General features: G+C 37.4%; 2 protein-coding genes and 2 long non-coding RNA genes across 4 annotated transcripts; 3 read left to right on the forward strand and 1 right to left on the reverse strand.

Moving 5' to 3' along the window:
* The first annotated feature begins 19,005 nt into the window (after positions 1-19,005).
* On the forward strand, positions 19,006-22,438 carry LOC103433080 (uncharacterized). The gene is made up of 8 exons (XM_008371301.4): positions 19,006-19,430; positions 19,550-19,696; positions 19,790-19,887; positions 20,722-20,794; positions 20,893-20,953; positions 21,036-21,121; positions 21,210-21,299; positions 22,067-22,438. The coding sequence occupies exons 1-8, from the start codon at positions 19,323-19,325 to the stop codon at positions 22,127-22,129; spliced, it is 726 nt and encodes a 241-aa protein (XP_008369523.1). The 5' UTR covers positions 19,006-19,322; the 3' UTR covers positions 22,130-22,438.
* A 1,718-nt stretch (positions 22,439-24,156) lies between these two features.
* Positions 24,157-25,279, forward strand: LOC103433081 (21 kDa protein). The gene has a single exon (XM_008371302.4). It carries the CDS (start codon positions 24,228-24,230, stop codon positions 25,068-25,070), a length of 843 nt encoding a protein of 280 aa, XP_008369524.2. The 5' UTR covers positions 24,157-24,227; the 3' UTR covers positions 25,071-25,279.
* A 3,502-nt stretch (positions 25,280-28,781) lies between these two features.
* Positions 28,782-30,459, reverse strand: LOC139195265 (uncharacterized). Its single transcript, XR_011579972.1, has 2 exons — positions 30,212-30,459; positions 28,782-29,904 (listed from the first exon to the last, which is right to left on the reverse strand). It is a non-coding gene; the product is annotated as an uncharacterized lncRNA (long non-coding RNA).
* On the forward strand, positions 29,284-32,856 carry LOC139195264 (uncharacterized). The gene is made up of 2 exons (XR_011579970.1): positions 29,284-29,752; positions 32,542-32,856. It is a non-coding gene; the product is annotated as an uncharacterized lncRNA (long non-coding RNA).
* The last annotated feature ends 39,233 nt before the right edge of the window (positions 32,857-72,089 follow it).

Consider the following 72,089-nt stretch of genomic DNA (forward strand, 5'->3'; position numbering starts at 1 on the left):
TATAAATTCAATATTTGACGTTGCAGGCTGTAGCGGCCGCACACAATTTCTTCCCCAACTTCTTGTTTTCAGGTGATTCCATGAAATTTGTGGGATGCAAAATTAGGTCAACGAGGTTATGATGAGACAGAAACAATTGGTGCCAGTTGGTCCTCTAGCTTCTCGATCGTCAGCTAGTCAGTTGTCAAGTTGATTTTGTCAACAAGGAAAGCTCCGAAAAAAAAAAAAAAAAAAAAAAAAAAAATAAGATAGTCGTGTGATGGATCAAGAAGGGAAGTGATCTCGATCACCTAAACTTTTTAAAGGGGAATGTTAGAAATGTAAGGCTGGCACTTTAGGAGTACAATTCTCTCCTTTTTTCTTTTTAATTTTTTTTCTTCCTCTATTATTCTCTCTTATTTGAACGATCACGATTAAACCACGTTAACATCTTATATTAATTTTTTATAGAAAGAAAAAAACAAAATAAAGAATGTGAGAGGAGAGGATGAAAAATGATAGAAAGAGGAAGGAAGAGAATCTTAGTCCGGCACTTTAAGCATCTAAAGTGGAGATGTAGAATTCTTTGAAAGGAGCATTTTACATTTTTTTTCTTGGTCAAAATGCTCATGGAATTTAAATATGATAATGCGGAGATCAATTTTTTTAAACCAAATTTGCAAATTAAATGATGTGGTTATTGATGATTGGATTATTACTAAACCGTTGATTAACATGCTTATTTTATATTGGTGACACATCATTTGATTTAAAATTTTGATCTCTCCAGCATGAATGATGATCCTCTCCGCATCCTCTTTATGAGGATGCCAGAGATCTGTGAATTATGTCCGTTTATCGTACATCGTGCCGTTAGAAATCATTTTAAATTTTGTATTTAAAATTGAACACAAACAATACTTGGTGAAAATTGACTGCATAATGTGCAATGAACAAACATGATTCACAAATCTTCAGGATCTTTACAAAGAGGATCCAGATTCCCCCAACATTGTATATTTGCAACTTTTTAACATTTCCAAGAAGTGGGCTCTGCTAGTCAAAGAGAGAAAAATAAATGAGATCTCAAATTTACAATTCTCTCATTAGAGTAGGACTCGTATTTACATCTCCTGAAGATGTAAAATGATGTGTAAATGTGATTTTACATCTTTAATTTATATATCTAAAGATGCCATTTAGACATCTTCATTAAAGATGCTCTTACACATTAGACAGATCATTTAATCTTTTTTTTTGTTTTTTGGGGGGGGGGGGGGTGCGGGAGGAAACAAACAAAGAAAATAGAAAATGATCATTCTTGTACAAGCAACATATTATTATTTTGCGTGTGTATAGATGAGGACACTTATTTTTTGACACTCATTTTATAGGGTCATTCTGTAACATTATTCAATGATCTAAACGATTTATATTTTAGGTTTTTTCTCAAAGATTATGTCTCAAAAAACATATGACCGTTTGATTAAATAATGTCATTTAGTATTTCTTTGTAAACTGTATTTGTTTATATTCTTTACTACAAATAAATGACTTTTATGAATGATGAATGTTTATTTTTCGGCAAAGATGATTTATGAATGATGAATTGTAATATAGACGATTCAAATTGTTGATACAAAGTTACAGAGTTATTCCTATAAAATAGATGTCAAAATGTGTATTAAAAACTGGACGTCCTCCGATTCTAACCCATGTTTATATAACATCCCCCTCTATGCCCTACGGTAATGATTCCTCTGGCATTACGAACTTTACCACAACAATGTTGTCTATATATCAAATTATTTCATGGATTGGGCTCCTTCCCCTATGCTCTCTATTCGTGGAGACCTAACCCATAGGTGTAAGTAACCTCCCACTCAATAATCTAGAATCGACAATTGAAACATCTGAGGCTGCATTAATAAGGGATACACATCAGAAGGGTTTGCTTTATTTACAAACTTCACCTTCAATGAGTGTAGATTTGATATATATTGTATATGTAAATCCTAAATATAAAAATATGTAGAATTCGTCCATAAAATCTATCATAAATTCTCGGTGACCTTTCATTTCTTTCTTCTAGAAAATGTTTTGGATTAGGTATTAGACTTTAGAACTTGTTTTGGGCTAAGGTAAAATCGACTAAAGTTTGATCTTGGTTTTGTGTTGCCCTAAACTACAGGTTTTTAGAAAATATTACTCACAAATAACCCCCTCGAGACTCTCTATCATAATTAAAATATATAAAGTGCTTGAAGAAAAAAAAAAGTACTATTTACACATTCATTTTTACTTCCACACAACCTTAATTTGTTGTCATTGATCTTTTTCAATTCATTCAATTTTACAGTTGAAAATTACGAAAGGTGTGTGAGAAGTAAATATATGTGTTTGATAGCACTATCTTAAAATAAAAACTCATTGGCCGAATGGTTATTGAACCATGTGCCATAAGTTGACAAGTCAGGAAAGTTTTTTATTATTTTTTCTTTTTTTCTCTATGATTCTTAAAGTGCTTCTCCCTTTACATTGAGAGTTATCTACCATCTTACACTAATTAATAATATTGTTACTTGGTCTCGTAAGTAAGGATGAACTTCCTTCTTTATCTTGTTATTAATTTATGGGCAGTTTGTCAATCATTTCATTTTCAGGTTTTGTTTTCACTTTTTAGAAAATTAATAATTGAAATTTTGTTCGGTAACTTTTTTTAGTTTTCAGTTGTTAAAAAAAATAAAAAATAAAAAATGAAAACTTCTTCTTTGAGTTTTCAAAATTTAGACCAATCACAGTTTAATAGATGTGCAGAAACAGTTCGAGCTTACATTGGGGGTTCAGTTCGTGTTCGGCTCATCGAAGCTTAGCTCGTGAAAAAATCAAGCCAAGCCTAGTTCAAATCAATTGAAAAACAAATCAAACTTGAACATTAGTATGTTCGGCTCGTAAAGCTTGTGAGCAGCTTGAAAATTTTTATGAGACACTTCGAAGTAGGCTTGACCTCGGCTCGGTCATTAAAGGTTAACAATAATAATTAAAAAAAATACATGTCCTCAATTATTGATTAAAAAAAAATACATGTCCTCAAGCTTGACAAAATAATATTAAAATTGTTGTACGCCTAATTTAACTGAACAATATAAAGGCCAGAGAGAGAAGGGTGCGACGACAATGAGAGAAAAGAGAGATATGTAATTGTGAGGTCTGTGTTATGTCACTTCAGTGTGCCTTTATTTATAGTAGTATGGAAGGTAAATTCCTTACTTCAATAGAATTACAACTTTAGTAGGACAATATATAATCTAAGAGATATGGTAGAATCCCACAGGGATATCTCAAGATATGATAAGATTTACACGATCACATTCCTAATCTAATAGAACTGCAACACTCCACCGAAGTGTGTAAATACTCAAATAAAATATCTCATCAGGTCTTTGATGGATGAAGTAGATCAGTTGATGAAGTTGTTGGCACAATAGGCGAATATGAGTCTCAAATTAACGAAAGTATGCATTGGTAGTAAAACTCATAAAACCTCACTATGGTAAAACCTAAAGTAGGTGAAAACCCACATATTAAGGAGAAACGTGAGAAGTATGCATAATGTAAAAAACAAAAGTCATACGGGACGAAAGTAGTAAACCTCAAAAGGGTATGATTAGCCCAAGATGGGTGCCTTATCAAAACCTCGTTAGGTAGTAAAAACTCAGTGGGAAAAATGCTCTTAACAGTAAGGAAAAAGAGTACATTAAGATCAAGTGAGTATACTTCTAGATCCTCCCCTCTGAGTTTGACAAAACTTCCAAAATAATAGAACTACAAGCTATTCAGGTTAGAAAGTTTACACATACCGATTCCTTGGACGAGTTTCAAAAAAGTAGACTTGGGCAATAACTTTGTGAAGAGATCGGCCAAGTTTTCCCTGTGAACATATTTGCTTGACTTCAATGTTTTGATGTTGTTGTTGCTGATGAGAACAAAGGAACTTTGGCGCAATGTGCTTGGTGTTGTCTCCCTTGATGTATCCCTTCTTCAGTTGATCGATACAAGCAACGTTGTCTTCAAAGATCATTATAGGAACATCAACGACGGTAGAAAGATCGCTAGTACTTTGAATATGTTCCATGACTGCTTTTAGCCAAAAGCATTCACGCGTAGTTTCATGCAAGGCTAGAATCTCAGCATGGTTAGAAGACGTCGTAACTTGGTAGACCTCCAAGAAATTGCGGTGTCTTCAATGGTAAAGACGTAGCCCGTTTGAGAACGTGCCTTGTGGGGGTCAGATAAATAACTTACGTTAGCATAACCAACAAGGCGAGAATCAACCTGAAGATCGAAGGGGGTGATGACACCCCTCCTTGCACCTTTGTAGTTTCGTCCCTGGGAACGACAATGATTGTTTATGAGAAAAATGATGAGGAATTTGTGAGAAAATTTGATTGGGCGATGGTAGGTGTTTGCTCCCTAAATCCTCCACGGGCATCGCGGGCAAACCGGGGATTTACTTCACATACGAGATTGGTGGGTGCGGGCGTGCCACTACTAGATATCGCTAGTAGACGGGATTTGAATGATTGAGGTTGCGCCTTTTGACTTCAAATCAAGAGATTGTGCCATTTGAGTGGGAGTTGCTCAAATCAAGGTTCTTTCTTTGCCTTAAAAATAAGGACTTTACTTATATAAAAAGATAGAACAATATGTAAATGACAAGGTTGTTTGGAAATGTAAATGACAGAGGAAAGTGACTAATATTGCAGATTGTTTGTAATTTAAATTACTGAAGATGAGTTGTACATGAAAACTACAAAGGGGATCGATACTGCAAGTGAGCAGCAGAGCTAATAAACTAGATAAAAAAAGGCTTTTGGTGAAGGTTGATCCTGAAAAGGATGAAAATTTGGTGCTGACTACAGCTTCGTATGCAAATCTGGCTTGAGCAGAGTTTGTGTATTTGTTTGTTTGATTGAGTGTTCATAATCCTTGTGCATCTGCCCCTTTAAATAGAGATCTGAAAAAAGCCACATGCTGAGAACCTTGTACTTGCCCGAAAGAAACTTGGGCAGCTTGCATTGCTTTTGCCAACTTGCATGTAGAAATAATATTTAAAAGGGAAATTTGCATCTCCACCACATGGTTTTAGCACATGTCTCCCCAACTTGTAATAAACTAACAATTAAAAGAAGCAAGTTGGCTTCTTTCATATTATCCTTATCCGAAAGCTCTCCCATCCACTTGCAATACATGCATGTATCTTGATTAAACAAAGGCTTGACAAACCTCCACCGCCCAAACAAATGGGAAAAACAATATTATAGTGTCAAACCCATCCACTTGCAGCCAAATATTTTTCCAAGTTAGCTTTCTTGCATATTAATCCTTCAAATACCATATTTTACCCCAATGACCTAAATAAGTAAAAATGTGCACATTTTGGGTGCAAACAGTAGCCCCCCAAGTTTTACAAATTTGAGCAAAGTTTGTGAAACTTACGACTCCAATGCTGCCAGGATTGATGTCGAAGGAAGAGGCACGTCTACCTCTTCGGTCCTTCTGTCGTTGATAAACTTTGGCAAGAGGAGCAGGGCAATTGGTAGTGCAACTAGCATTGGAAAGAATGTTTCTATCTGGCTTGTATTCCTTCTTGCGGATACCAAAAAACATAGGAGCAACCTCACTGGTTACAGAGATAGGAAACTGGAAAAATGCCCGAAGTCGAGCAAACTAGAAAACACAGAAAAAGATAGAGAAGAGAGAAACTTGGGCAACTATCCTTTTTATTCTTCTTTTTCTTTTTTGCCTCTTTTCATATATATATATAGCCCATTCGGGCAGATTGCTTTTATTTGCTTCTTTCATATATAATATATATATATATATATATAAACCCAAAGCCCTTTCGGGCAACCCAAAACAGAAAGAGACATGAAGAAAGAGAAAGGAAGGAAAAGAAAGAAGAAAGAAAAAGGAAAAGGAAAGATAGAAGACATCCACTTTGGGTGACTTTTCTTCCCTCTATATATAATATAATATAAAGACATATAATATATATATATAAACCTTTCGGGCAAAATGGAAGAGAGAGAGAGAGAAGGAGAAATAGAGAAAGAAAAAGAGAAAGAGGGTGTCCTTTCGGGCAAGAAAGGGACAGAAGAGATAAGAGAGAAAGAAAAAATAACGAGGAAGAGAAAGGAGGATATAAAAAAAAAAAAAAAGAAAGCAAACAAGTCAGCACTGGAAATGGCTGTAGGGCTAGAGAATTTCTGCAATGAGGTTTGAGCATCAACATCAGCAGATCTGCTTTGGTCACCCAGGAATTTGTGCAGAAGGGATAGATTCTGCATTTGTGAATTTCTTTCTTGCTTCACCAGACTTCTGATTTTGAACTCGTGAGGTATTTTGAAATAGTTCTCTTGGGGAAGTTACTGTCCATCCCAAAATTCAAAAATCGAGATGCAAAGGATGATCAAGCTGTTGGAGTACTGTTAGTTAAGGACAATGCTGGTACTAGGACGACTGGATTTTCAAGTTTCTGATCGTACAAGCTTTCATTTGTCTGTGCAGTAAGTTTGCGAACACTAAGCCCCCCAGTCTTCACAATTTTCTTAGGCACAATTGTTTCCCCGAAGCTCATCATTCTCAGCTGCTTAAGAGTTCACAAGTCTCAATTTGTAGCTCTAGCAAAGCTTGATATGAACCCCAAGACTGCAATGAACGGCCGAATCAATCGATGTAGAGAAAGATCCCATATGTAACTGATGCCCAAGTCTGGCCCTTTGCATTATAATCGAAACACATCTTGTTTTCTGACTTTGCCTCTGAGCCCAGGTCGGGCATTTGGGTGAGCTGCAAAAGTAAATTTCTACACACCTCCTCCAACTAGTGGTGAGTTAAAGATGAAGGCGAAAGTGTAATGGCTGGCTTTGAAGCTGTAGCTGCTATGTTGGATGCATGTTGGGAGGTAACGACAAGCGACTGTGAGCTGCTGGTTGGATGCTACAAGTTGTAGCCAATGAAGCCAATGGGATAGCAGAAACAGAAGGATTGCCTTCTAACATTTGCAATTTGTTTTGTCTTGTGAGAGTAGAATTCAAAACTTGTAATTCTGATGCAGATCCTTCCCAACCAGCCAAGACATAAAGGAACTTGAGATCAAATGCGCAAGCAGCCATAACATTTTTTTTTAAAGTAAGCCACTCCTGTTGCGGGAAGGTCCTTGCTCACTTTGAGATGATTTTCCTTTCTGGGAATTGGTCATCCTCTCTTGCATCCTTTTCCATATTCTGACCAAGATTACTTCATGATAATTGGGAAAATTAAAAGTAATCTCATGACTGCATGCTGTGGTAACCCATGGTTAAGTTTTGAGGGATCGAGATGGCTTGTGTCTCCTTCCACCATTTTAGACACCTCAAGCAGTACAAAGTGAGGAGAATGGGCAGCAAAGTCAGATGCTTTTGTTGCGGTTGCTGCTATAGTTGTTGGCATATCAACAATCTTCTGCTTTTCAGGGTTTGTTTCGGTCAGGGATAGATCTGCTGAAGTTTCCTCTGATGATGCGGCAACAACAAGAACATGAGAAGAGTTTATTGCAAACGCACTACCTGCAGAGAAACTGAGTCCTGATCCACGAATGAAGCTCAGACAAATGGCATTTGGAGGGGGATGACCATCAATTATCAAGGGACCATAACAAAGAGGGTGTGCAGGAAACAGAGCAACCAGCGCAGTATGTAACAAGAACACTTCATGTTTGCCAGATCGAATGTAGGGCCCCACATTTGATTGACAATATCTAAATCAATTGTCGTGGAGAAGATATCATGTCCCTCGGGCAAAATTGTAGTTCCGTCAGGCCACAACAACATAATTTTCTGTCATCTTCCTCCAGCTTTCAAATTTCACATTTAGATGCAGCTCCATTTTTCTATTTTCTCACCCATGAAAACTAGTCTCCAGTGATTAATAATAGCCACATCAAAAGCTCTTACTGTAGCCTCTAATGGTAGTTGTCGAAGTAGCCCGACCCTTGGTTGTAGGAGCTGGTGAGAGTTAGGGAGACATGTAGAGTCTGTTGGTGGTGAGCAGGGAAGACGTCATTCCCGTCAGGTATGGTTATGGTTCCATCGGGCACCACTAGTCGGGCAAGATAGTCCCATGCTTTCTTGCAAACAGATGACACGCTTTTCAGCAGGAAAGCCATAGTTTCGGCTTTTTATGAAACTCCTCATTCCATGAATTTGGGTACATTGGATGGTTTTCTAATTTCAACTTTTTGGGTTTGGGCTAAATACATCCATTGGATAAGAGAAAAGTGGAAAGAAGGGTAAAAATGGCTACTCACAAACTGCCCAACTCTTTATATTTTCTGTATATCACATACCCCAAAAAGAAACATAGAAAGAGAGGAATAAAGCCCCCCAGCAAGAAAGCAAAGAAAAAGATATAAAGTATATATATATAATATATAATATATAAAGCCCATTCGGGCAAAGTACTTCCATTTCCCTCTTTTCACATATAATATATATATATATATATATATATATATATATTTGGCTTCCGCACCCATTGTGGTATCAGAGCCAAATGAGTGGTGATTGCATTAGCATCTTTATAATCTTCATTATTCTCACTTTCAAGTTTCCATTTTACAATTTATCTTATCTCTCAGTCCTCATAGTCGTTTGTCCAAACTCCTAAACCAAACAGTAAGGCGTGTTCCAAACAATAAGACCCAGGAGAGGCATGAGCGGATCGCATGAGCGGGGAAGGGATTTAACTAGCGCATGAGGAAGGTGAATGAGTATAAGTTTTCTGTATTTTGTTTGCTAGAATTGTGATTATTATGAGTAGATTATTTAGATCTAATTCAATGGCCAGCACTAGCTCTAGAACTAGTTTGGGTACTATACCATATATTGTTAATGAAGAACAAAAACTTGATTTTCAAACTGATGATAGCATAGACTTTGGAGATTGGAATATCCCCAAGGTTTCTAGTAAAAACATTTATAAAAAGAAATGGTCAATGACCTCATTTAGAAGTGAACATCACGTAAAGACAGTTGAAAAAGCTTATGCGCTTAGTAAAGAACATGAGACTTGTCAATTGTTTTCTCCAGAACAAATTAAATCCCATAGGAAAGATGGTCATAATTATATCCATATAGGTTTAGTTCAAATAGCTGTTAAACCATTAACACGAAAAGGTCTTAATACCTCAATTTTATTATGTCTCCGAGATGCTAGATTCACTAATTTTAGTGATAGTATACTTGGAATGATCGAGTCAAGCTTATATAATGGACCTATCCATTTTGATTGCTTTCCAGATCTCACCATAAATCTTTCAAATCCACATATGCTGAAAGCACTCACCCTAAACATTAAAACTTCAGGATACCAAATCCTTGAAGGAACACAGCCCCTGGCATTAATTTATAGAGTTTACTACAAGGTCACTGGCACAAATATGAACTTTCAGGCTTTAACCAAAAGTCCGAGAGATCATACACTTTTGATTCAAACTAATCAAGAAAATGCAAACATTAAAGTCCCTAGAACCATTAGATGGTCAGACATTAGTTTACCCTCAGATTGGTGTTTAATAAATGAAAGTAAGCCAGTAGCTATTCAGAACAGTCTAGTTAATTTAGACAACATAGAATAATACTTTGATGGGATTGTCAAAATTAATTTTGATCGTCCAGCCAGAAGATCTTGTGAATCAATTCTTTCACAAAGATCATTTGCTCCTAGCAGAAATTCTTTTTCTGGATCCATACCAACCGATAGGATGTGTCAAGATCAAGAGTTAATCAATTCATTAGCTAATAGGAAATTAAAATCTGTAGGCACTAGCTCATCTGTTACCCAACAGGAATTAGTCAATGACTTAATTAACATGAAGTTAAAATCAGTAGAAACAGCTTCTCAGGTTACTCATCCGGTTTATCAACCACAAACCCAAGATCAAGGAGGACAAACTTCTCCTACTCAATCTGACTTCGAAGCAAGTCATGTTCACCATCAACTTTTAGTTTTAAATAAACCATTTAAAAAGAATAGTAAAAGGCTCAATGCTGATATTGAGGCTGAAGAGAATATTCCAAGAAGGAATATTTTCAGAAACAAGTATACACAAGAGGAAAAATTAATAATTCTAAAGAAATGGAATGAATTCATGAAAAAACACAGATTTGAAGTATTTTTCTTCGATTATGTTGAAAAATATTACGAGTCTGACAAAAAACTTGACGTAATAACCAAAGAAAATTGGCTTAAGCAAGATAAGACTATCGTCTCGTCTAGTCATCCACCCCAAGAAACTATTTTAATCACAAAGGGTAATACCCAAATTCCCGCAACTCTTTTTAAGATCCCTAAAGAAGATTTAGGAATCGCAAAACCAGTTGTTGAACAAAATAATTTTACCAATCAAAGTCTTCATACTATTGGTAAACAACTTGATAAGATTGAAATAAAAATTGACAAAATAGCTCAATCAAAACTTCTAGTAAAAGAAAAACCTTTAATTAACTTACCAGAATCCTCTTCAAATGCAGTGGCGTTGAAAACAACCTCTGCCTCTAAAAATCAAAAAATTGAACAAATATTATTGGAATTAAAGAAAGAGAAAATTGTCCAAACCATAAACCATCCTGAGGATTCCAGTTTGGAAAACTCTACATCATCCTCTGAGTCAGAAAATGATTCAGAATCTATCCAAAGAGTTGAGCAAGCTTTTCAACATCTTGAGTTAAAACGTATTAACAACAGAAGAGTCAATCCTACATCTCTCACAAAAAACTGGTATCCCAGACCAACTCCTCCTGATATTCAATTTAAAGAAAGGAATATTTAGAACCAGTTTTCAGTCTCTTCTGACAAACTCTATGAATGAAATATAGATGGATTGTCAGAACAAGAGCTTCTTAATAAGCTCCAACATATCTCTATGGTTGCTAATAGTTATATTACCAATCATAATCTTCCTCAAACCACCATCATTGATCTATTGGTCACTGGATTCACTGGAATGCTTCATTCCTGGTGGGAGAAACATCTCACTGAAGAATCCAGAAATGAAATAAAACATGCTGTTAAAAGAGATGAAGAATGAATACCTATCTTTGATGAACAAATAGGACAAGGCGTCCGTGATGCAATTAACACATTACTTTTTACAATTATAGAACATTTCATAGGAACACCTAGTAATGTCACTTCTAGGATCTATGATCAACTCAGCAATCTGAGATGTCCAACTCTAAGCGACTTTAGATGGTACAAAGATGTATTCATGTCTAGAGTCATGCTCAGAGAAGACAGTAATCAACCTTTTTGGAAAGAGAAATTTATAAATGGATTACCAAATTTATTTGCTCATAAAATCCGAAGTGTTTTGGTTAATGAAGAAGGTATCATACCATATCATACTCTTACTTATGGAAACATAGTTAATATTATCCAGAAGGAAGGTCTGAAAATGTGTATAGATATGAAAATTTCAAAACAAGTAAATAAAGATAGATCTATAGCTAAGTATGAATTAGGAACGTTCTGTGAACAATATGGATTACCTCCTATTGCTCCCTCTAATAAAAAGAAAAGATTAGATTTTCATAATAAATATCCAAGAAAATATTCTGGTAGAAAATATTTTAAAAATAAACAAAAGAATTTTAATAAAAATGAATTTTATGAAAAACCCACACATTCCAAATGGAAGAAGAAATCTTCCAAGAAATTCCAATCCAATGACCAAAGCCAGAAAGGTAAATGCTACAAATGTGGCAAATTTGGTCATTATGCTAATAAATGTCGCGTAAAGAAAACCATTAATCAGTTGAAAATTTCTGATGAAGAAAGACTTCAATTAATCCAAGTTTTGGAACTCAAAGACACAGACCACAGTCAGTCAGAAGATGATTTGGAATTATCTTCTTCTGATTATCAGTCAATGAGCAATAGCTCATCACCAGATATAAAAATTGGTTGTACTGATGCTTGTTGCAAAAACAAGATTTCAGTTCTTAATAAACAAGAACAACAAGAAGATTTGCTACTTGAATTAATTAGTAAGGTTGATGACCCTGAACTTAAAACTTTTTATCTTAAGAAACTAAAGAAATTAGTTTCTCCAGAACAACCAGGTACTAGCCACACCCCCGTAACTCCAAAAATCTCTCTTAGCACAACATTGGCAAGGTTTAATAAGTCTAAGAAAGAAATCACAATTAAAGATCTTCAAGTTGAAATAAATAAAATAAAAGATGAAATTAAGTTTTTAAAGTCAGAAAATTTAGAAGTCTGAACTCGCCTTAGCGAAATACAAACTCATTTGTTAATAAACCCTCATAAAGAAGAACTTGCTAGTTCTTCCTCTGGTTCTGAGTCAAGATCTCAATCAACTGAGAACCTAGTTTTAAGTCTCTTACATAAGATTAGAATTCAGAAATGGTATTCTAAAATTACAGTAGTAATAGAAGATTTTCATTTAGAAACAATTGCTTTGATTGATTCAGGCGCATATTTGAATTGTATTCAAGAAGGATTAATACCTACTAAATATTTTCATAAATCGACAGAAATACTTAGTGCTGCTAATCAATCACCCATGCATTTGAAATATGAAATACCCAAAGCGCATGTTTGCCAAAATAATGTTTGTTTTAAAACCCCATTTGTTTTGATAAAAAATATTTCTGATTCAATTATATTAGGGCTTCCCTTTTTAGCACTTATATATCCTTTTAAGGTTTATCATAATAAGATTACTACTAGAGTCTTAGGACAAAAGGTCACGTTTGAATTCTGCCTGGAAACAGACCTCAAAAAACTTAGACATCTACAGAAAAACAATATTTCAAAAACTATTAGTATTATCACTAATAAGTCACAACACATTAATTTCTTAAAAGAAGAAATTAATCACAAAAGAATTGAAGAATAGCTAACAAATAAGTCTTTGTTAGAAACTATTAATAATTTCCAAAGGAAACTTATTAATGAAGTCTGTTCTGATATTCCCAATGTTTTTTGGCACCGTAAACAACATATTGTTAAACTTCCTTATATAAAGGAATTTAATGAGTCTAAAATACCTACTAAGGCCAAACCAATCCAAATGAGTCAAGAAGTTATGAAGTTCTGTAAAACAGAAATTCAAGAACTTCTTAATAAAGGTATTATTAGGAAGAGTAAGTCTTCATGGTCATGCCCTGCATTTTATGTTCAGAAGAACACAGAATTAGAAAGAGGAACTCCCAGATTAGTTATTAACTACAAACCTTTGAATGAAGTTTTGGAATGGATTAGGTATCCAATTCCCAACAAAAGAGATTTAATTAAAAGGCTTTCTCAAGCAGTTATTTTTTCAAAATTTGATATGAAATCAGGCTTTTGGCAAATTCAAATACATAATCTGATAAATACAAAACAGCTTTTGTAACTCGTTTTGGACATTATGAATGGAATGTAATGCCTTTCGGCTTAAAAAATGCACCAAGTGAATTTCAAAATATTATGAATGAAATTTTTAATCAGTACAGTCATTTTTCGATTGTTTACATTGATGATGTGCTTATTTACTCTAAGTCTATAGACGAACATTGGAAACATTTACATTCGTTTGCTAGAATAATTAAGTCCAATGGATTAGTTGTTTCTGCTTCTAAGATTAAACTGTTTCAGACAAATGTTTGATTTTTAGGATACAATATCCACTAATCTACCATCCAACCCATAGATAGAGTCATCCAGTTTGCATATAAATTCCCAGATCAGATTACTGATAAAACCTAACTTCAAAGATTCATTGGATCATTAAATTATGTCTCAGAATTCTATCCCCATCTTCGTCAGCAGTGTAAACCATTGTTTGATCGTCTCAAAGATAATCCTCCACATTGGTCTCCAAATCATACTTCCATTGTCAAACAGATTAAAACACATGTTAAGACGCTGCCCTGTCTTGGCATTCCAACTCCCAACTCTTTTAAAATAGTTGAAACTGATGCATCTGATATCGGTTATGGAGGTATCCTCAAACAGAAAACTTCTCCTGATGCTCCTGAACAAATTATTCGTTTCCATTCAGGAGTATGGAATTCTGCACAAACTAATTATAGTACTATTAAGAAAGAGATATTATCTATTGTATTATGCATTAGTAAATTTCAAGATGATTTATTAAATCAAAAATTTCTTGTTAGAGTTGATTGCAAATCTGCAAAACATGTTTTACAAAAAGATGTTCAAAACATTGCATCAAAACAGATTTTTGCACGATGACAAGCCATATTAAGCATTTTTTATTTTGATATTGAATACATTAAAGGCAGCCATAACTGCATTCCCGATTTTTTAACCAGAGAATTTTTGCAGGGGAAGATGTCAGGAAAGAACAACAATAGTAGCCAGAGGAGGCTTCCTGCCACTCTGCCACCACCACCACTAAAACAGGAATCTATTCCCGATTCCTCATCATCGGCCCTAGCCATAACCAACAGATTTGTTCCCTTAGGATCTCCTTTAGGATCAACCGTTGGCCAATTCAGACCAAACTACCAAACGACATTAGCCAGCCCTTATGACCCCTATTCATCAATGCCATCACCTTCAACCCCAAAAACACCTAGCTATGCTAAAACATCCCCATACATCAAGAAACATCCTATGGAACAACTTTTTTCTATCCCTCATCATATCAATAAAAGCAATTGCCAGATAAAATAGCCAAAATCATATTTCCCCCCAATCTTCATTTCATCCCAACTGATTCTCACAAATCACTTCAATATTATCAGGCCATTCTCTCTGAGACAGCAGGAGTTTCCATCAAACCCATCTACAACACCACTCATCAAACACCTAAACTTCTTTATCATTCACTCTACATTGACAAATTCATCACTGAACAAGAATGGGGAATCCCCATTTTTCATACCAAACAACTCCTCACAAAACATGAACTCATCCCAAATAATAGATATAACTATTTTGATTACATCCACGCCTGGTCAAATATTTTCCTTCATCAAACACCCGATTTTTCTCATTCATGGTTTGTAACCTTTGATAAAAGTTTCAGGTTAAATTTCCCAGCTTGGTTTCCAAACTGGTGGTCAACTCACAGTCCAACCGCTAGTTTATTACCAGAAGACCTAATGAAATTCCTTTCAACTGGTTTCCAGCAGCATTTTGACAGAAGTCGTTTCGACTCCAGAATCACCCTCCTTTCATTATTTATGGCCAAATACAAAGTCCCCTGGATATTTAAATGGAACTATGAATATGAAACAGGTGAAATTTATAGAGCACGGTGGGTTAAGTGGTGGGATAAATTCGACTGCGGAAGAATTATCAGCCTAGTCTCATCGGAATTTCCAAGTTCTCCTACTCCAGCATTAGCTCCACCAGCAACATCTTCACAGGCATTGCCTTCTGTAACACCATCATCTACTCAAGCATTGCCAGAAATCCCAGAAAACACTCAGTCATTATCAGACATTAGTCCATCATCCTCCCTCAAAGGCAAACAGTCCAAGACAGCTAAATCAACAAAATCTTCCAAATCTTCTAGTTCGAAGAAAAAAGAAAAATCTTCCCAGCTAATGAAGATGGCAGATAAGCTTATAGCAAAAGCAGCTTTGCTCCAAAGTTCCAGCGAAGAAGAAGACATTTCTAGTTTAGATTCATTAGACGCTTCGTCTCAACAAAAGAAATGGGCGGATCGAGTAGAGGATTACCTGGCTCAAGATCCGTATCCGGATGCCCAAGACCTATATGATTTGTAAATCGCACAGTAGAAGTGAATTCCACAGTAACAAGCAGCAATCAGCAGTAGCAGCAATCATTCAGCCGACAAGTTACTATTTATGAATAGTAAAATTCACTTTTTACTATTCATTTACCACTCCAGACATCATCATCGTGTTTACATAGTGAAAGCCTCATCATTTCTCAGCCTTTACAGCTTTTGGCACATGCAGGAGACAGACTCGGTGTGATTCTCGGATCTCAGCCTTCAGCCCTCTCCTATATCTTCCAAGCTCATTCACAGAAGAAGGGGACTTTTTAGTCGTTCAGCTGAGACTCTCTGCGAATTCGAAAGAACAGAAGTCATAGTTCAGCTCCATCCTTTATCCACTCAAAAATCATACACTTGTATTTTATTTTTCAATCAAGGATGCCTTCGAGCTCCATTGTTTTCTCATTCAATCGTCAGTTGACGACCTGTAAGTTGGTTTCCAATTTAAAATAAAATTACATTGAAATTTATATCAGCATCATTAATTATAATTCAATATTTTATAATGAATACTACATCTACTTTCAATTTAGTTTTGACTGTTTATGTTCTTATAATTGATTCAATTGATTTTCAGTATCCCATTAATCCTAATCTGATACTAATCAAATATTTTGAGTTTTTAGTCTCCATATATATATTTGGCTTCCGCACCCATTGTGGTGTGTATATATATATAGATATAGATATATATATCTATATCTATATCTATATCTATATATCTATATCTATATATATATACACACCACAATGGGTGCGGAAGCCAAATATATATATGGAGACTAAAAACTCAAAATATTTGATTAGTATCAGATTAGGATATATATATATAGAGCCCTTTCGGGCAAAGTGAAAGACAAGACAAGACAAAGAGAAAGAAATAATAAAAAAGAAAAAGGAATGAGGGAGGGATTTGGCACCTACTTTCGGGCAAAAGGAAACAGGAGAGAAAGAAAAGGAAAGAGAGAAAGAAAGAAGAAAAGGAAGATAGGGAGTTCCACTTCAGGCAAAAGAGGAAACACCAAAATAAGCCTCACTTGGGCATATTGGTCAAGTCCCTTGATTGCCCAGATATCTCTTAACACTCAAATCTTTTTCTCTTTTTAAAATTGAGTGTAGAGGGATTAGATCCACCATTTAAATTGGTCATACCATATAGCTTGGGAACAATAGGAGGTGGCCATTCATGTTTGATCCCAAGCTTTTCCCTTCTTGAGATCTTGGTATGAATGACATGCTTGTGTTGGCGGAGAAGAGTGTGGGAACTATTTTCTTCTTCTTCGGGCTCCACAAGAGGTGTGGGCTCGAGCCCTCTGAGCGTTGGTGTTTGGCCTACAATAGCCATAAGCTCCATCTTAGTTGTTATTGGTTTCGATATGTCAGCTTGGTCTTCTACAACCATATCCATTTTCATGGATTTTTCATTGGGTGGGGCCATTGTTTAGCCTTCATCAACGTGTATGATTTGTTCTTCTTTGGTTGTAGTAGGGTGAGTATGCTTTGTAGAGGGGATTTGACACATTTGATCTATCAACTTTCTCAAAGTTTTTCCAAAAGTTGTATAGCTTTCCTCCACCTTTTTAAAACACTTAGTCACCTCTTCACCATATTCGATGCTTGCCACATGGAGTTTGGACACCTTCTATAATTTGCCCACATCCTCCTTGTAGAGCTTTTCATCCGGATGATCATGAATTGACATCTCATATATTGGCTCTATGTACACATTGGAAACATTTTGATACTCAAAGCGATTTGTTGGCCTATCATAGTATTCATGAATGTGATTGTCTTCAAAAGAATAATAACTTTCATCATAGCCATAAGTTGGCCAATCTTCAAGATTGTTATTTATTTGATGGCCATTAGTTGGCCGACAATCATGTTCCATGGGACTTGAGTATTCTTCAGCCATGTACCCATAAGTTGGCAACTCATAGGTTGGCGCTATGTGATATCCATAGCTTGGGCGCTCTTCAACACCGTCATCTTCCTCATACTTCGAAAAAGCATGTTGAGAAAAATCATGAACATAAGGATTGTTCATGATCTAACTCCATATAAGGATCCCACCGGGCGTGCCAAAATATGTTTGCTCCCTAAATCCGCCATGGGCCTCGCGGGTAAGTCGGGGATTTACTTCACATACGAGATTGGTGGGTGCGGGCGTGCCACTATTAGATGCCGCTAGTAGATGGGATTTGAAAGATTGAGGTTGCGCTTTTTGACTTCAAATCAAGAGATTGTGCCATTTGAGTGGGAGCTGCTCAAATCAAGGTTCTTTCTTTGCCTTAAAAATAAGGACGTTACTTATATGGAGAGATAGAACAATATGTAAATGACAAGGTTATTCGGAAATGTAAATGACAGAGGAAAGTGACTAATATTGCAGATTGCTTGTAATTTAAATGACTGAAGATGAGTTGTACATGAAAACTACAAAGGGGATCGATACTGTAAGTGAGTAGCAAAGCTAATAAACTAGATAAAAGAAGGCTTTTGGTGAAGGTTGATCCTGAAAAGATGAAGACTTGGTGCTGACTACAGCTTCGTATGCAAATCTGGCTTGAGCAGAGTTTGTGTATTTGTTTGTTTGTTTGAGTGTCCATAATCCTTGTGCATCTGCCTCTTTAAATAGAGAAATGAAAAGAGCCATATGCTGAGAACCTTGTACTTGCCCGAAAGAAACTTGGGTAGCTTGCATTGCTTTTGCCAACTTGCATGTAGAAATAATATTTAAAAGGGAAACTTGTATTTCCACCACATGTTTTTAGCACATGTCTCCCCAACTTGTAATAAACTAACAATTAAAAGAAGCAAGTTGACTTCTTTCATATTATCCTTATCCGAAAGCTCTCCCATCCACTTGCAATACATGCATGTATCTTGATTAAACAAAGGCTTGACAAACCTCCACTACCCAAACAAATGGGAAAAACAATATTATAGTGCCAAACCTATCCACTTGTACCCAAATATCTTTCCAAGTTAGCTTTCTTGCATATTAATCATTCAAATACCATATTTTACCTTAATGGCCCAAATAAGTAAAAATAGGCACATTTTGGGTGCAAACGGTAGGGATTTGATTTTGTTGAGTTTTGTAAGATCGATTTGATCGATTTGATCGATTTGACCGCAAAACTCAGTCTGCATAGTGGGTATACTACTTAGACTGTAATTTGCAAATAAAAGAGGAATGACAAAAAATGTCCATTTATAGTTTTCCAAGTTAAGAGTGGGTTTGCGGCTGAATTTATTTGACAAAGTGAGACCCAAATCCCCAAATCAAAGTTCCCAAACTCAAAACTCAAATTGAAGCCCAAAAATATCACTTGGGCCCGCAAAAGGTGCTGCTCATTGTTGCTGTTTGCACCTTTTAGTCGGTTGAGAGAGAGTTCAGACAACGGTTGTATTTCCCGGCCCGAACTTCTTTCTATTTACCTTTCTCTGCCACCCCAAAACGGATAACAAATACACACAGCATAAACCAGAGGCTGAGCAGAGCGCTTCAAAAACAATGGCTGCTCTAACTCTAAGCATTGGCATCGCCACCACCAGCTCAGCTCTACTTAAAAGGCCGATGCCGCGTCGTCCGAGGGCCGCAAGAATTTCCTGCATTGGATGGGTACCCCTCAAACTCTGCTTCCCCAAAACTTCATAGCAAATCCGAAGAATAACATTTTTTTTTATTTACTCAAATTTTGAAGTGTTTTGGAATTTGATTTGTTGTTTAATCTAAGGAAGGACCCGGAGGGTGTATTGGGACCACCGCAGACGGGCCATTTGGCTCGGATAGAGTTCAAGAGGCGGTTGGAAAAAGACGCCGATGCTCGAGAAGAATTCGAACGCCAAGTCATTGAAGAGAAAGAGCGGCGTCGAACTGTTAGAGAAGTAAATTGACAATTGGGTTTTGAATTTTGTTGTAACACTTGTTAAATAATTAGTTTTTGGGTTTGATTGTTTTGTGTTTGTGTTTGTTTGAAGTCCCGGGTTGCGCCAGATACGGCGGAGGAGTTGATAGAGTACTTTCTCAACACTGAAGCTCGGGAGATTGAGTTCGAGATTTCGAGGTTGAGGCCAAGGTTGGTGATTTAAACCCATTTCTGTGTGAAGACTGATTAGAAAGCAAAAAAGTAGGAATGCACGCCAATTGTTTGAGGAGATGCTTCAATGAATAAAAAGTTTGATAGCAGCTCACTTTTTTGTGCGTGGACAATGCGTGTATGTATGGCCTTATGGCCTATGAAATAGTATAGTGGGGGGAAGATTTTCTACTTTTCAATGTGGGATTTTGGGATCCCTCACACTCCATTCTTCCGTGTATGACATCCTCGTTTGCTCATCCCATCTGACGCTGACCTGAGTAGCCCTTTCCACCCTTTCGAGGCGGCTTTCACTATACTATTGTAATGCCAATGTTTTTAAGTTTTTTAAAATCCTTCAATAAGTTGCCCCATCAGTGGACTCTCGCCCAGACGTGTGGTAAAACCAGGTCTTGATACCAATTGGAAACGAAGGTGGCCAAGAGCTCATATAGACGGATAGACCTCATATAACGAACTGTTAACATTGATATGTCACATGAAGTTTAGGTTTTTCAATTGTATGTGATATACTTTCCAGTTAGTTGCCAACTTACAACGATTAGAAAGCCACTTCATTTGAGCAAATGCAGTTATCAATATGCCAAACATTTACTTTTTATTGTTTTGTTATTTGTTTGGTTTTGCACATTTGATTTTTTCCCCAAGTTAAATTAACTCAAAGTGGCACTAGTGCTTCCCATTTACTCTTTCTTGCACTCCAATTTATCTCTTCTGTATTATTTATGCATATTATAAATATTTTTTATGAAAAGTTTCTCCACAAACCATCCTCGTTTCCCCAATTTTTCCCCTTGCATATGTTTTATGCAGATTGGACAAGGAGTTTTTCTCGCACTTACAATATGAGCTAGGTCAGCTTCGGTTTTCTGTTTCAAAAACTCAGGTTCCTTACTGAATCTATAAATTTGGGTTAATTTCTGAAACTATACATTCAGCTTCTTCACCGAAACTATGCATTCGGTTTTGTGATGGTTTTTTCAGGATATAGAAGATAGATTGATTGAGCTGGAAGCATTGCAGAAGGCCCTGCAGGAAGGGACAGGTCTGTTAAGAGTTCACGAACTTTTTTTATAAAGACTTGGTGTTCTTGCCTGCTTACTGAAGTGCTCCATTTTCTGTTACAGAAGCATATGACAAAATGCAAACCGACCTCATTAAAGCAAAGCTAAGTCTGACCAAAGTTCTGTCTTCAAAGGATGTAAAATCAACTGTATGTGCTGCCCTTTTAACTCATTGAGCGTTAAGTTTAACAATTAAGTAGTTTGTATTGCTCAACTAAATAAATCTTGACAATGCAGTTACTAGAGATGGTTGAACACAACGAGCTGAATAGATCCTTCTTGACTCTTCTTGACGAAAACATAGCAAATGCGCACAAGGGTAACCAGGTAAATCGCCTTGGGAAAGCTTCTTTCATATTGCCCGAGATAATTCATTTCATCCTTTGTTTGTATTTCTGGTTTTTTAGCAGAGAATAAAACATACCGTAGTCAACTTTAACATGCTATGCAACATATTTTTTTATTACCAGAAAACTAAAAAGTAGATGTTGTGATATTGGTTAAATATATTATGAATGCAGTAAAAAATACAAGGAAGTACATTCTCTTAATTGTGTACTCAACTTAAAAAGTGCAACTTAGTTCCTTTTGTCACCACACTGCTCATTGATGAACACAAAGCTCAGTCTTGTACGATGGAAAAAAACTGCCTGGATCTTAATACTACGGTCTATTGGTATTCCTCTTCACTTGTAAGTGAGAAGTCTTAGGTTCGATCTCATGGATCACGAGTTCAAAACTAATTTATTCCTTCCACCCCTTAGTGTAAATATATCATTGTATTCGAAAAGAAAAGAGCACCTATAGATAGAATTAGATGAGTAGTAAAGCTGGAAGAGATTTTGGTTGTAGAACTTGAATCATGGTAATTATATTTAGGTCACTTCATTTTCAGTGGATGTAATGATCTTCTTTAGATCCAAGTGAAGCAGTAACCCAACAACTTATCTTGTATACCAACTCCTTAAATTAAAGAGTTCTTGAAACAGACACGTAAAACACACAAAAAGTGACCTTTAAATCTAATTCAGTAATTGCATCCGTGGTGAACTAAACTCCGATGATCTATATCAATGTTAATTTATGATTTACAGAAGCAAGCAGCAGAGTTCATGGAAAAGGTTCGTGGGGCTGTTCTCAAGTACATCACAGCTTAGTTCTGCGGAGGTAAATATTAAGTGCTCGATTAGTCTTTAGATGGACGTTCAATAACATTATTGTACTACTACATGCTTTGACATGCAATAATATATGTAGCGTGACATCCTACATCTTTCTACTATTACGAGAAAATCATAGAATTCATCTTCATCACCAAAAGTATAAGTGATAGTTACAGGAAATTTGTTTCACATGAATGGAAACAAAAAGCTGTCAATATGTGGTAGGATGACACTGATTTATACAACGTTGTAGTAAATTGATATGCATTCTAGTAAACAATGGTTATGGAGTCGATTCATTAATTTTCTTGTTCATTAATCGAAACACTGTTCGAGAGACATGATTCTATTTTATCATCCATCCTATCACCGTTCATGTTTTTTCTTTTCCTTGTAAATGAATATATCACTTAACACATAGATTCATAGAAATGAGAAACTAACAGTGTATTTCCTTGAAAGCACTTAAGAAGCAGTGATCCGAGAAAGTGGTTACTGATTTGGAAAGCACTTATTGACAAGCATAAAGTAAAATGCAGTAGAATTCAGAAACAGGAGCTTCTGCTTTTTTTACAATCATATGTATGCCAAGTAATATATCAGAGAGATGCTCAACACAAATCCAGCCACAGGAATTTTTTTTTGCCAAAATTTAAGCGCGAAATAGAATATGTCGTTTTTGTGTGGTTATCCGGCTTATTACGGAGGGAGTAGGATTCTCCCCCCTCTATTCTCATCCTCTTCCCTCTCCTCCTCTCACACTTTATTTTTTTTATCTTTTTGTCCCTATAAAAAAAATCGATATAAGATGTTGATGTGGCTGAATTGTAACCATTCAAGTATGAGGGGAGAGAAGGATACTCCTCCATTATGAGTACAGATCAAATGCATGCGTGCTACTATTCGGCTTGGACAGAACCAAGTGTCTCTGATTGGTGCATGTTTGTGTTAAGTTAGTGGCTATGTATCTGGGTTTGTCAACGAGCTCTGGGATCACATAATTTTTCCTTACTTTCTGTGTGTGCTTTTAGATGATGGTGGGTGGTAGGGATTTTTGTATTACTTAATCCAGTTAATTGAGATATTATGCTTAAAGCCTTTAAAGCATAGTTATTCAAGCCCATTTTGCCCTTCAGGCGCGGGATTATGTGATCAGCCAGTCGATCCACTGGTCGCCTAGAAGTATCCCCGCTTTTGAAGTATTTCGTGTAACTATTAGTACTCTTAAATTAGTTATTGAAGAATTTAGTTTTTGGGTGGAAGATTGCACAAGGTAGGCCAATTAACGGTAACTCAACACTAGACTGACAATGTTGTTGGCCAAATCCTACTTTGATTCTGCTTTTGCCCCACCCTATAAAAATCAATGTAATAAAGTAGATAACTAGGTGCTTTGGGATTAATTAAAATGGTTAGGCTTACATTAACTCCACACGGTAGATGATAAGATGTAGATTTATTTTCTCTAGAAAAGGGCTAGTAGCTTCGCCACCGAGTTCATCCTTTTGGGAATTGTGAAGACTTACATAAGCATTTCGGCATTTTATGACCATCATCATGTGATTCACCAACTCTAAGAATCGAATTCAGGATTTGGATCTTATATGGATCCTTATTGTGAGGATTGTAGGGATCTTTACATCTATCTGTTCATCGTGTGTGGTCAAAAATTATTTTAAATTTTTTATTTAAAATTATACAAACAGTATCTAATGAAAGCTGACCCCACAAAAAAAATTCGGAGAAGATCTTCATCCCGAATTCAGGATAAGATATAGATTTAAAACAAAGGAAAACTGGTGATCTTTAAAATCCTTGCAACCAAACAAAGTTTAAAAAATGTAAACAACAATAAAGAGACTACATAGGTAATAAAAAAAGACGGAAAGTAGTAGAAGAAGATAAAGGAAAAGTAGGCATGTGACCGCTTATTTTTTTCCTTTGTTACTTTAACTTAATTTAAACTACGAGATGGAAGATTTGAATTTAAAAAGAAAAAGAAAATACATGTGTTCTAGTCAATGTCGAGTTAGGAGAGATTCTGGGCAGGAGTGCCTACTTTTGGCCATGCGAGCACTTCTATTTTCCTTTTATGCAAACAAATATTTTACTACGAACTATTCTAAGTTACGAGAAAAAAGATTTAAATTCGAATGCACAAGAGAAGCATATCCATTCTAGCCAACATGATTACGTCCATTTCTACGTTTGCTTGCGGTGTTTTTATTTAATCTCCAACAAAGTAAAAAGCCTTGTGAGTTCCCTCTATATTAGCTCTCACAATCATCCAAACCTACCCATCTCTATCCCTACAGACATGGCAAGACTCGGAGATATATTCCTTTCCTTTCTAGTCCTTTTCTTCAATGTTTGTTCCATTGGCACGGCATACTCTGCCGGCGCCGCCATTGCCAGACACTCAAGCTCCACAGATTTCATCAAAGCATCATGCAGAACCACCCAGTACCCTGCCCTCTGTGTCCAAAGCCTTGCAGCCTACGCAAGTGCAATAAGGCAAAGTGAAAGGCAACTAGCTCAAACTGCCTTGACAGTGAGCCTAGCCCGGGTGCGGTCAGCCACGTCTTTTGTGACAAAGCTGACTAGGGTTAGGGGGATCAAGCCTAGGGAGTACAGAGCTGTAAAGGACTGCATAGAAAACATGGGGGATAGCGTCGACCGGCTCGGTCAATCGGTCCGGGAACTAGGGCATATGGGGAGAGCGTTTGGGCAGGACTTCATGTGGCACATGAGCAATGTGGAGACATGGGTTAGTGCTGCACTCACTGATGAAGGAACTTGCCTTGATGGATTTTCTGGTCGTTTTATGGATGGGAATATAAAGAATGCTATAAGAAGAAGGGTCAATAATGTTGCTCACGTCACTAGCAATGCATTAGCACTTGTTACTCGCTTTGCTGCAAAACACAAGAACTGATTTTCACAACACTTGTTTTTCTCTTTGCACGTCCCTGTTTATTTAGCGTTTGGATTGAATAAATCAAACGAGAATCAAGAGACTGAAACAATAGAGATGTGCAGATGGAGAAAAGGGGTGAGTGAAAATCGTTTCCTGTAGAGGTTATATGTAAATGTTAAATGGAAGAACATCTACCTTGTGTAATATATGGGATATTGTTTGTTTTTTCTTTTTCTGTTGGTTAATTATAATCAGTCATTAGTGAGAACTTTGTTGAGCTCAAAATGCAAGAACATATCCCATCCAGATTGCCCTTTTGGTTATATATATAATTAGTGAAACTAAAAGAAGCAAGATGATTAAAGTTGTCAATCTACTTGATTAGCATTTTCTAATTACCATGTTCTTGTAAGTTTGGCAGTATTGAATCAAGTGACCACTAAGAATTTTGAAACTTGAATGTTGATACGGTTGAAAATAATCTTATTGGATCTAAACCTTCAAGAAAATTCTTATTAGGGTTGATGACATATTTACTTGCATGGAATGCTTATTGTAATTGTTACGATTTCTAATTCTGTTGCTGCTACTACAAAGTATTTAGAGTACTTCGCTTCTTAACTTATACAATGTTTACTAACACATGAAATAAAAAAAAAATTTGCGAGTGTCATTAAAATTCATAATCCACAAGAGACGTGCGAGATTGATTGTAGGGCAATTGGTCGCATATCCACTTAATTAATTTTGTAGTTTTTTTATTTTGTATTTTTGAAAGAGCTGATTAGATTAAACCAGAAGGGAGCCACAGAGAGGGCAAGAGAGCCAGCAAGGCTAACAGGCCTTAACGGCAACAATAAGAGAGGAAAGATTACAGACAGACACAAACAAGAATTGCATCAACCCATCCTCCCATCAACCAAAAGCTACAACGGGGGGCACGGAAGGCCATCTTTGTCGTTAATAGCAAACAAAAAGTAAAATGGGGAGCTTTGTTACAGAATATGACTGACATATTTTCCCCTTTTTATTTATATGTAAGCGTGACAAACTCTTTCTGAATCCAAAACTTTATTAAACCTGTCTTGTTCTTTTTCCTATCACTATCAGTATCAAAATCTATTAATCTTAAGATTATCTCCAGATTTTAGGTCATTGTTATCTTATCTGGTAATAGTTGTATAGATAGGCCATGTTTGGTCTACGTTGAGTTAGAGTACTCTTCCTTTTGTTGCTGCATTGCTGCTTGTATATAAAGGAACAATGATGGAGACATTTTCTTTCGAATGATACCACATGATAACTATTTAATAAATTGATAATATCAGTCAAATATTTGACAATTATTTGTTGTGCTATTGAGATAATATACTGGTTGTTCTCCTCCGCTGAATGAGAGGAGAAAACAAAAAAAAAAAATTAAAAACAATATGTTAGTGATGTGGTGAACAGTAGAGAATTAGTTTGGGAAGAAACGTGATACACACATCTTCCCACAATTTTTTTACGAACTCTGAAGTTGTTGACCCTAGAAATTACAAAGCCTACGTGGCGCGTAGGCCAAGTATATTCTAAGCTAACTACGTCCTTCGGTGATTGCGGGCGTGCCAACTCGTCGGCCGAGGCTCGGCCGAGGAGTAAATTTGATGATGCTGCGTTGGGTCGCGCTACTGACTTCTGCGTCTTGCGATTGCGGCCGAGAAAGGAACACGTCTCGGCCTCTTGGGTTCTCGAGCCTGAAGACAAAGCTGCTATTTCTTACAAAGTTCACGAACCGAATTCGGCTTGCAATGTGCCGAATGTAATAACTGTGACACCTCACCTCGCCGAGAAGGCTAATGAGATGACCTCGACCAACAAGGATTCGAAAACCCTTCTCGACCGAGACTTGGATAGGTAATCGACCGTTCTCGCCGCAGTGCTGTTGATGCCAACGGAAGATACTGCGAGACCGACCGACTCTACGGTGACAGAGCTATCTATGCCGACTTAAGATATCACCGGTTGCTTCCACAGTGCTGTTGATGCCAACGGAAGATGTGTCAGCGAAAAAGGAAAAGAAAAAGATCTCAAGTTGTGAGAGTTTGCGCAGGGCAATTTTGTATTGATTTTGTGGGGCTCAAATGGTGCTTGCAGCCTGGTATTTATAGAAGCAGATGTGTGCCGTTGCTTCACCAATATAGAATTTGATTTTAACTCAAACTCGTCAACTAGACTTTCGGTCAAAGGCTTCCAACAGCCTATCTTTTAGATACCATGCTGGAACCAAAGCGTTATCTCCTATTTATTTTAACAGGACTCGGCAATAAAGGACACTACCTCTAATAATTCCAATGCAAGTTCAAATCTTGATCCATCCACCAAGCGTGTCCAGGTGCATGAAAATCAATTTCACTTGTGCTATGACTCTGAAAACTTTATCTTTATTTCTTTGCCAATGCCCATGCCTTATCACATCAACCAAAGGACTTTTTCATCTTGAAAATCTGACCTTGACATGCAATCCTAGTCAAAGATTCAACCTCAAAATCCACATGTCCCTTTTGTAGCAACCTAATGTAGTTTATATGATTGGATGCTTGGCACCTCGCCAAGGATATTCGGTGGTGCTCCTTGATCTCAATTCGCACCCTCCAGGATTATCTTAATATTTTTTCAAGATAATTACTACAATAACCCAATAGCAATATCTAGAAAAATATGAAATCCAACGGTCTAGAACCCAATCATTCAACGGCCTTGTTCGAGCCGATAGTGTAAAATCGGGTCCAAACAGAAGTATAAAAGCATTTTCTGGAATCATCTCTTAGGTTTTATCATCAAAAGCCGCGTAACAATGTACACATCTGGAAATATGTAGCTCCTCTGTTCGCTTTCTTGGCTTTAAACTTTGATTATATTGGTACTAATTATTCTCGTAGTTCTTATTTATCAAAAAAAAAAAAGTACACATCTGAATTTTAATGATACGTGATGATCATACATGTATACTGTAATAAATAAGAATGACATGATCAGACGTTTAGTCTTGTAAGTTTGTGTAACTGACCGTAGTTAGTTTTTATATAAAAACTAATGAGAAGTCAACTAGGCACGAAAACGTCCCTTAAGCTTAGTCTATTTTGTGAAGAAAATGGGAAGAGTTCCCCTCTGGATCTCTTTCATCAAAGCTCACCAATCAATTAATTCGGGTCCTTGAAACTTGATCAAACGGCTACAAATATGGGGTCCCTTTAAAAGTTATAATAATTTTAACCGTTTGATCAAATTTCAAAAATTCGAATGAATTGATTGGTGGGTTTTGGTGAGAGAGATCGGGACGGGATCTCTTCCCAAAGAAAATGTCGATTGCAATGTGATTATATTATTTAAATCTGCAGATGACCAAATTAGGTGTGAATTGATTTTACTTGTCACGAATGCAATGCCAAAAGAGAACGAGGATCGTCTCCGAATTCTCTTTGTGAGGATCCTGGAAATTATCCAATCACATCTGTTCATTGTATATCGTGTGGCTATAAATTATTCTAAATCTTTATATTTAAAGTTAAATATAAATAGTACATGATAAAAACTGACCACATGATGAACAATGAACATATATAATCGTTAAAAGAGATGAAGCAAAAATCAATATAAAAGTTTGGGTTCCTTGTTTCAAAAGTAATAAGTTTATACTTAAAAAGTTGTAACATTTCTGCCATCTCTCATTGCATTCCAACTAAGCTGTTAAACTAATAAAAGGAGTTTTATACTCAAGTAATCAACCAAGTTATTGAGCTAAGATGGGGAATTTAATCTAATGATATTCTCTTCATTTATAAATAAGAGGTTTTAAGTTTGATTCTTACTAAAGAAAAATTTGAATTACATTATTGCTAATCTATTATGAGACTTAACCTACTCTCACACCCCATAATGTAGATAATATCATTTGTTAAAAAAAGGGTAAATCTCAGTTTACTACCCTCGAGTTTCATGGTTTTCAACGTTTGATACATGAAGTTTTTTTCATCCCTGAGTCATACCTAAAGTGTTAATTTTGGGATAGTCTCATACATCCGTTAGTATGACTGTTAAGTCTCCCGTTAACTAATGATGTGACTTTCATATGGACAATGACTGGACATCACGTGTCATTAAGGGTCCATGTGGAAATTAAAAATTAATTTTTTTTTTGGGTCATCTTCTACCTCCCCCGACCTTCCCTCCTCCCTTATTCGTGCATTCTCTCCTCTGCACAAACCCACCAAACCCTCCTCTCCTCTTCTCTTCGACTCGTCATACATCCACCATTCCCCCTCCATATTCGATTCCACCCAACTCCTTACCATCTTCCCAAAATCATTTCCTTATCGCCAAAGACAAAAAATTTGGCTCTATCCCATTCGCTAGATTTTCAAGAAAAGATGCATTCGAGTTCTGCAAAATGGCACCCAGATTGCCATTTTTGGAGCTGGAACCTTCGTCAAGACCCAATACGTTCCAAGGCTCTCTGAGATCTCCAACCTCCTTGTTCTTCGCGGCAGGCACCCCCTTCCCCACCGCCGCTTCTTCTCCAGAACCTCGCCAAAACCCACTTCCTCTCTTCCAATAAATCTGTTTCCTAAATCGCTTCCGGACTCCAATGTCTTGCGGGTCAAATATTTCGTGTTGCTGGAGAGCGCTTTTGGAGGGTCGAACTGCAGCTTCAAGAGAAGGTAATATGTGGTTAATCTCTTCAAATCGGTTTCCGGCTTTCTCTAGACCCAACCCTATGCCCTGTGATTTCTGTAAGCTTAGCCTCAATGCCTTGTTTGCAAATATCAAGCTCTCAATGCTATTATCATTCACGGAATGCGCCATTCAAATCCTAAAATCACGCAAAAAAAACCCCAAAAATCAAAAGTTGCAAAACTACAAGTCACACACAAATTGGGAGCAAAAAGAAAAAAACAACTTTAAGCAGCTAAATGCAATAAAATCGAAATTCGTCTTTTCTTATATTCCTTTATAAAGTGATTTTTTCTCAATTTCTCTAGGAATTATCAAAAAAATCTCATCTGGGTCCTCACCAATAGAAACCCAAAAGCTAAGAAAGAACAGAGAAATCTCACCAAACCCACAAAAGCAAAAGCAAAAACAAAGCAAACCCAAATTTTCATGAGTTAAAGACATACAAGGAACGAATGAGAAGTTATACTCATTTGAAGTTGGAGAGAGATCCAGTTCACCCGGCCGAGTCGATTTTGGGAAAATGGTAATGAGTTAGGGTTGGGTGGGTGGGTGGGTGGAGTTGAAGATGGAAGGGGAATGGTGGATGTATGACGAGTCGAAGAGGAGAGGAGATGAGTGTTTGGTGGGTTGGTGCAGAGGAGAGAATGGAGAGATAAGGGAGGAAGCGAAGGTTGGGGGAGGTAGAAGATGACCAAATCTTTTTTTTTTTTTGAATTTTTAATTTTCACATGGACCCTTAATTAGGGGTGGGTTCGGTTTAAATCGGTTCGGTTTTTTGCCAAAATCGAAACCAAATCGAAATTTCGGTTCGGTTCAATTTCTTTTTGGTTTTTTTCAGTTCGGTTTTTTTTCGGTTCGGTTTTCTCCCGTTTGGTTTTGGTTTCGGTTTCGGTTTTTTGTTTTTATTTTTTTTCAAAAAATTAAAAACATTGAAATTTTAAATTTTAACATATCCAACACAATCATAACATAAATATTCTAACTAGAATCAAAGACAATGAAAATAAACATTTAAAGTTGAACTAAAATCATCAATCAAGTCTTCCTAAGTCCAAACTAACAACCTCACAACACAAAAATCACACAAAAATCGTACAAATGACGTAGAAAAGTTAAATTGTATGATGTTGTTCAAAGATCGGGGTTGTTTGCTTGTAACTGCATGTTGACAACTTGATTAGTAAAGGTAATGCGTGGGTGGATTTATTTAGTGTGTGTTGGATTCTTTTCCATCACAAATTACCCAAGTAATCTACCCGAAATAAATGTTTATGGATTATGTTACATGTTATATGAGAGTAGATTTGGAAAAGAAAGCTGGCGCAGAAGTAGACAGTGCTATGGAGATGGATGTAGGTACTTCGGGAAGAGGTTTGGTTCCGGAACCTTATATGGGGGAGAAATAATAGGTTAGGGTTTAGAGTTTTTATAGGCATTTTTTTAATATTTTGAGCTTAAAGTTTGGCACATTGGGTTTAGCACATTTTAACTTACAAATTGGGTTTAGAAAATAATACCCAAAACAAATAATTAAATAAAAAAATTAATTTAATTAATTCGGTTCGGTTTGGTTTGGTTCGGTTTCTAGATCACTAAAACCGAACCGAACCAAAAGAATTCGGTTCGGTTCGGTTCGGTTTTTTCAATTCGGTTTGGTTTTTTCGTTCGGTTCGGTTTTTTCGGTTTGGCTTGGTTTTCGGTTTTTTTTCGGTTTTTGGTTTTTTGAACCCACCCCTACCCTTAAGGACACTTGGCGTCCAGTCATTGTTTACATGGGCACCACGTCATCAGTTAACAGGAGACTTAACAGCCAGACTAACAGATGTATGAGACTGTTCCAAAATTAACACTTTAGGTATGACTCTTGGACGAAATAAACTTCATGTACCAAATGTTGAAAACCACGAAAGTTGAAAGTAGTAAACTGAGATTTACCCTAAAAATAAAAGTTCATGAGAGCAATCTTGACAAAAATATGAGAGCAATTTGTATAGAACTGTTGGTTATTTATTTTATTTTCTTAAAAATTCAAAACTTTATTTAGTATTATTTTAAATAATAAATATGAAGAGTCATATCAATTAGAGAAGTCATGTTTTTTTACCAAAGGTTATATAGAGTTTTATAAAGGGAGTTTTAACAAAAAGCTCGCGGTACTGTTCACTTTAATGAAAAACCACATTTTTACACTAAAAAATCAAACATGGTACTATTCATTTTACCCCTTATTTTGTCCTTATAATTAAAACTCAAAGTTTTTAAACCTTTTTTTTATTAGTTTTCCTTTTTATTAAATGGGGAACTCCTCAAATGTTAATAAAACATTCAAATGTCTTCCTTCTCTCCCTACTACAGTACTCATATATAATCCTTATTATCTTCCTACTCATCTTGATCATCAATGGGCAATTGATCACTACTTGGCATCGCGTCTACCGTAATTGTGCTTATGGATTAGATACTCTGTGAGATTCAAGAGTTGTATCTTGGAGTTGTAGATAGCCGTTATAACCGGCACGTAGGGAGGCGTCTACGGCTTTAGGACAATGACAACACGCTTCTCTTGATATCACAGGCTAGATCATTCTTTATGTTTTCCCTTTTACTGTTTTATTTATTGATATATGTGTTTGATGCATTTGGGTATTATCTAATTGATTGAAGTTACATGTGTATTATGATCATAATAATTTATATTATCCTACAACTAAAGCCGTAAATCGTATGATAATATAATTGCAAATTTACAATCCATTTCACTGTTCCTTTATAGGTGTTACTGCCATTGGAGTAATTTTATTCACATCTATTTTACAATCCAGAAATCTACGCAAGGCAAATGTGTATAACAATTACTATATCAAACCCAGCCGTACAGGGTAACCTAGGTTCTTTATTCACTAATGTAGTTGCAAAGAAATAATATATAGTTAATATTGTGTATATAGTTAATACTGCATATAATTTTGTCCTAAAGAAAATTAAATGTGCCTTGTGTTTTGGGAAAAAAAAAAAATAGAAACTGAACAAATGTCACTTAAATATCTCATTCTTGAAATTGCAGTATAAAACTAGACCTGTTTGCTAATGACCGAAAGTTCTGTTTCAGTTTGATTGCATCTTATCATATTCTTGCAGAGTATAATTTACAAATGTATAAAAGGGTAAATGAAGTTTGACCTAGAAACTGAATTTTGTTTTCATTTGGCAATTGAAATATCGTTTCATCAATCATGTATATGCATAATTACTTTATGCATGTTGTCTCGAAATTGTTGAGGCAAGGGGAACGAATTTCATTGTTAAATAGTTGTCAAAATTTCAAATGAGATTGTCGGCATATGAGTTGTTATACATTTTGTGATTTAACTTATAATATATTGACTTTGTGTTTGCATAAGAATTTCTTACTGGAAAACTAATGAGTTATTTAATTATTTAAGATCTGGGTGTATCGATAATTCTCTCTAGAAGAGAAGTGGGATTATTCAATTTGATCTTTTCTCTTAATCAGGAAATGGTTCCATTCCTAGACTATCACATTACGTTACTTGCATTTGCATATTATTTATTTTCATAGATTACACGTGAAATTATTGAGATTTTTAGCATGTGTTCAACTTCTATGCAGTTAGTTATAACATGTAGGTTTAATAGCGTTGACGAGCAAATATATGACCAGTAAACTTATATATGCCTTGTGAAGGCAATCATAATTAATAAAATGACTTGTTAGTCATTTATCTGCATGCCCCGGGGAGGCTAAATGTAAAATTGTTGAGGGGGATGTGCTTAAGCCCCGTAAGGGAGTCACCTAGGGAAGAAACCCAACTTCTGTGATTGGAGATCCCATGCAGGAAGTTCAATGTGGTAGAAACAATCCATACTGCGTGATTCATAATAGCACTCATGTTATATTGACGATATCCATGAGATATTCTTCCGCTCATCCTTATGGCATTAGTGCTATTTTATGTGAAGTTAGGAAGGGTATTAACCCTGAATGAGTTTCGAGGCGGGCAATCTCCTGCAGGGTACATGTCACATGTACTCTTGGAGAACTCACCTAAGTGAGAGTAGTTGTGAGGCCACAATTGTGAGGATTGGGCTGTTCTCTAATAACTCTCATGAGAATCAAGATTAAGCGCATGGCCATAAATAGCGCTAACCCGTGCCAAGTTTTTTATCGATACCATGTGTGTTACATTTTGTACTTTGGTCAAAAGGGATCTAATTCAAGACATAGTTCACTATGATTCCTTCAGATGAAAGTTGTTAACACTAAGTGTAGGTTCAAGTTCAAAAGACACCTACATCCATTGCATGGTATACAAGTTGCCCAAATTTCTTCCATTCATATATATTTATGTCTTCTACACTTCTGTGGAGTTTTGAATCTTGTGGGGGATTGTTGGTTATTTATTTTATTTTCTTAAAGATTCAAAGCTTTATTTATTATTATTTTAAATAATAAATATGAAGAGTCATATCAATTAGAGAAGTCATGTCTTTTACCAAAGGTTATATAGAGTTTTATAAATTGGGAACTCCTCAAACGTTAATAAAACATTCAAATGTCTTCCTTCTCTCCTTACTATTAGACACTCTGTGAGATTCAAGGGTTGTATCTTGGAGTTGTAGATAGTTGTTATAACCGGCACGTAGGGAGGTGTCTATGACTTTAGGACAGTGACAACACACCTCTCTTGATATCACAGGCCATATCATTCTTTACCTTTTCCTTTTTACTGCTTTATTTATTGATATATGTGTTTGATGTATTTGGGTATTATCTAATTGATTGAATTTATATTTGTATTATCCTACAAAAACGGCTTGACCGGCACATAACATTTTTGTGTAATAATAAAATGTCGTGTAATGAAAATTTATACATACATTATATTTTTAGTTCAAAATACCAAGGCAACAATTATGGGTTTCATATGAGTTTCTTCTTGAAATTCAAGCTTGGTGGGAGCCTAGAAGGCACTTAACAGGAGTAGGATTCTCGCCTTTGTTTCTCTCCTTTCACACTTCTCCTTTTGTCTATTTCTCTTTATAAAAAATTCAAAAGATACTAACGTTGCTAAATGATAACTGTTTAAATAAGAGGAGAAAAAAAAAGAAAAATAGGTTAGAAGAAGAAAAGATCCCACTTCCAGGACTTGGGAATAATTTTTTTAGGGGATAAGGACATTCCCAGTCCCCACAAAAGTGATTTGTGTGAGCTGCAAGAAAAAGCGGGGAGCAGACAATATACCATGGATGTCACGTGGATATAGTTTCATTCTGTCTTGGATTTCTATGATTTCATCCGCCTATATTTGAAGTTTAATTGTTTATACAGGGAGAGGGAAAAAAAGAGTGTTAATGCAACATATGTAATTATATAAGGAAATAAACTAAATTAATTTTTAGTGGCAACTTTTAAAAGAAATTTTTTCTTCGTGCATGTAATGTTGTGTCGGATCAAAATGCCTATATATAGAGGTATGTTTGTAACCTTATTACAACACACAAGATCAAGAGTGAAAAGTAATAATACCAATATCCTTTCCTCTCTTTACCTGCATCATTTTTATGATACAGTTATAAAAATAAACAATGTAATACATTACGCCCGTTCCACTTCTATCTCTAGCAAATGTTATCTCACCTTGATTTTTATGCGGAGAAGCTGGGACAAAAGTTGGGATTGTGACAAAAGATTAAAACAAAAAATGTGGGGATGGGGTGGTGGGAGGAAGCTATCACACCATCATGTACCTCACCTTGATTTTTATACCAACTTGTTTCTACAGCATGCATCCAAAATCTTACTCGCTCGCTTCATGTTATCAAAGATATTCCAATTCATTATTTGAATCACCAACTGTTTATGGGGTTTTTCCTAGGACTGAATATGCATGTATCAAAAGAATTTTCCACACTTATTTTATGTTTATCCTCCGGTTATTTTGTTCTTATCTCTTAATTATTCTTTGATTATTCAGTCCAGCGACTAGAATAAGAAAGATGAGAGCTAAGGAGGAAAAAAGAGTGAGGAAGTTATTTTCCTAATTATAGCTAATTTATACTTTAATGTAATACAAAACCTTATAAAATGAATCTTTTTCTCCTCCACGAGAGTTCTCCTCTCTCTTTTGTGAGAGTCTCCCTCTCCTTCGTGAGAGTTCATCTCTCCATTGGTGAGAGATCAGTTTGCTTCATATAGCCTCTGTTCGAGCATGAATTTCCCTGGAGAAGGCCCCTGGCTCGAGCACACAGCTCCCCGAGGAGTTGGCACTTTGGTTGGTTGTTGGGCTCCTGCTTGTTAAGAGGCTACAAGAGGAGGGCAAAGTTAGTTCTGAAAGGTGCCTCTCTTGGGCCTTAGGTGTAGGCCTTGAGGCTTGCAATCAAAACTAACTAAGTGCTTAGACGTGCCACTACCATCTCAGTATGGCAGATGTAGAACAAGTGTGTTTAAGTCGATTACCTGTGCCCCAAGTTATTCTGACTTCTTGTTATCAAAGGATTATCGTAGATGGGTTAAGTCTACATTAAATTCTTTTATGTGCCTTGAGATCAAGGACTTTTATTATCTTGTATGCTTTAAAGGTTAGAATTCCAGATCTGACTAAGCTATCGGTCTAGTTTCCGTTCAATCTTTTATAGCAGTAAAACTACTAAATGAACCAGATCTGAATGCCAATGGAACCTTTGATCATCAAATGACTGGAAATGACTTGAATATATACTAGATAGTAGATCATAATACTAGATCTACTAATTGAAAGATAAAACAAAGAGAGTTGGGCAAGATTTCACCTTGTCGGGCAAGGGTGAACGTCCTGCAGTTTCTTCTCTTTGTGATTACAGAGGTTTGTATGTTAAAAAAGATAAGTGGTAACAATCTCTAACATCCCACTTCTTTAAGAATTTAGCATTAATTGGATGCTTCTGTAAACTTCCCTCAAAATCTGCTAAGTAATATCCCCCTTTGTCCAATACTTGGTGAATAATGAAAGGACCTTCCCAAGTTTGGCTCCACTTCCCAAAACCTCTAACTTGAGCTCCCAAAGGGAGAATTGTCTTCCATACTAACTCTCATTTTTTGAAGTTCTTCAACTTCACATTTTTATTGTATGCTCGGGCAACAGCTTCTTTCCCCTCTTGAATTTTATTTAGAGCCTCAATTCGGGCTATATCAAGATCTTCAATTCCTTGACACATAGCTTGAATATACTCTTCACTGTGTAGCCTGAATTGATTTTGAATTCTGACAGAACTTACATTAATCTCCATAGGGAGCATGACATCTTGCCCAAAAGTTAAAGCATAAGGAGTAGTTCCAGTTACTGCCATCTTGAAAGTTCTGTAAGCCCACAAAGTATCTCCTAACTTCTCATGCCATTTTTCTGGACTCTCGGCCACCGTTCTCTTAATAATTTTTACCAAAATCTTATTGCTGGCTTCTGCTTGGCTATTTGACTAGGGGTAGTAAGGACTGGACTGAACTATCTTTATTTTGAACTTATTCGCAAACTCCTTTACTTTTTTTGAAATAAAAGATGGCCTGCAGACTGTGACAATTGTCTCAGGCACCCCAAATCTGTGTAAGATCTTGGTTTCAATGAATTTCTTGACTGCAATTGAAGTGATAGTATTCATAGTTGAAGCTTCTACCCACTTGGCGAAGTAATCCGTCATTACGATTATGAATGTGTGTCATTTGCTAGAGGCTGGGTGAATTTGCCTGATGAAGTCCATTGCCCATCCTCTGAAGGGCCAAGGCTTGACCACGAGGTTTAAGGGTACCGAGGGCACATGTTGGAGAGGTCCATATCTCTGGCATTCTTTACATCCTTGGGTATAAGCTTTGCAGTCCATTTCCATCTCGGGCTAGAAATAGCCATATCTTCTGTGAAGGAAAAATTTTTGTCCTAGCTAAGAACAAGTATGAACATTTGAATACACATGCAAGCTATTAACACTTTAAAGTAGGCATGCATCCAAAAACAATTCATAAAACCCATGACTTTCAAAGCCTAGTATATGGTGAACCAAAATAAACTCTTTAACAACATTAAAGAGAAGTAAAGATTTAGTGATTCTTTACCCTTGAAGCTCATCCTTGTTTACACAAGGGATTCACCCAAGTGGAGGGCCTTCAAGTCACCTCCAAGCTCCTTGAATCCTCCTTGTGTTTTCCTCCCTTTAGTGCTCCTTTGATGATTAGAGGAAAAAGGATTTGTTCTCCAAAAACATCAAAAGCTTGATGTCTCTAAGTCTCTTCACCAAGGTTGTATATTGTGAAGATGATATGGATGACTTAGAGAGATTTTAGATGCTAGTAAAAATCCTCTAAGTGGCCGGCCTCTATGTAGAAAATGAGAGAAAATGTTTCACCCAATTTCTATTAGAAAACCCTTAATGAGAAAATTGCTATAAAGTTGCTTTTATAACATTTTCTTTGGTGAGTGGCAAACTTGTAATTAAGCAAGCTTGCCCATTCACCCTAATGGCCGGCCTCTCCTTGTTATTGGGCCAATTTGCCCATTTTGTTTTAGTTGTCATACAACTTAAACATAATGGGCCTTGTGGACCAAAACACTTTTGGGCCCCGAAACCCAAAACCAACATATAAGCCCAATACGAACCTTTCGTATAATTAATTAACTAATTAATTAATCTTGACCATTCTTCAATTAAACCATTTAATTGCTTATCCATTTCATATAATTTCTTCACTAACATCCTTATGTGGTGTGCGATCCATTAGGTTCCAATTAGCGAGGCAGTGGGCGATGTTACTCTTAACGATCGATTGTGAATTGAAACCACATTTCAATTCTCCCTTAAGATTAGTGTTTGCTAATCTTCAGGGCTTCCACAAACCATGAGTGACACCTAGCAGCATATCATGGTTACCCAAGCTAAGTAGAATTGGTTGGAGAACCTATCCAGTTACAACTACAATGCAATACGGTCCTTGTCTAATACAATACTCTCAATCACATTGTTTAAGTGATAGTTTGTTTCATGTCTACTATCCAATGTGATACTTTCCTATATGATTCCTTTGAATATGATTCGGAACAAACTTCCTAAGTCATATTCATATGCTTTGGCCAAAGACTTTAGAATCATATCTTAGAGTATTCTCCTTCCACCATGGAAGGTTAGAGATCCCTTGTTGTGCATTCATATGCCTACATGACTAGATAGCTTGACCCCAAAAATGCCGTGGACAATCCGAAGGAATGCCGTTGACATGATCAAAGATCAAGGACCTAACCATTAGACATCTATGATGCCTCAGGTCAAAGGACTACTTTGCATATTGCAACTTTAGAGTTCATACATGACATGTATGTTCGAACTCTCTTTTGATCGACGTTCAGTGTACTCGATTACCTTTTCGAGCACCTATGTGTTTGTCTCAGTGTCCAACACCAAATGACTTGAGACTAGTTCATACTCACGATTGAGTCAACATAACATATACTAACCTTAGCGGATTGTCAATGCCCAATTGGCAATCCTATGGCTAGGAACGTTTTAGGAATGAACATAAGAGAAAGGTCTCGATAATCTAACTCATTAGATCACTTATCTCTTAGAACAAATACATTCCTTGGATTCCCTTATTGCTTAAACACATGATACAATAAATAGTGATTAACAATAAGCTTTGCCATTCATTAAACATATAAAAGTTTAATACAATAAGTATTCCAAAAGCTATTACATCAAATGAGTGGCTTTGTGGGCATACTTCCAACATTCTGAGCAACCACCTCATTTTATTTCTAGCTTGATGTGCACCACAGATTCCTTCATGTACTTAAGCCATTACCCTTATGGATTTCTTGGCCTAAACACTTTAGTAGGAATCCATATGGAGTCTTTCTCAACATGGTTTTATCCCACACGACATACTTAGTCACTTGTCGTCTATTTTTCTTGCTTGTGGGGAAGGATGGATTGTTTAAATACTGGATAATAGGCGTCCTCCAATCCTCCATCTTCATTTCTTCAGTCATTACATCTAGGATGAATCCCCTTTCAAGGATAGAAGGGAGATTTCTTTTCTTAACTTCTATATTCCCTTCAAAGTTCCTTTCTTGGATTGGTACTCCAGAAGCTAATTGTGCCATTTCATTGGCAATTATATTTGATTCTCTAGGATGTAGCTAACTGATATTTTCATGCCCCAATAACTCAACAACTGAGTGGCCGCTAAGTGATAACCAACCATAGTGATGTGCCTGCATTTGTTTTCTTTATTTAACTGATTGATCACTAGTTCTGAATCACCAAATACCTCAACTCCAGTTGCCCCTAACTCTATCAAGATCTCCAGGCCAATTATCAATGCCTCATACTCTGCCCGATTGTTGGTAATCTCTTGATAGTTTAGGAGGAATGAGTAACAATGGTGAGTACCTTTAGGATCAATGATGACAATCCTAGCTCCAACAACATTCTGTGTGCAGGACCCATCAAAATACAATTTCCAGGGAGTAATCCAAAGGCTGGTTATCCTTTTTATCTCCTGTTGGATCTATTTTTCCTTGCCCGAGAAGGCTTTGTTTGGCGGGATCCTTATGCTGGCCACCTCCAGAGTTCCTAGGACGTTGATAATTTCTTCTTGGGACTCTTGATGCTCAGTTAAGAAGTCTGCGATTGCTTGTCCCTTGATCACTTTTTGAGGCACGTATTAGACACTAAACTCGGATAGTGCTAGGATCCATTTTCCAATCCTCCCAATCATCATTGGTTTTGACAGCACGTATTTGATCACATCTGTCTTGGCAATAATGTGGGTGTGGCAAGGTAACATATAATGTCTTAACTTGCAGGCAGTGAGTTATAGAGCCAAACACAACCACTCTACTGGAGTATATCACGTTTTTACCTCAATAAGGATTCTGCTGAGGTAATATATGGCATGTTCCCTTCCACCTTCATTATTTTGAGCCAACAAGCTTCCTATTGACTTCTCAGAGGCGGAAATATAAAGCTTTAAAGGTTTCCTTCTTTGAGGAGGCATGATCACTGGTGGAGAAGGCAAAAAGCTTTTATTCTGTCAAAAGCCTCTTGGTGGGATGGGCCCCACTCAAATTCTTCCTTATCCTTCAATTTTAACAAAGGAGTTAGTGGCTGAATCTTGCCCACCAAGTTAGCAATGAATCTCCTCAAGAAATTGATCTTTCCCTGTAACCTTTGCAATTACACTTTATTGGTGGGAGAAGGTGTTTCCATTATTGCTCGAGCTTTATTTTTGTCGACCTCAACTCCCCTTTGGTGAACAAGGAATCCCAAAAGTTGCCCGATCTTACCCCAAAAGCACATTTCTTAGGGTTCATTTTTAATTTATGGATCCTCATTCTTGTCAAGGCTTGCCTGAGGTCTATTAAGTGTTGCTTTTCAGTTTTAGACTTCACCATAATGTCGTCAATGTATACTTCCATGCTATGGCCGATTAAGTCATGAAAAATGGCATTCATTGCTCTTTGATAGGTTGCACCGGCATTCTTGAGCCCGAATAACATTACCAAGTACACATATGCTCCGACATGACCTGGGCACTTAAAAGCTGTCTTATGTATATCTTGTTTAGCCATTTTTATCTAAACTAGCATTCTTATCCATGAAAGATAGAACTTTGTGTTTGGCAATTGCATCTATGGATAAATCAGCCATGGGCATGAGATATTCATCTTTAGGTGTGGCTCAATTAATGTTTCTATAGTCAACACAACATCGAATTACTTTAGTTATAGCTTTTAATACAGGTACAATGTTGGCCAACCACTCGACATATTTGGCAGGCCTAATAAATCCAGCCTTCACCAGCCTCTCGATCTTTTCTTTGACCTTTTCTTCGATTTCTTTTGACATCCTCCATGATGCTTGCTTGATAGGTTTAAATCCCTCATTAATAGGCATTCTATGTTCTACTAAGGTTAGATCTAAATCTGGCATTTTGGTGTAATGCCAAGCAAAACAGTCATTGAATTCGTGCAAAATGCTGATAATCCTTGCCCAATCCTCGGTTTCCAACAAAACACTGATCTGTATAGGCCTCAAATCCTCCTTAGTTCCCAAACCAATGGTCTCCAAGGGGTCTTGTACTTTAAGGGACGGCTTGTCAGGTTCTGCACACAAAAATTCAACCAACTCTGGATTTTCGGGCAAATCATCTGGCTCATTCAGATGAGGGAAATTTTGTGAAAAACATGTTCATTTGAGCAACATCTATGACATGCAATTAACAATTAAAGGCGGAATCATACTTGTATGCACTCAAAAACAAAACATTACCCATGAAATTCAAAGCCTAGTAGTTATGTGAACCAAGACTCAACTCAAGAACAAAATGAGTTGATAAATTTTATACCTTTGAAGCACCTCTTTGCTTAGCAAAGGTTAATCACCCATGTGAGGGCCTTTTTTCCTTTATCACCTTACTCCTTGGCTCCATGGATATGGATGGAGGAACTTTGCTTCTTGGCTCCATGCCTTCTTGGATATAGATGGAAGAATTGGTTTCTCCAAAAGTCCCCAAAGTTGGAGACCTCTAAGTTCCAACACCAAGGATGGTTGAGGAAGAAGATGAGTGGGCATGGAAGAGTTAGATGCTAGTAAACTCTCCCACGGTGGCCGGCTATTCTAGAGAGAAAAGAGAGAGAGTTTTTCTCACTATTCATCCTTAGAAAACCCTAATGAGGATGGAGCAAAGATACCCCCTCCTATGCTTTCAACTTTTGTTACATTTTGGACCAAAAAGCCCTTCCTCTCTCTATGGCTGGTTTTCCCAAGCCTTTGGGCTGTTTTGGGCTTCTTGAATTTTGTTTGTTAAGTTGTCATACAACTTAAGCTAATGGGCTTGACGATTCGAAGCCCAATTTGGGCTTTAAGGCCCAAAACTAACTCGAGGTTTAAAATGAACTTATTTGTTTGATTAATTAACATATTAATTAATTCTTGCCATAAACAATTAAACCATTCAATTTTCCTTACTCATCTCCGTCAAATCCTTCAAGCATTACCTTACACGGTGTGCGATCCATTAGGTTCCTTTTAGTGAAGCAGTGGGCGATTAGAACTCTTTCAAATCGATTATGAATTGAAACTTACTTTCAATTCTCCCTTTAGTGATTATACACGTTTAGGGCTTCCACAAACCATGAGTGACACCTAGCAGTATGTCATGGTTACCCAAGCTAATCAGAAGAGGTGGAGAACCTATTCAGTTTAGGATTACAATGCAATACGGTGTTTCTCTAATACAATACTCTTGACCACATTGTTTGGTTTGATAGTTTATTCATGTCTACTATCCAATGTGATTCATTTACTTCTTTGATTACCTTGAATGTGATTTGGAACAACTTCCTAAATCTCATTCATACTCTCGCCAGAGATTCTTAATCATATCATAGAGTATTCTCCCTCAAACAGTTTGACGGTTAGAGATCCCTTGTTGCGCATTCACTTGCCTCCATAGCTAAGTGGCTTAACCCCAACTATGTCGTGGACACCCTCAGATGGAGTGGCTTTGACATAGTCAAAGATCAAGGACCTAACCACAAGACAACTATGATGCCTCAGGTCAAAGGACTACTTTGCATTATCCCAACCATGAGTTCTCATGTGACATGAGTATGAGAACTCCTTGTTGATCGTGTTCAGTGAACTCATTCTCTATTAAGCACCTACGTACTTGTCTTGGTGTCAGTCACACCAATGACTCAAGACCAGTCACTCTTCCTAAAAGAAGACATAGCACGTACTGATCTTAACGAACTATCAATGCCTAATTGGCAATCCTATGATCAGGAACGTTTAGGATATGTATACGAAAGAGAATGGTCTCATGAATCTAACTTTTTTAGATCACATTCTCCCAATTACATGTTCCGTGGACTTATCGTTTATATGAGACGGCTTCAAACAATAATCTTTGCCCTTTAAATTAAACTATATTAGTTTAACATGTGAAATGTCCGTAAAGTATCATCATTTGATTGATTTTAGGGCATATTTCCAACACCAGATCATATATGCAGTCAACCATCTGTATGGCTGCTTCTAACTCAAAACACTCATCTTCTATTCTGTTGCTTGAGGCTTCTTCTTCCTATTCATTTTTTCCTTGGTTGAACTATCCCTCTTTTGCAACCACTTGGTCCTTTCTTTTCTGTTTTGACATTACTGATGTTGGGGAGTTGGGATGATATGGGGCTGATCCCATTCTTCCCTTGTAAGAGATAACCCTTGCTCTAGAAGCTTCTGGGCTGTCACCTTGGTCGGGAGGCCGTTCTTATCAGCTCCTGAACATTGAAGAATCCCAACGCTGGGATTGTAGAAATTGACTTCTGCCACGTTGGCTATAGGGAGGAATGGCCTTAATTCGGCCTATATTATCTCTCAAAATCCAGGTTTTGCTTCCCCTTCTTCATGGTAAACAGCCACTTATTGGTGTAAGGTAGATGGCATAGAGAAACTCTGATAAATCCAATCTCTGCCTAGTAAAGCTCCGTAAGTGGAAGTACTGTAAAAAATAGAAAAGGCCATCATGATTTGTTTAGAACTGAAGTCAACTTCTAATGGTAGTATCTTATGAGTCCTAGTAATGGCTCCTGAGAAACTGGAAGCTGTAAGATCAGTGATGATGAGATCATCCTCACTTTTGCACATTCTCTTCATCTGCTTGTAAGGCAGTACGTTGACCATAGATCCATAATCAATCAAAACCCTCTTGAAGGGTATTCCTTCTAAATAGGCAGTTATGTATATGGGTTTGAGATGGTTGGCCATGGCCAAACTTGGGCGGCTGAAGATCATCCTATATATATATATATATATATATCCTTTCGGGCTCCCTCCTTGCTAGTTCAAGCACATCCGTTTTACTTGATTCCCTTTTCCCTGTCTCTTCAACACTAACATGTGACATCAGGGGCTCTGTTGCCAAGTAGTCACCCTCCATCGTGATAGGTTGATCGTGCTTGGGACAAAACATGGTGGATAAAACACATGTCATGTTTACGTGGAAGTTGCTGGGTCCAGGTAAGTCTTTCTCCTTGGCTCGGATATGCTTTGCGAACTCATCCAACTAATCATGTGCTTCTTTTGGTAGCACTAGTTCGGGCAAACCTCCCTTTTGAGTTATGCCAAAATTCTACACTTGGTCTATATCTTCACAAAGGGTATCAACCAGCGATGGTGAGGGTATCCCTCTCTCGGGCGAGATAGTTCCAAGACAGATTGGCTCCAGGCTCTATCTCGGGGTCGGTATCATCATCATATCCTTTTGAGCCATTCTCAGAATTTTATATTTCCTAGGATGGGGGCACTGCGGCGCATGGTCTCCTTCCCCTTCGGTCTTGCTATTAGCATTCTCCACTTCCTTCTTGGTTTTCCAATGAAGTTGATTCCTTCCCCCATAGGGTACCTTCTCAAACTTTTCATTCTCAGAGGTTTCTGAGGCAATGGGGACGTTCAATGAGTTTATATGCCTTTATGTTGCCTTTGGACTCTTTTAAACATGGAGGCTTCTATTTCCTTAACGGGTTTCCCATCATTTCTAACCAAGTTGGGCAGGATTCTTCTTTGTAACTGGATTCATGGTTCTCCCTTTTACTCTAACATTTCCACCGACATAGCTTGGTTGGGATGGCTTCACATCCACCTATCTTGGCACCTTGGCCTCTTTGTCATCTACCTCTTCAGAAGCTTCATAATTTCTAAATACTTTTGATAAGCCCCTTGGTTGAGAATCTCCTCCCAACCTTTGGAAAACATTCTTAAAGGTCTTTCTTTTAGCTACCCATATAACATTTTTACGGGCCTCTTGCTTTTCTTTGCTCTTCCCTTGAACAGCTTTTGATCAATAATGTCTCATGACGTTGGGACTTCCTGTTCACACTCACATTGGCATCTACTACATAATACTACTCCTTTGATTATGGTCACCTTAGGTTTCTCAAGTAACTTGATGGCTCAGTTGGCCTGTCAATTTGCCTCCATTCTGTTTTCACCTTCCATGTAGCTTTTCCTTTTCCCTTCTCAGCCTACGTCAAGTTGATCATGTTTATTGGGGCCTTTGGAAAAGGATCAGTATCAACCATTATATTAGCATGCAGTTTTTCCAGCAACAGTTTTCCTTTGATAATGAGATCTTGTATCCAATCTATAAACTGGACACAGTTGGTTATGGAGTGATTGAAAGCGTAATGCAACTTGCAATACTTTTTCTCTCTCAGTTATTCAGGGTTGGGCAACTTTTTGGCATTGTCGGGCATGATTACTTTTGCACTAACCAGCTCCTCATAGATTTTTGTTGCCTTGGTTAGATCAAAAGAATAGCTTTGATAATTGGGGGGGGGGGTTTCATTGGTACGAATCCACCATCATTCATGACCATTTTCTGGTCTTTAACTGGATGGACTAATCCCTTTACTGTCAAAGGCTTGAAGAGAATGGTCATCTCTGCTGCACACATATCAATTTCATCTCTTCCACAACCATCATTTTCTTCCGGCTCCATCCTTTCGAACTTCATTTGATGAATAATAGCCTTGTTTTTATAGAATAGGGGTACTTTGGAGGAATGCTTTGCTTGTTGTTTTTCAATCAACAATCTTTCATACTTGGTGGCAGCAATCACTAATTCTTGCAATTGATTAAACTACACATCATAAAACTTCATCCTCAAGGGTAACCTTAAGGCCTTTTAAGCAATAGCTATAAGTTGGGCATGGTTGATAGAAAACTGTCATCTCATCCTTGTCTTCCTAAACCTCATCATGAAGTCTTCAGTAAATTCATGCTCGTACTGCTTTACCTCAACCAGATCGTTGATGGTCATCTCTGGCTCAATCCTGTAAAACTGCTCATGGAAAGCTATCTCAATTTGCCCCCAGTTAGCAATAGAATTTAGAGTCAAAAGAGAATACCACTGAGATGCTAACCCCGTCAATGAATTGCCAAACAACCTTAACTTATAGTTAGGATTATCTTCAAATGCCACACAATGGTTGGAGAATTTGAAGATATAGTCCTTGGAGGACACATTGTTATCTTACCTGTTGAATGTTGAGAATGTGAGCATCTTGAAGTTAGGAGGAAAAGGATTCTGCTCATCAATGAACTCTGGGTAGGGCTTCTGATAGGTAACCTTCTGTTGGAAATGTGCCCTAAAACCAATCATATGATGATACTTTACGGACATTTCACAAGTTAAACTAATGTAGTTTAAATATAAAGGGCAAAGATTATTGTTTTAAACCATCTCATATAAATGTTAGATGCTTAAACGATAAGTCCAAGGAATATGTGATTGAGATAATGCAATCTAAAGAAGTTAGATTCAAGAGACCATTCTTTCGTAGACACATCCTAAACGTTCCTGATCATAGGATTGCCAATTGGGCATTGACAGTCCGTTAAGATCAGTACATGCTGTGTCTTCTCTCAGGGAAAGTGACTAGTCTCAAGTCATTGGTGCGTGTGACATCAAGACAAGTACGTAGGTGCTCAATAGAGAATGAGTTCACTGAACACGATCAACGAAGAGTTCTCATATTCATGTCACATGAGAACTCATGGTTGGGATAATGCAAAGTAGTCATTTGACCTGAGGCATCATAGTTGTCTTGTGGTTAAAACCTTGATCTTTGATTATGTCAAAAGTCACTCCAAAAGGAGGGTGTCCATGGCATAGTTGGGGTTAAGCCACTTAGCTATGGAGGCAAGTGAATGCGCAACAAGGGATCTCTAACCTTCAAACCGTTTGGGGGAGAATACTCTATGATATGATTAAGAATCTCTGGCCAGAGTATGAATGAGATTTAGGAAGTCGTTCCAAATCACATTCAAGGTAATCATATAAGCACACGAATCACATTGGATAGTAGACATGAATAAACTATCAAACCAAACAATGTGGTCAAGAGTATTGTATTAGAGAAAGACTATATTGCATTTGTAATCCTAAACTGAATAGGTTCTCCACCTCTTCTGATTAGCTTGGGTAACCATGATATGCTGCTAGGTGTCACTCATGGTTTGTGGAAGCCCTAAACGTGCATAATCACTAAAGGGAGAATTGAAAGTAAGTTTCAATTCACAATTGATTTGAAATGGTTTTAATCGCCCACTGCCTCGCTAAAAGGAACCTAATGGATCGTACACCGTGTAAGGCAGAGATTGAAGAAACAATGGAGATGAGTAAGAATAATTAAATGGTTTAATTATTTATGGCAATGATTAATTAATATGTTAATTAATCAAACGAATCAAGTTCGTTAAAAGACCACAGGTTAGTTTTGGGCCTCAAGGCCCAATGGGCTTCGAACGTCAAGCCCATTGACTTAAGTTGTATGACAACTTAATGACAAATAATTCACAAAGGCCTTAAAAGCCCAATGAAACCCTATGGCCGGCCATTTAGTTAAAGGAGTGAGTTTTGGACTTATTTACAAGTTTGCCACTCCAATGAATTAAGGTATAAATATGACTTTATAGCCAAAATTCATTTAGGGTTTCTTTTGGAGAAAATTAGAGAGAACATATCTCTCCCTTTCTCTCTAAAGAGGCCGGCCCCCTTGGAGGGATTAGCTAGTAATCTTTCTCCTCCAAGGTCACTCATTTCTTCATCAATCTTACCTTGGTGTGGAGACTTAGAGGTTCTCAATTTTGGGAACTTGGAGAACCATTTCATCCATCCAAATCCATAGATCTAAGGTGCAAGGAATGAAGGCCCTCTCTTTGGGTGATTAGCCTTTGCTTATGCAAAGAGGAATCTACAAAGGTATAATTTCTCAACTCACTTTGATTTGAGTTGAGTCTTGGTTCATCAATCTACTAGGCTTTGAATTTCATGGTTAATGTTTTGTTTTTAAGTGCACGCAAGCATGATTCCGCCTTTAATTGTTAATTGCATGCTTATAGATGTTGCTTAAATGAACATGTTTTTCACAAATCTTCCTTCACCCTCAATAGTGGGCAAGCTTGTGGCTAAGCATTTCTCACCACTATTCTTCTTAACTCAGCCAACTCATCTCTGAGTTACTGATTGGCCGTATTATTAGGCGGGGTATGCGAAAGTCCCCACTTCGGACTATGATTGTTGACCGAGTTAATCTCATTTCTTGCTTCGAGCTTCCTCTATTGGGCATCTCCTCCTTTACTGGCCAATGGTGGTGGCCTATAAGGAGGAGGCTTGTCTGCCTTGGTAGGTTCCCATTTCCCACTGGATTCCCTAATCAACTGAGGCATCCCATACTTTGTCATTTCTTGCCTGCTCTTCCCCCTGTTATTTAGTGAAAATAGGTGGTTGGGCAACTTTGCTTCTAGAATTTCTTCCAATACTGGCTGACTAACTCCGGATCCTTCCTTGTTTTTTTTTTCTTTATTCCCATTTTCCTTCAGTAAAGGAAACAGAAGAATAACTGACTGGCTTATTTCATCATCTCTCTAGTACAATTATTTTCTGGGGTAGAGTACTCCAGATCTAGCCTTCTTTGCAGATTCCCTGTTAGGGAACAAAGTCTACTTACTTCCCTTCTAGTTTCTAGAGAGATTTTCTCCATGCTTCTTAATACAGCGACCATGGTAGCCTTTAGGTCTTCATTGTGACCTTTACTCCTAATTTCTCAAAAGGAGTCGGGCTTTTCGTCAAGACAGGTCCTTGTAGATCTTCGGGGAGATTCGTTATGTTTGATCTTTGGTATATACTGGGGTGGTTTTTTCTCTGTTTCCACCTGAAGGTTTCCTCTTTCCTTTGTCTTCTTGGCATACAAGACTTGTGGTCCCACCAGGCGTGTCAAAACTATGTTCGGGCATGAATTTCCCTGGAGAAGGCCTATGGCTTGAGCACACAGCTTCTCGATGAGTTGGCACTTTGGTTAGTTGTCGGGCTCTTGCTTGTTGAGAGGCTGCAAGAGGAGGACATAGTTAGTTTTGAAAGGTGCATTTGTAGGGCCTTAGGTGTTGGCATTGAGGCTCGGAATCAAAACTAACTAAGTGCTTAGGCGTGCCACTGCCATCTCAGTATGGTAGATGTAGAACAAGTGTGTTTAAGTCGATTACTTGCACCTCAAGTTATTCTAACTTCTTGTTATCAAAGGATTGTCGTATATGGGTTAAGTCTACATTAAGTTCTTTTCTGTGCCTTGAGATCAAGGACTTTTATTATCTTGTATGCTTTAAAGGTTAGAAGTCCTTATCTGACTAAGCCATTGGTCTAGTTCCCGTTCAATCTTTTATAGCAGTAAAACTACTAAATGAACTAGATCTGAGTGCCAATAGAACCTTTAATCATCAAATGACTAGAAATGACTTGAATATATACAGGAGAGTACATTATAATACCAGATCTACTAATTGAAAAATAAAACAAAGAAAGTTGGGCAAGATTTCACCTTGTCGGGTAAGGGTGAACGTCTTGCAGTTTCTTCTCTTTGTGATTACAGAGGTTTGTATGTTAAAAGGGATAAGTGGTAAACAAGTTTACATGAAGGAATCGATACTACAACATCTGGAGAAGGTAGCAGAGCGTTTACACAGACAAAAGATGACTTTCTAAGGGAATTATTGCTAAAAAGGGTTTGGAAGGTACGAACTGGCTTGAGAGTAGAGTTTGTATGCTTGTTTGTTTGATTGGTTGAGTGTCCTTGTCTTTAGACCCTATCTTCCCTTTTATAGGAATTTTATCTTGGCTGTTGCAAGCTTTGCCCGAAAGCACTTAGTGAGTCATCATCTTTTTTACATGTTCTGCCTTTCAGAAAGTGCTTTTGGGCTGAGAGTAGGTTGATTTCCATCGGTTGTCACTTCCCTTGTAAGCGCTTAGCCTTTGCATTAATGAGGAGTCGACGTATTGTCTTGAGATGGATGGATAGGCCTGGTGCTGGGCCTCGGGCAAGTGTTATTCCTTTAGTTCTTTTGGGCTTTCTTTCTTTTAGGTCTAAAGTTTAAATATTAACCCAAACAACATCCTTCTTCTTCTATGATTTCTTCTTGAGTTTAATTTCAATCTACACTTCTTGGTTGCTTTATCCCAAATCCACGAAATCAAACCTTAGTCTTGCTAGACCCCTCATCTTCTTCAACCTTGCTCCCAATTGCGGCCCCCATTACCATTATGAGAGTCAGTGAAATGCTTCCTTAACAGTCATAATCGATTCCCACATATTTTCACTACTTTTTAAAATTTTCGTCCCATTATTTCCTCCCTTCCCTATTTGCAAACTACTCTCTTTCAAACCCACAGATCCATCTTTCTCTATATCTATCATCTAGCTTTCCACCCCATAGTTCATTCCCCCGTAACCTCGGCTTTGTTTTAAGAACAGTACACCAGTGCTTGGCATCATATTTGGATCATCCCCTCAATGCTCTTTACCCTATTACCTCCAAAGATTCTTGAGCAAGCTTTGTGTTGCTGCTTTGGCGCCCTTAAAATGCTTCTAAAAATACCAATTCCCTCTCCTTCTTCCTCATCCTCTTTGCTCGTCTCCTGCTTCTCCTTCTATGTCTTTCTGTCAATCGACACTGTCGTTGTTAAAACTATAATCAGCAGAGCCATGGAGTAGCAAAGTAATCAGAAGACTGCTTGGCTACAAGATGAACTCCAAGAAATGCACCATGGTCCTATCCTCGTGGAACAACTTTAGGTAAACCAATTTCAAATTCACACTCGTTTCGAGCAATTGAACGACTTCCCCATGTGGGTTCTTTTTCAATCTACCTCTGATGGGGTTTTGTTGCTCATATTCGAAATTTAAGAAATGGGTTATCATTTTCTTTGAAATTGGGTTTGAATTTCTGTGAATTGTTGATCAAAATTGTATATTTTATATGGATTTTTAGTAATTACAATGAATTATCCTTCTTGGGTTTTGTTATTTACCCACTATGATATGATACACCCTAGCCAACAACCGACCTCGTTTTTATTTCCAATTTCATATGGGTTTTTATTTTTTGAGGTAATCGGGTTTTCTGAGTGCCAAAGTAGCAACATAGAGCTTACTGGGGAAGCTTTGGAGGTAATCAGGTTGTCAGGGTTGGCGGAAGGTGGCGCCGACATCGACTGTGAAGAAAGAAGGGATGGAGGGTTGGGTGGGCACAGAGGAGAGAAGGGATGGAGGTTTGGGTTGGAGTGGGGGTTAAGGTAGGAGAGGTCCATATTTTTTTAAGGTTAAACTCAATTTACTACCCTTATGTTTCGTGGTTTTCAACATTTAGTACATCACTTTTTTTTCGTCCCAGAGTCATACCTAAAGTGTTAATTTTGGGACAGTCTCATACATCCGTTAGTCAAACTGTTAGTTCTCCCGTTAAGTGATGACGTGGTGCCTATATGGACGCGACGGGCTTCAGGCAGACCAACATGGCTATGTACAATATTGCACAGCCTCAAGCAGCGATTAGAAGCTTGGTATGTATGATCAACAATCGAGCAATCATTTGGAGGAGCTTAATGAAATCTTTTGCCAAGCCATTCTGGGTATAAACATAGGGTACTGGATGTTCAACTTCAATCACAACTGACAAGTAATAGTCATCGAAAATTTTCAATGTGAATTCTTCAATATTATCTAATCCAATAGGTTTGATTGGATAATCAGGGTGGTGAGCCCCGAGCTTGATAACCTGAGCCAATAGTTTGGAGAATGCAGCGTTTCTTATGGACAACAAGCACATGTGTGACCAACATGTGGAAACGTCAACCAATCCCATAAATTATCTAAATGGTCAGCATGATGGTTGAATCGGTTCACAAATATCCCTCTGAATCCTTTGTAGAAAAGTAGAAGGATCCAAACAGATTTTATCATAAGAAGGCTGAATAATGAGCTTCCTTATTGAGCAGGTTTGGCATTCAATATCCTTCTGGAATGAGCCCAAGTTTCTGGTTAGAGGATGCCTATGTGAAGATTTGAGGATACGACACATTGAGAGAATGTTATCTAAATAAGTTAGATTCATAAGACCATTATTGCCAATTGTCATTGACAACTCGTTAAATTCAGTATGTGTTATGTCTTCTCTTAGAGAGAGTGAGTGGTCTTGAGTCATTGGGGTGAATGACACCAAGACAAGCATGTAGGTGCTCAATAAAGTATGAGTCTATTAAACATGATCAACAAGGAGTTCTCATACTCATGTCACATGAGAACTCAAGGTTGGGCTAATGCAAAGTAGTCATTTGACCTGAGGCATCTGATGCGAAAATTATCTTAACACACAAATTAAACCCTCTTGTTGTCAATTGTAGTAAAGAATGTAAGTAGGGATCATTCTAGGCCGGGGATTAGGAGGGATTGCTAAAACACTTGAAACTGACTTAAAAATGTAAAATTAAGTTTAAAACACCAAACTAGACTCAAAAGATGCAATACAAACTAAAAAGACTCAAAACTGCTTAAAACAATGAATTAGACTCTAAACTGACTCTAGGGATGGTTTTGGACGAAATTAAGTTCTAACTTGACTCAAGACACTTAAAAACACAAATCAAAATAGATTTTGACTAATAAAACACTTTAAAGTAAAGGGGGATTTGATTTTGACGAATTTGAAAACAAAACAAATAGATTGTAAACTAAAACAGATTTTGGACGAATTTGGGTAAACTATGGATGAGGGGCTAGCTAGAGGGTTCTTCTCCACACATGACACACTTGCACATAAACCAATTTTCAGTTGTTCTTTCGATAAATCATGAAACTCAACACCCCAGGTTAATTAAGTCCGCTTAAATTAACCCTCAAGTTCTCCTTAAGTTATTGAATTGGATGGGAAAACGCATACAACAATTCAAGCATTCTTCAAAAGTCCTTTACGTGAACAGCATAATAAAGATACAATCAAAGATCATTAAGCATTATGAAAACTATAAGTATTGACGAGGCATTCGTTACTATAATGAGCATGAAACTCCTGCCAAGAATTCATTTAACGCGATTGTTTATAAGCGACCTCCACTACTTGTGAATATAAGTTTGTAACTATTAGGTGAATCTCCCTTATACTCTAGCATCATATTCATGCATGCAAACTAAGTGTGCACTCTTAATAAACATACACGAATAAGTTATCAATCAAGCAGTTAAACAAATTGAATTCACAACTTATGAAATCACAACTGAAGGTAATCAATTCATATTGCAAGTATGTTCATGGCTTTGAATTCCCCCCTAGCTAAGGGGGTTTTAGCTCCTCATACTCACAAAGCAAAGATAAACAAATTTAGATATTGAAAACAAAGAATGAAAACACCTAAAAACGCTCCAACAATCCAACTTGAATGACAAGCACGTCCAAGGGTCCTCATTCTTCTCTTTGTTGCGGCACAAGGTGTGGTTTTATGGATGAGTGGTAAATTATGGTGGTGGATGGATATAGGTGAGTTATGGTGAAGGGTGGATGGGTGGATTGTGTTCTCTCGGTCAAGGAATGAAAGTGTAAGTGTATGGAGTTATGAAATGTTAATGTAGTGTCTTTTGATGGATCTTTTTTTTCCTCCTTTGGTGTGATGAATGGTGGATGTATTTATAGGCTAGGGAGAGGACCACCATCTAATTAAGGTGGTAGTGGTGTATGTTGTGGTAATGAGTGGATCTAATGGGTATAGTGGGTGAATGTTTGGTAATGAGTGGATGTAATGGGTGTAGTGGATGGATGTTTGGTAATGAGTGGATGTAATGGGTGTAGTGGATGGATGTTTGGTAATGAGTGGATGTAATGGGTGTAGTGGGTGAGTGTTTGGTAATGAGTGGATGTAATGGGTGTAGTGGATAGATGTTTGGTAATGAGTGGATGTAATGGGTGTAGTGGGTGAGTGTTTGGTAATGAGTGGATGTAATGAGTGCAGTGGGTGAGTGTTTGATAATGAGTGGATGTACTGGGTGTAGTGGATGGATGTTTGGTAATTGTAGGTCAACACACTTGCACACAAACATGCTGATTTCTAGCCTTCAAATCTTTAAAAACGTCCATCCTCATCTCTCCATGCTTCACTATCCAATCTTGGCCCAAAAATGCTCCAAAATGCTCCAACTAGCACTTTGTTGCTAACTTTGTTATTTGGACCTACAAACACACGAAAATAGCTTAAAGTACTAAAATAACTAGAATTAAACTAAGTAAATGCCAAGAAACAAGCTAACTAAGTTGCATAAATATGCTCCTATCAAATTCCCCCACACTTAGCTTTTGCTAGTCCTCGAGCAAAACAAAAGAAACAAAAGAAACAAAACACAACCTAACCTTCAAACATTTGCCTCAGGGATTTCCAATGCACATGACATGTTAAAAATCATCATTCCCACAGATTTTGGTTATCTTCACACTTGAGCACAAACTTAATCACAGTCACTACTTACTAGTTCACAATTAACCAATTAAAACGATGTTTTGAATGTAGTAACATGCCTTAGAGAATTTGCTCAATTCCTTACAAGATATGCACTCAATTTTCACTCAAATTTTCTGACTACACACCCTACACTAGGTACAAGTGAGAAGATTGATGTAAACATGAAAACTAGTACTCACATATATGTATAACAAGAAAGCATTTTCTGGTATTAATAAGCATGTTTAGATATGATCTCATGAATGGAATGCTACTACTTAGATACGAGAACCAGTGACACCATATGCTCATACCAAATTCAAACTCCACAAATTGAAACGCATAACACTCAAGATAGAAGTCAAGGGTTGTAACGGGGCTTGGGGGGAATGGCTAACAAAGAAAGGATAGGGATAATAAACGTTTTGAAAGCAATAGCAAGCAAAGTAATGAAATAGACACTTGGAATTCACTCAATAATGCAGAAATTAACTTTTAAACACAACATGAAGATTCAAGCAACACTTAGGGCTCTTTTTTCACAACTTTTCTTCTTTTCATTCTATTTTCCACGAATGTTTTTTTTTCTTTTTCTTTTCTACCCGTGCCTTATTAAGGACTTTGGCACACACACACACACAAAAAAATCACTTCCCCTACACTTGTTTTTCTGCAAAAGTTCAACAAAAGGAATTCCTTCTAAATTATGTTTTACTATGCTTCAAGAACAAGGGTATGGATGGTCCTAATCTAGGCTAGGTGAGGATAGTGTGGGTTAACAAAGAACATAGGCTACACAAGGCTCAACGGGGTTAAACTTAAACACATAATGAAATAGGGCACGACAATTTGGCTGTGGTGGTCACTACACAACTTCATCTTGAATATGTATTATGCAAATCAATAACTTGCTTTGAATGAAATAGGCATGAGTTCTAGCATTTGGAACTAACTGATGAAACGCCTTCTAAGTAGCAACCAAGCAAAGAATAATGAGATCATGCAACAACTTTAGAAAACAATGATGCATAGATTATTAACTCTCCAAATAAACGTTTAGGCTCAAGTCTTACAAGGTTGTAGCGTACATTTGAGTTCCTTCTTTCAAGCATGTTACAAAACTGATTTTTCCATTGTGATTGCATGTGAATTCATAAATTATAACCACAACCAAGCATACACCAAAGAGTAAATCAAATTTTCATCCATGTTTATAACTCTCTTTAACAGTCATGCAATTAAAAACCTAATCCTCATCATTGTGTTGGAAGGTACCCTAAGACACAAATAAACATACAAAAACAACTCTTTTTGGGTTTTTTTTTTTCAAAACAATTTTTCAAATTTTTATGAGATTTTCGGATTTTTTTGTCAAAACACACTAAAACACTCCAAAACAGCTTAAAAACACTTAAAACAACAAGGAACAACACTAGAAGTAATGGGGGATAAACTCTGACGAATTTCATGCAAAACAATGGTTACCCCCCCCCCACACTTGGATCAAACATTGTCCTCAATGTTTCAAGCATAAACTCACACAAAAACAAGAAACCAAACAAACAACGAATAAACATGACAAGTATAGCAAAGTAAAAACCAGACAGAGTAGAGTTTAAGAACGCAAATCTGGTTTTGGAGATAGGTGATCTTGTTGTCTTTCCATAGCTTTGATCTCGAACTGGTTCGGAATTCTGAGCGAGAGTTCCTTGGTTTCAAATCAGACTCCTTCTGCTGGGTTGATTTGATTGTGCAGTCTGCATTCTTCTCTGCTTGTTTCTTGTGCACGGCAGGTAGGCACGAGGTAGAGGTGATGGTCTGTTTCTTTCTTCAATCTTTCCAAGTGCCCACCTCTTGCTTTCTTTCTCCTTGTCCCTAGCTGAGGATGAATTAGTACATTGTCTCCACATGTTTCGAGGTATCATTTTCACTTCCCTTATCTGTTCCCCAAGCAGATGTGGTAGACGAAGATGAAGCATAAGATGTTTAAGATGAGTACTCGAGAGTGGGGCTAGGTAAGCAATCAGGAAGGGGTTCCAGGCAATCGGTTCCAGATCAGAAGATTGATACCAAGTGCTGGCTGATTGCTCTCTTTCTCCTTGTCCCGCAAATGAAAACAACGACAAGGAGAAGGACAAGGAGAAAGCATGATATGAGATACTCTTGCTTTCAACCTTCATGATATGAAATACTTTTGCTTTGGATGAGTTGTTTACAGAGGTACCCCAAGGAATAAGGAACACTGAGTGACTCGAGAGGCTTCGTTGGGAAGGCATTCTCCGAGATGACGGAAGGTTATGTATGTTTGTCTTGCTATGGAGGGTGAAGGTCGATATTTATAGGAAATAATAACCGGTACTATTCTTTCACTCTTGTCGGCAACCGTTGGATGATTGAACAGTAAACTTCACGTGCTTTGTACTTCACCAGAAATCTTCAACAGATTGCCCGTGATTTTCGTAAAGCTGAGCGTGCATGTGACAGATGCTGACACGTCTAGATAAAGCAGATGCCTCTTTGATATCTGGAATCGGCGCTTCGACAAACTACTCGTGATTTCCGCAAAGCTGAGCGTGTATGTGAGAGATGCTGACACGTCTGGAAAAGTATATGGCTCTCTGATTTCTGAGCTTGCCTCTTCGAGTTCTGAGCTCCGTCGAGTGCAGAGGTTGCATGTGACGAGTGCGGACAAATCTGGGACAGAGGATGGCCCGTGGTTTCTAAGCAAGCCTAACTTTTGAGAAAGCTAGTGCCTCTTCGATTTTTTGAATTGGCCTCTTTGAATTCTGAGCTCGCCTCTTCGATATCTAAAATCCCGTCGAGTGTTGAATTTTATAGAGGCACGCAGTTCATTTCAAAGCACACTTGAATTTACGCTTGTAGAAACTCCCTTCTTGCACTTCTAATATCTTAACTTGTCCGACCTCTTCTTTCTTCAACACCTTTGAAAATGTCTGGCCCTTTCGACCGTCGTTTTGACTTGAACCTTGGTGAAGAGGCTGCCATGCCTTCTCCAGACAACATATGGCGCCCATCCTTCATAACCCCTACTGGTCCTCTTACCGTTGGGGATTTGGTGATGAAGAATGACATGACTGCTGCGGTGGTGGCTCGGAACCTTGTCACTCCTAAAGATAATAGACTGCTTTCCAAACGGTCTGATGAGCTGGCTGTTAAGGATTCTCTGGCTCTCAGTGTGCAGTGTGCAGGTTCTGTGTCCAATATGGCCCAAATTTGCTCGAACCCGTTAAGTTGAATCATTCGCGGTTGAAGTGATGAGTCTCAAACATGAGATTAGAGGGCTCAAGCATGAGAATAAACAGTTGCACAAGCTCGCACACAACTATGCCACAAACATGAAAAGGAAAATTGACTAGATGTAGGAATCTGATGGTCAGATTTTACTTGATCATTAGAGGTTTGTGGGTTTGTTCCAACAGCATTTGCCTTTGTCTTCTGGGGCTGTACCACGTCATGAAGCTCCAAATGATCAACCTCTGATACCTCCTCCTTCTGAGGCTCCGCCGACTACTGAGACTTCTCCTAAGCAGCCTTTGTGAAGGCTTCCTCTTGTATTTATCTGCTTAATGTTCCTTTTTTTTTATGAATGTAAAAATACCTTGCATAACTGTCAGTGTTTCAAAAATAAACCCACACCAAAAACAATTAAACAAGCAACAAATAAAAATGACAATCATGGCAAAATAAAACTACAGAAAAGGGAAGGTTTTTAGAAACGCAAAACTGATTGTGGAGCAATTCAAAAATCTTCCTTATTTGAATACATGGGTTGCCTTCCAAGAAGCGCTTGCTTTAACGTCTTCCATCCAGACGATACCTTCATTTAAGCTTGTACAGGGCCCACGGCCTGGATAGGTACATTCTCCACGACATGTTCCTCAAAGTGCTCACACATTGAATCCTTGAACAGAACGGGATAGTAGTCCTTTTTGATTTCGGTGTGTTGCTTCCAACAATCGATGTAACCTTCCCTACTACCTTGCATTCGATTAGGTACCTGTACCATAGAAGGTAACAACCTATTAGTTGAAATGGGAACTGAAATTGGGTTAGGTGACATACCAATGTGCTGCAATGAAGTGGCAGTATTATCAATAAATGCACAAGGATTGCTCTCGGTCAGAATTGGGGTTTTGAGAGGTATGGTCGTGCACTCCTTGTTGTTCACTCCAATTTCCTCCTCGATAGTGGTTTGAGGTACTTTCTTTTTTATTAGTGTTGAACGTTTCTGCCCTATATTTTCAATCATATCAATGGCACAACAAAAATGAACATCATTAGTATTCTCAATAGATTCAGGAATATTAAAGCTAATCATATCACCACCAAATGCCATAGTTACTGATCCTTTGGCTACATCAATCTTGGTTTGAGCCGTTTTCATGAATGGCCGTCTAAGGAGGATGGGCAATGTTGGGGAGTGATACGACTCGTCTATTTCAAGCACGTAGAAATCCGCCGGAAAGATTAAGTGATTGACCTGCACTAAAACATCTTCCAAAACTCCCTTTGGATAGGCATTAGAATGATCGGCCAATTGTATAATCACACTATCATTTTTCAATTCGCCTAAGTGCATAGATGCATAGATTGAATAAGGCATGATGTTTATAGATGTACCTAAGTCTAACATGGCCGATTCAAAACGGGTATTACCAATTACAAAAGGAATGGTAAAACTTCCTGGATCCTTGCATTTAGTGGGCAGTTTACGTTGTAAAACAGCTGAGACATTTTTACTTACCTTAACAACCTCCTTGCTCGAAATTCTCTTCCTAGTTGTGCAAAGTTCTTTTAAAAACTTGGCATACCTTGGAACTTGCTTAATTGCATCCAAAAGTGGTATCTTAACTTGAACTTTTCTAAACGTTTCCAAAATATCCTTTTCAGCCTCCTCCTTCTTTGATTGCATAAACCTACGAGGAAAGGGTACATTTGGAGGAACAACGTTAGAATTAATCAAAATTGGAACTTCCTTACCTTTGCTGGTCGAATTGGATGGTTTAAGAGCTTTTGGGGCCTGCGGCAAAGGTGTTTCCACCCTTTCCGTGGGGGTGTTTTGCTCATCCTCTTCAATTATCAACTCTTCAACCTCATTGGAACGTGAATTGGACGGTTGTGGATCAGATCCAACTTGTTTTCCACTTCGGAAACTTATGGCTTTTGCAGATTCGAATCCTCCCTTTGGGTTGACAACGGTTGAACTAGGCAACTTACCTTGCTATCTGAACTGTCCTACAAACTCCGCAATTTGCCCAATTTGCCCAATTTGCTTCTCCATTTGGTCCACCTTTTTTTCTTGGTTTTGCATTGCTTTGGCTTGATTTTCTTGCCCCTGACACAAATTGGTGAGTAACTTAAGAAGTGTCTCATTATCTAAAGATGTACCTGAGGTATTTTGGGCAGGTTGTTGTGGGGCTTGTGTTGGTGCGTATTGCTTGGTATAGAAGCCTAGGGGTTGCTGCTTAAAGCCTCCTTGTTGTTAGGGTTGTTGGGGCTCCCTCCACTTGAAATTTGGATGGTCTCTCCAACCTGGATTGTACGTATTAGAATATGGATCATTCATTGGCTAGTTTTGGCCTTGAAATCTAATTGCATTGGCACTTTCCCATCCACCATTTTCAATCAATTGCAGGCACTTTTCAGAGGCATGTCCTTGGATAGAACATACACCACATACACTTGGTTCTTTCATCCTCATTCCTTCGGCCATCTGAGACACAATGGAAGTAAGATTAGCTAATTACGATTGAATGTCGGATGTGAAACTTACCTCATTCAACTGCTGCCGTGGGGTGTCCATTTGACCAACGCCTTCATATTGTTGAGCATTCAATGCTCGGTTAGCAATTAAGGTCTTGGCAGCCATGGGTGTTCTGTCCACCAAAGCTCCTCATGCTGAGGCGTCTAGCATTTGGCGTTCAATTGGTAGAAGCCCTTCGTAGAAATATTGAAGAAGAAGCTTCTCCTTCATCTGGTGCTGTGGACATGAAGCAACAAGGGTTTTAAAACACTCATAGTAAGTGGGAAAGGATTCACCTTGGTTTTGCTGAATGCCACTAATCCTTTTGCGTAGTAGAATGACTCGAGAGGTTGGGAAAAACTTTACCAAAAATGCCCATTTCATACTCTCCCATGATGTGACAATTCCGGGGGCTAGCTCATACAACCAATCTTTAGCCTTTTCTAAGAAAGAAAAGGGAAAAGCCTTCATTTTCAGAATGCTCCCATCAACGTTCACAGGGGTCATGCTCGAGCAAACAACCTCAAACTCATTCAAGTGTTTATTAGGATCTTCCATGGACATCCTGTGGAACTTAGGAATATGATGCAACAAACTTGATTTCAATTCGAGCTCGTCCGTCTTCCCTAGGGCAGCCATGGGGTATTAGATGCATAGGGGAGTGGCATTGTCCAATCCCGAAGTGGAAAGCTCCTTGATTGTTCGATTGTCCGCTGCCATGTTGGGATCTTCCTCTACAACCTGTGCTGTGGGCTCCTCTTGCTCTTCTACTTTGTCTTTTCCAAGATCTAGTGCAGGTTGAGATGGTTGGGATTCTTGTTGATTCCTTGCTCGTCTCAAAGTTCGTTCAAAATCGTCGTCAAAGTTACTGATGTGCTTATGAATAGGTTGAGAACATCAAGTCATAAACCACCTTAAACAAGAAAACAAGTAAAGTCATCAACTAGGACAAAAACACATGAAAATAAACAAAAAGAAATAACAAGGGATTAGCAAAATTGCTAATCCCCGGCAACGGCGCCAAAAATTTGATGTGAAAATTATCTTAACACACAAATTAAACCCTCTTGTTGTCAATTGTAGTAAAGAATGTAAGTAGGGATCGTTCTAGTCCGAGGATTAGGAGGGATTGCTAAAACACTTGAAATTGACTTAAAAACGTAAAATTAAGTTTAAAACACCAAACTAGACTCAAAAGATGCAATACAAACTAAAAAGACTCAAAACTGCTTAAAACAATGAATTAGACTCTAAACTGACTCTAGGGATGGTTTTGGACAAAATTAAGTGCTAACTTGACTCAAGACACTTAAAAACACAAATCAAAACAGATTTTGACTAATAAAACACTTTAAAGTAAAAGGTGATTTGATTTTGACAAATTTGAAAACAAAACAAACAGATTGTAAACTAAAACAGATTTTGGACGAATTTGGGTAAACTATGGATGATGGGCTAGCTAGAGGGCTCTTCTCCACACATGACACACTTGCACATAAACCAATTTTCAGTTGTTCTTTCGATAAATCATGAAACTCAACACCCTAGGTTAATTAAGTCCGCTTAAATTAACCTTCAAGTTTTCCTTAAGTTATTGAATTGGATGGGAAAGCGCATACAACAATTCAAGCATTCTTCAAAAGTCCTTTACGTGAACAGCACAATAAAGATACAATCAAAGATCATTAAGCATTATGAAAACTATAAGTATTGACGAGGCATTCGTTACTATGATGAACATGAAACTATTCCGTTTGTTTAACTGCTTGATTGATAACTTATTCGTGTATGTTTATTAAGAGTGCACACTTAGTTTGCATGCATGAATATGATGCTAGAGTATAAGGGAGTTTCACCTAATAGTTACAAACTTATATTCACAAGTAGTGGAGGTCGCTTATAAACGATCGCGTTAAATGAATTCTTGGCAGGAGTTTCATGCTCATCATAGTAACGAATGCCTAGTCAATACTTATAGTTTTCATAATGCTTAATGATCTTTGATTGTATCTTTATTGTGCTGTTCACGTAAAGGACTTTTGAAGAATGCTTGAATTGTTGTATGCACTTTCCCATCCAATTCAATAACTTAAGGAGAACTTGAAGGTTAATTTAAGCGGACTTAATTAACCTGGGGTATTGAGTTTCATGATTTATCGAAAGAACAACTGAAGGTAATCAATTCATATTGCAAGCATGTTCATGGCTTTGAATTCCCCCCTAGCTAAGGGGGTTTAGCTCCTCATACTCACAAAGAAAAGATAAACAAATTTAGATATTGAAAACAAAGAATGAAAACACCTAAAAACGCTCCAACAATCCAACTTGAATGGCAAGCACGTCCAAGGGTCCTCATTCTTCTCTTTGTTGCAGCACAAGGTGTGGTTTTATGGATGAGTGCTAAATTATAGGGGTGGATGGATATACGTGAGTTATGGTGAAGGGTGGGTGGGTGGATTGTGTTCTCTCGGTCAAGGAATGAAAGTGTAAGTGTATGGAGTTACGAAATGTGAATGTAGTGTCTTTTGATGGATCTTTTTTTTTCCCTCCTTTGGTGTGGTGAATGGTGGATGTATTTATAGGCTAGGGAGAGGACCACCATCTAATTAAGGTGGTAGTGGTGTATGTTGTGGTAATGAGTGGATGTAATGGGTATAGTAATGTTTGGTAATGAGTGGATGTAATGGGTGTAGTGGATGGATGTTTGGTAATGAGTGGATGTAATGGGTGTAGTGGGTGAGTGTTTGGTAATGAATGGATGTAATGGGTGTGGTGGATTGATGTTTGGTAATTGTAGGTCAACACACTTACACACAAACATGCTGATTTCTAGCATTCAAATCTTCAAAAACGTCCATCCTCCTGTCTCCATGCTTGCACTATCCAATCTTGGCCCAAAAATGCTCCAAAATGCTCCAACTAGCACATTGTTGCTAACTTTGTTATTTGAACCTACAAACACACGAAAATAGCTTAAAGTACTAAAATAACTAGAATTAAACTAAGTAAATGCCAAGAAACAAGCTAACTAAGTTACATAAATATGCTCCTATCAGCATCATAGTTGTCTTGTGGTTAGATCCTTGATCTTTGACTCTGTCAAAGGCACTCCATCAAAGGGTGTCAACACATAGTTGGGGTTAAGCCACTTAACTATATGGGAAGGTGAATGCACAACAAATGATCTCTAACCTTCAAACCGTTATGGGAGAATACTCTATGATATGATTAAGAATCTTTGGTCAGAGTATGAATGAGATTTAGGAAGTCGTTCCAAATCACATTTAAGGAAATTATATAAGTAAGAGAATCACATTGGATAGTAGACAAGAATAAACTATCAAACCAAACAATGTGATCAAGAGTATTGTATTAGAGAAAGACTGTATTACATTATAATCCCAAATGGAATAGGTTCTCTAACCTCTTATGATTAGCTTGGGTAGCCATGACATACTGCTAGGTGTCACTCATGGCTTGTGGAAACCCTAAAGGTGTATAATCACTAAAGGGAGAATTGAAAGTAAGTTTCAATTCATAATCGATTAATTAGTAAGAGTTCTAATCGCCCACTGCCTCACTAAAAGGAACCTAATGGATCGCATAACATGTAAGGTAATGATTGAAGGATGTAACGAAGATGAGTAAGGACAATTAAATAGTTTAAATGTATATGGTAAGGATTAATTAATAGTTAATTAATCAAGAACGAAAGGTTCGTTTTAGGCTTTAAGTTATTTCGGGTTTTTGGACTAAAGAAGGTTTTGGTCCACAAGGCACATAAGGTTTAAGTTGTGTGACAACTAAAACAAAAATGGGAAATTAACCCACTAACAGTACCATGGCCGGCCATAGAGAGAAAGAATGGTGTTGCTGGACTTATTACAAGTTTGTCACTCATTTGGAATGATTATAAAAGCAACTTTATAATTTCATCCCTCATTAGGGTTTCTTAGAGGAAATATGAGAGAACACAAGTTCTCTCTTTCTCTCTAGAGAGGCTGGCCACCATGGGAGAACATTGCTTTCTCTCTTTCTCTTCTACTTGAATGCTTGATTCCATATTAGTAACTATGTTTTACAATCGTTGTAAAAGTGTAACTAATAAGAAGTAGAAGATTTATGAGAGAAGAGAAAGTACTTCACATTCAGAATGTGAATAAAGATATAGATCTCTGCGAAAGCAGGTAGTTGCTTTCTCATATGACCTACCAAAGAAATAGGAAAAACAAAGATTGTCTTTACATTCCAATTTGAATAAGGAACTTAATTCCATCACTATAATTTTAAGAGATTGATGAATGTTTTGTTTGACAAAACATTGTTCTTTATTAATGAATGATTGGATCATTGTAATCCGATTAATTGTCTCTATATCGTAGAGATGATGTGGTAGTGTTAATTATTTAGAATATAACGATGCTTAAAACCCAAAACGTTACAAGGTACAGACTAACCCTACTAAGTTGTGACACCTCTAAAATATAAATTACAAGTTGGTCATGGATGGATGCTTTAGATCGTTAGATCCGGATCCAATGGATTCTTGTTAAACTTGTATAGAGGCGAAATGTTCAAATCTTTATTCTTTTGGAAAAAAAGAAAGAATCATAGAGTTGTTGAGGTTAATTCACTTAGATGTTAGTGACACTTGTCAACAACATAATACTACTCATGTTGTATGACATTCACCAAGGATCTCTCTCGGTTGGACTATCGTGTATTTTGAATAAACACAAGTCTGAATACTTTGCAAAAGGTTTCAAAGAATTCAAGAATGTTAGTTGATAAGTAAGACGTCTAAAGTATTTACCTCTTTAGATTTGATTGAAGTAAAACAACGCTTTAGAAGAGTTTCCTTTAAAAGGTATCAAGGAAAGTAGCATCGTAAGATAATGGATTTCTCCATTGGGAGAAGAACAAACTCTAGTAAGATGTAGTTCGTTAAATATTATCGAATTACCGTATATAGGATATACACTTCTAAAGACAATATGATTGTCAATTAGAATGTCTTCCAAAATGTTTCATAACTCTATATGATGTAGTTGGAAAGAAGGACAAATCTTTAAGAAGTTAAGATTTAGGGTTGTCATGCATATGGCAATTGACTTAATGCATGTTTGCTAAAAGGGCAATGTTTGTATGAGTATTATCTTGTTGGATATAACTTCTATAAACCAACCAACAAATGTTAACATTGTTTGTTGGATAGTTCATTGTAATCCTACAATAGGATTTGCCTAAGATAGAGCAAAAGAATGAGAGATAGATAGAACTCAAAGAATGGGTTCTTTGAGAGACAAGATGATACTCAACAAATGTAACAACCTAATTCCTACATCACAAGCTCCAAGATAGTCGAGAAGGATCTATAAACCATCTCAGTTGAATGGTTTGAACTTTATGACTATGTCATTAAGTCACACCTCTTAATTTGAAAGAAATAAGAATGGAGATCCTTATGACTACAATGAGTGTGTGTATGACATATACTCAAGGAAATGGTATAATACCATTTGACATGAAAAAAATGAAACCTTCAAAGCTTGTTGGTAGCTTAAGGTGACTACAATCAAAGAGATTGGTTGACTTAGAAGAAACCATCTTTGACGTAATCTTGGTTTCGATTAATTCGAAGATTGCTTGCTACAACTAAATGATGATTCAATATTTGGAGATATTATGGGTTTCCGAAACCATTATCAAGATAGTCTTGATAATATATGTCTAAGAATATGAATCACAAGATGTGTAAGTTGTAGAGATCCATCCATCATGAATCTCAGCAAGCTAGTGGGAGCTATAAGCATCTTATGAGAAAAGATCAAATCGTTTGATTTCTCATGAAGATGTAAATGAATCTTTTGTTCACTAGGTTTACAAAAGATTAGTGGGAATTAATCATATTCCTAAATTTAAACATATATATGATATATTAATTTTGGAAATGAAATGAATTCTTCTTCGATAAAGTTATGACTTGAAACGTTCTATAATGATAGAATGTATGTGGCAGACATAGTCTATATACTTGGATTATCTCAATCCCTATTGATAAACGATAGAAGTAGGAAGTTTCTCCAATGATAAACTTCAAATGGAAGGATAATTCCAGTTAGAATGGGAAGTTGATTTTCTAAAAGGGAATGTACCCTTTGACTCCCAAGGAAACATAATCAGTAAATAGAATCCTTTATGCATACGCAGAAATGTGATTTACATATTTCATATTGTTTGAAAAACATTGATATGAGTTGTACCAAGATTGGTACAAGACGATATCAGTGAAAGCCTAGGATCATAACCATGACAAATGTCAAGTGAGTCCTTACTTATTTAAGAAATACTAAAGGATAGATTCCTCAAGAATGAGGAAGAATTAGAGTACCGAATGGAAGCGTAAACGTATTGGATTATGAATCTAATATCATATCCGTCATTGGCTATCTCTTCATTATGACTGAAGAGATAAATGGATATCTCTTTATTATGACTAAAGAGACATTTGGGTGAAAACACTAAAAGTGTAGTGTGTTCCATCATGCATGTAAAATATATCACCATATAGAAGCTTACAACAATGTTGTTTGGATGGGAAAGTTCATTTATGAACTCTCCATTTAATTCTAACCAAAAAGTGTCACTAGTGTACCCACACTACAACACTAATGGGGCAATAACTCAAGCCAGGGAATCAAGGTCTCATCAAGATCCGAACACAGTTGAGAGATTGAACCACATGATTAAGAATCATGCATAATGGCGATGTTGTTAATCTCAAGGATGCATCTATGGATAACATATAGATATCCACTTTCTAGGCCTACTACTCAGCTATTTTTGAAATGAATTTAGAAAAGGTATCGACACTAATGACATAGCTGATTAGCTCCAGTGCAACCTAAGGCCAACCATATGATGATACTTTACGGACATTTCCTAGGTTAAACTAATCTAGTTTAATATAAGGGCAAAGATTATTGTTTAAAGCCGTCTTATATAAACGTTATATTGAACAATAAGTCCAAGGAATATGTAATTGAGAGAATGTGATCTAAATAAGTTAGATTCATACGACCATTCTTTTTCTTATACATATCCTAAACATTCCTGATCAAAGGATTGCTAATTGTCATTAATAGCTCGTTAAGATCAGTACGTGCTATATCTTCTCTTAGAGAGAGTGAGTGGTCTCTAGTCATTGGAGTGAATGACACCACGACAAGTATGTAGGTGCTCAATAGAGTATGAGTCCAATGAACACGATCAACAAAGAGTTCTCATACGTATGTCACATGAGAACTCAAGGTTGGGATAATGTAAAGTAGTCCTTTGACATGAGGCATCATAGTTTTCTTGTGGTTAGGTCCTTGATCTTTGACTCTGTCAAAGGCACTACATCAAAGGGTGTCAACGGCATAGTTGGGGTTAAGCCACTTAACTATATGGGCAGGTGAATGCACAACAAAGGATCTCTAACCTTCAAACTGTTGAGGGAGAATACTCTATGATATGATTAAGAATCTCTGGTCAGAGTATGAATGAGATTTAGGAAGTCGTTCCAAATCACATTCAAGGAAATCATATAAGTAAGAGAATCACATTGGATAGTAAACAAGAATAAACTATTAAACCAAACAATGTGATCAAGAGTATTGTATTAAAGAAAGACTATATTACATTATAATCTCAAACTAAATAGGTTCTCCAACCTCTTCTGATTAGCTTGGATGCCATGACATACTGTTAAGTGTCACTCATGGCTTGTCAAAGCTGTATAGGTGTATAATCACTAAAGAGAGAATTGAAAGTAAGTTTCAATTCACAATCAATTAATTAGTAAGAGTTCTAATCGCCCATTGCCTTGGTAAAAGAAACATAATGGATCGCACACAGTGTAAGGAATTGATTAAAGGATGTAACGAAGACGAGTAAGGACACCAAATAGTTTAAATGTATATGGTAAGGATTAATCAAAAGTTGATTAATCAGGAACGAAAGGTTTGTTTTAGGCTTTAAGTTAGTTTCGGGTTTTAGGACTCAGAAAGGTTTTGTTCCACAAGGCACATAAGGTTTAAGTTGTGTGACAACTAAAACAAAAATGGGCAATTAACCCACGAACAATACCATGGCTGGCCATAGAGAGAAATGATGGTGTTGGTGGACATATTATAAGTTTACCACTCATTTAGAATGATTATGAAAGCAATTTTATAACTCCATCCATCATTAGGGTTTCGTAGAGGAATTATGAGAGAACACAAGTTCTCTCTTCCTCTCTACAGAGGTTGGCCAACATGGGAGAAAATTGCTAGCATTTTGTTCTTCCGTGGTCACTCATCTTCTTCCTCAACCATCCTTAGTGTCGGAACTTAGAGGTTTCCAACTTCAAGGACTTTTGGAGAACCCATTCTTCCATCCATATTCAAGAAATCATGGAAACAAGAAGCAAAGTTCGTCAATCTACATCCATGGAGCCAAGGAGCAAAGAGACAATGGAAAGAAGGCCCTCACATAGGTGAATATCTTTTGCTAAGCAAAAAGGTGCTTCAAAGGTTACAAGTTTCTCAACTCTTTTCTTTAAGATTTGAGTTGAGTCTTGGTTCACCACAACTACTAGGCTTTGAATTTCATTTTAAGTTTTGTTTTAAAGTGCATAGAAACATGCTTCCACCATTTAATAGTTAAATGCATGTATTATGTTGCTTAATGAACTTAGTTTTTCACAAATTTTCCTTCATAAAATTCAGCCGTATGTAGACCAATGTCTAAGATTCTATTCTTCCATCGGGACATCTTCCTTCTGAAAGTCAAAAACCTTCATCTTTGTATTCTCCGATTTATCCACTTGAGCAAAGTTTGATTCAAACTTCTTACGATGAGAACAATGCTCAGCTATGACCTTAGGAGGAGCACGGTAAACATGGGACCAATGGTCTTTCGAACCACAACAGTAGCACATGTTCACATCTATGGTGTTAGGTGTTTTTTATTCTATAAGTTCGAGGCCTTGGGAGCGAGGTTAGAACACTTCGGGCCTTGGATTTCTCCTTTAAATGGGTCTTGGCTTTGTTGACCTTCGTTTGACAGCTTTTGGTCGCTCCTACCACATCTGGGACAGTAGTTCGGGCATCAATTCTGTTTGTTTTGTGCTTCAGGCACATCGGTTGAGCCAGTAGGTTGAGCTTGACGATTCTTCATTAACAACTGATTCTGCTTTTCTACAAGAAGTAAAACAGAGATCAAGTCTGATAATTTAGTGAACTTATAAACCCTATATTGTTGCTACAAGACAATATTGTTAGCAAAGAAGGTCGAATAGGTATTCTTCAAGAGATCCTTTTTGATGAAGTCCTCATTACATAACTTGAGAAGTGATCGGATTCGACAAACTTCAAAATTGTATTCATTCATAGACTTAAAGTCCTGCAAGCGCAAATGCTGCCAGTCATGTCTTGCTTTAGGCAAAAAAATATCTCTTTAGTGATCAAAACGAACCACCAAAACGACCCATAAAGCTTGTGGATCTTCCTCAGCTAGGTACTTAGTTTGCAATGCATCTTGAATGTATCTTCGGATGAAGATCATGGCAGTGACTTTCTCAGCTTCTCCAACCGAGTTATCCGTCTTAGCTTCTATGGATGCTCTAAGATTCTTAACGGTGAGGTGGGACTTCACATCTTGAACCCATTTAAGGTAGTTTGTTCTGGAGACCTCTAAAGCGGTACAGTTGAGTTCATTCAAATTTGGCATATCTTAGTCACAAAGTAAATGGACAAGATTGTGGTTGGTGCAATGGAGACAAAATCAATCTGTTCACATAACAGTATAACATTCGGTTTCTATTAGACATATATTGGTTTAAATTTTCATGAAAAAACTTCGGGTTTTCAAGGCATATTTTTTAAAAACTTCAGGTTTTGAAAAGTTTATGAACTTCAGGTTCATAGGTTTCTGTAAGCAAACGCAAATATATACAGAAAAATATACCACAAATATATGCATGTAAATCTTCAGGGCCTACAATAGTAATTGAATTAATTATTGGACTTCTAGACAAATTTTAAAGTTGGTCGAAAATTATAAACCCAATAAGCCTAAAAAAAATAGGCGATAAAACATGGTGGCTCAAAAATTGGACCAAAGCCCACGGAGAGCTTAACAAGTGGGTGTCGCGAGGCCCAAGCCCAAAACTCGGCTGAACAAGAGGCGGGCCGAGTCACAAGAGGAAGGTGGCAAGCCTTCCTAAGCTGCTGAAGGCAGCCTAATGCGCGGGGAATGCTAGAGGCCCAAAACAGGGGGCGCGCTCCGGTGATTCGCATGCACGGGTGTACCATCCACATGGAATGGGATCCAGTACGGCGCAGTGCAGGGAAACTGGCACAACCGTGAGGGCTAGATCCACTGCTTCAGGCGACTGCGTTTTTGGGTTGGGGACCTAGGTGTCAGTTCGTGGTTCCATGGTGAACCTCGAGAGTGTGGCGGAGAAGCGATATTCTCAACGTTCACACCCAAAAACCCTAGATTAGATTCGAAATCAAAGTTTCGACTTATGGTGAGATTCAAAAGAATGTCGGCCAAATCAGTGTTCTACAATGAATGCAGGTCGGGAAAGTGAGCAGGTGGCGTGGCGTGGCTGTAGGATGGTGTTGGGGTTTTGGTTTTGAGGCTTGGAGCCCATGGCTCCGAGGCTGGGTTCTCGGCTTGGTAGCTCGACGGCGCAGCTTCAAGCCGCTACTCTCTATGTTCCAAAAACAGACCTATTTTTTCTTTTCAATTTCATGCATATTCAATGTATATAATCATATCAATTCACTTAATCATAAGTTATGAATATAATGCAGAGACAATTTATGTAGTATTTAAAATTCGTAAATGTAAAGTTGGGTCATGCTTTATGTTAAATGTTCATGTTACTAGGGTTGCAAAATTATCGAGATAAAAATTGTTATTTTGGCAGAACTTGATTGTAATGATATTGATGAACTGATTTGTAGCGGTTTGTAGCAGAAAATTTCATGTCAGATTCTTTAGCGCAGCGGATGGGCGTATTGATAACGTGTTGTGGCCAATTTATTTGACAAGAGGGAGAGATGGTGCGGCAAGAGACAGAGAGAGTGGAGAAAGTGTAAGGATTTCTCTATGTCTGAGATATGTTATTCCCCCTCTATAATGTCTTTATTTATAACAGTAA

This window comes from Malus domestica, chromosome 04 (genome assembly GCF_042453785.1).
Source record: "Malus domestica chromosome 04, GDT2T_hap1".
Classification (NCBI taxonomy): domain Eukaryota; kingdom Viridiplantae; phylum Streptophyta; class Magnoliopsida; order Rosales; family Rosaceae; genus Malus; species Malus domestica.

What these genes read in the sequence shown, in the direction of transcription:
- LOC103433080 (XM_008371301.4), top strand. Translation starts at nt 19,323, where the DNA reads ATGGCTGCTCTAACTCTAAGCATTGGCATCGCCACCACCAGCTCAGCT. An exon ending in GAATTTCCTGCATTGGATGG is followed by an intron (nt 19,431 to 19,549) that starts GTACCCCTCAAA and finishes AATCTAAGGAAG; the next exon opens with GACCCGGAGGGTGTATTGGG. An exon ending in CAAAGGATGTAAAATCAACT is followed by an intron (nt 21,122 to 21,209) that starts GTATGTGCTGCC and finishes TTGACAATGCAG; the next exon opens with TTACTAGAGATGGTTGAACA.
- LOC103433081 (XM_008371302.4), top strand. Translation starts at nt 24,228, where the DNA reads ATGCAAACAAATATTTTACTACGAACTATTCTAAGTTACGAGAAAAAA.